The 51,498-nt window shown below is 40.8% G+C and overlaps 1 long non-coding RNA gene and 1 pseudogene across 1 annotated transcript; both read right to left on the minus strand.

The window, feature by feature from the left end:
- Positions 1 to 27,992: 27,992 nt before the first annotated feature.
- Positions 27,993 to 34,324, minus strand: LOC132002094 (poly(A) polymerase alpha-like; annotated as a pseudogene).
- A 3,067-nt stretch (positions 34,325 to 37,391) lies between these two features.
- LOC132002183 (uncharacterized) lies at positions 37,392 to 41,760 on the minus strand. The gene is made up of 3 exons (XR_009399770.1): positions 41,643 to 41,760; positions 40,288 to 40,469; positions 37,392 to 38,156 (listed from the first exon to the last, which is right to left on the minus strand). It is a non-coding gene; the product is annotated as an uncharacterized LOC132002183 (long non-coding RNA).
- Positions 41,761 to 51,498: the final 9,738 nt, after the last annotated feature.

The raw sequence follows: 51,498 nt of genomic DNA on the forward strand, positions 1-51,498 counted from the left end.
TATGTTCAGCCTCCTCACCTAGACATCTGCTCAGCTACTAAGTTGGTATGAGGGTGACCATGGGCTTTTTTTTTTTTTTTAACATATGCTTACTTTTCTCTCAGGAAACTAGAACCTAGCTTTATTTCCTAGGGGCAGAAACTAATTTTATTTCTCTTCACAATTTCTTTTTTTTTTTTAAGATTTTATTAATTTATTTGAGAGAGTGAGGCGTCTGAGTGTCTTAGTCATTAAGCTTCTGCCTTTGGCTCATATCATGATCCCCGGGTCCTAGGATTGAGCCCTGCATTGGGCTCCCTGCTCAGTGGGGGAGCCTGCTTCTCCCTCTCCCACTCCCCCTGCTTGTGTTCCCTCTCTTGCTGTGTCTCTGTCAAATAAATAAATAAAATCTTTTAAAAATTTTATTTGAGAGAGAAAGTGAGAAAGAGAGATCATGAGGGGGGGGGGGAAGGATAGAAGGAGAAGCAGGCTCCCACGTGGGACTTGATCCCAGCACCCTCGGATCATGACCTGAGCCAAAGGCAGATGTTTAACTGACTGAGTCCCCAAGGCGTCCCTCTCTTTGTAATTTCCCAAAATGACTTAGTAATATTTCTAGGACTGAGTAGAACTCCATAAGTATTCTTGAATTATATTGAGTTGAAATCTCTCATGAAGTGATTGTTAAGGATTTTTGAAGACATATCTGTTAATTCTCTGGCAAAAAAATGCAAATGTACTCAGTTATCAATTAACACCTACAGTTAAGATTCTAAAACTCTGTAGAAATAGTACAGAAAAATTATATTATGGCCTAAAAACGTTAATTGTAAAGAGGGAAATAGAATTGTTCAGAGAGAAGACAATCCTTTATTTCACAAGACCTTGCATGGGAAAGATGAAATCACCAAGGATAAATTGCCTTGTATGAAAAAAGTATCAAAAAGTGAAGGCTGAAAGCCAGAGGGAAACGAAAAGAGGAAGAGAAAGAGGAGCCAAGGGAAGTGAGGTGAGGGGGACCACCACAAAGGCAGCCAGGAAGTAGTTCAGAACAGCCTAGTGAGTTTTGAGCACAGTGGAATCTAGTATTTGTTTTCCATTGTTGGCTGTGCTGTGCTGTAATTTCCCATAACTCCCATCACTCTCCCCTCTACCTCAAGAAAAGCCAGCTATGTGGTGCTCCAAGTCAGCAGTGGAGTGCCACTCAGATGCCACTCAGATTTCTCTCCAGGAGAAGCTGCTACAAGGAATGAAGTGACGCTCACCTCCCCCTGGTGCACCTTCAGGACCCGCCTTAGTGTCCAAGCCAAGGCCACCATCTGCCTGAGCTTCCCCAGCCATTGACTGAACTCTGTGAGAGCTCTAACTGAGCTATTTCTGCCAGAGGCAGGACTCCTCCAGTGGGCTAGCTTTGCTCTGCATTTCCCATTTGCCTGCTCAAGACTTTCCCAGAGCTGTGCTGTGCTCTGAGGCTCTTTCATTTCTCTCTTCACAAGTGCCAGATCTGGGGTTCCGCTGACCCACTCTTGTGCATATGAGCACTTTCTCTTTCTCTCTCTCAATCTCTCTCCCCTTTATCTTTCACAAGCATTTTCTGAAGAAATCTCTTGTATTTCTCATTCTGTCCTGGTGACTGAATCTCAGAAGAAATGAACTGACACAGTGGGATGTTTTTCTCAGGAGTAGGGTGTGGGGTGCTGGAATTGGAGCAGTTTCCATGGTGGGGTGACATGGTATGGAAAAGGAGCTCTGCATGCAGGAGGTAATGGCCCAGAGGGGTGGATGGGGAATTAATGGAAGAAGGAAGCTGAGCCCAGAAGTGACTAGGAAAGGAATAATCTAGAGATTTGGAGAGAGAGGCTGGGTTTTCTATTTCATTTTAATCTTAAAGGATAAGTTAAGCTTGCAGCTGGAGAACTTTCCAGGATATCCAGGCATCTTGCTGTGTGTGAGAAGGTACAGAGCAAGACGCTTATAATGTGCTCTGAAGGGCGACCTGCAACCCAGGGGAGGTGGAGGCTGGTGAGAGAGCACTCCCAGAGCTCTCACAGAGAATTTACCTGCAGCACCTACCACAGGGCTCAGCAAAGAGGAAGCTGGAGAGGCTAGCCGAATGAATGAAATCTGCTGCTCTAAGTGAGAGCAAATTTCCTGATCTAGATAAATTACATTAGATACTCAATGAACTTGTGAATGATGTCCTCAAACTACAGTTAGTGACCATTAAGAAATTCCGAAGAAGGAAACAGCTGTGAGCTAGGTATTGAACAATGACACTGTGGTATTTCAAATGAAACCAGGATGACCTGCTTTGTTTACTCACAGTAGGAACAAAGTATTCTCAATTCTACATTACTTTTTTTTCATGACTTTTAATATAATTGCTTGATTCTACAAGATGGTCCATATCTTTGGGCCTTATGGTCACATCTGGCTCACTTACTTCCCATTGTCCCAAAACTGTGAGACTCAGTTCAGGTAGGGAGGTGGTGATATGCTAACTGCTTCCCATGCACTTTCATGAAACGATGTTTACCCAATTAAGAGGGTCCAATAAAGAGATTTTTTTTTTTCCTGGGGTGCCCAGGTGGCTCAGTCAGTTGAGCATCTGACTTTGGTTCAGGTCATGATCTCAGAGTCCCGGGATTGAGCGATGCATTGGGTTCCCTACTCAGCGGGGATCTTCTTCTCTCTCTCATAAATAAATAAAATCTTAAAAAAGAAAAAGAAAGACTTTTCCTGAACAAAGAGAGTCTGCTCCCTGTTCTGGTGTACATTTTAAACACCTCTAAGACACCTTATTACCTCAAACTGTCAGGTTATTCTACCAACGAATGACCAGTTATTTGAGGAGATGTTCAACCAGATTCTAGAATGTGTTGTAAAGGGCAGTTTTGAAAGCCTGTTGTATAATAAATAATTGAAGAACTACCAGGGTTTAACTGAGGGTATCTGGCCCTCGTGGCCACCGGACACCTATAAATGACTACATAAAAGGAGAGCTCCTACAAAAATTTACTATTAGAGGTCTTTGTTCTGAACTGCCTTTCTGAACCAATTCTTTCTACTGTTTCTCTTCACCTCCTGGCCCCCTGAGCTAACAAATTTACTGTCTGGTGTCCTTCTCCTGTTCCCTGTTCTACTTTGGCCTTCATGTTGCTCCTCCCAGCAGACTCTGGTCCTCCTCTGTTCAGGGCTGCATTTGGCAATTTCAGGTAAATGCCCTCCTAGGAAAACCCAGGAACCCTTCGACTGGACTCTACTCCTAGGGGTGGAACACCTAGAAAGTTTGGTGGGAGAACCGGATACCAGGAAGGCATGTGCTGACATGGTTTAGCTTTCAAATATTTGGTAGAGGCCTTGTTTTTTTCTTTTCTTTTCTTTTCTTTTTGTTTTTTTTTTTAATTCTCTAAGGCCCCAAGAGATAGAGGAAGGAATAGTGGGACATTAAAGGGACATAATATAGCTTAAAAGCAAAAGCAAAATGTATTTCACAGCAGTCAGAGCAGCCACACCTGTCATTTCTTGTCCCTGAAAGGTGCTCAAGCAAATGCTGTCTAGCCATCACGTGGAAACGCTCGATCACAAAAGGAGTCATGGCGTCGGATGGACCACGTTACTAGAGGTCTACAGCTTTCTTCAGGGCTGAGCTTCTCAGAGTCAAAACTTTCATGGCTCTTCAAGTTGAAAAGAAAAAAGTCAGATGCTTGCCTCTAAGGAATAATTTGGAGTGAGAATCATGGGAGGGTCCCTTGTATACGGCTACTGCCAAGAAGGAAGCTATAGGTGAAGATGAGAAGCAGGACAGTTTGAACCTTGGTTGGAGGATGGGACCTGGTAAACTGTGTTTTTCAGTTAACTGTGCTATTCTCAGAAGGACCCAGTAAGCTGTGTTTTTCTGTGTCAACTGGATCAGCTTAGACCTGAAGAATGCCAGCAATTTTCATCTTCCCACATGGCCAATCTATAATAATTAGTTTTACTACTTTTTTCACAAGCTATTACTTTAATTATTTTAATTAGATTGTTCATGCACTCAAGTTGTTTACAAGCACTTTCCTTTTCATAGCGCATCAATAAACAGAAGAAGGGAAACTACCAGCTTGGAGGAAGCCAAGTTTTTATCAGGTAGGCGGTGGCCGAGAACGTGGAGGTGCTTCTCCTACTCTAAACTGGGGACCACCCAGCAGGCGGACCTCCTTACAGAGGACGCGAGTCTGTTCCATTGGGCGGACTAGGTCACGTGGGCATCCTCTGTGGTCTCCGCCCCTTCAGTCAAAGCAACACAGAGCAAATAACCCGTTTTCTCAGTGTTCCTCCGACAACCACCACCGCAGAGTACATACTACAGGCTATGGATGGCTAACAGTAGGCTTTTATTAAAATTCCGCAGACTTGGCCTGTCTCAGTTATTTGGTTTGAGTTCTGGTTCCACCCCTTACCGGTGTGTGACCTTGAGAGAGTAACTTCTCAAATTCTCGATTTGCCTCTCTGTCAAAGGAAGGCAAAAGCACCAAACCGGTCGAATTCTTTTGATTGCTAAATGAGTTTGCTTTGGGCGGGTGCTCACACCGCGTCAGCATAGAGCAGTCATTGGCCCTCGTCTCTTCCCTCTTGCCTTCTTCTTTCCTTTCTCTTCTGCTCTTCCCATCTCAGCCTGACAAAATTGGGACTTGGGGCTCCAGACTTCAGGATTATTTCTTACTTCATTACTGTTCTTAAGCCTGTACTTCCTGTAAATATAAAAGAGAGAAAGTGAAATAACGATTTCCAAGAAATTACCACAATTTGAATAGTCCTATTGGGACATCCGAAAGACCTCAAGTTCCTTTTCTTCGGGGTCGTTACCTCCTGCACTCAAAAGTTTTGCGCAGGCGCCCTTTGGAACGTGTGTCAAGCAGCAGCCGGGTCTTCGCACCTCCTGGAATAGACCAGCGGCGGTGGGGGCGGGAAGAGGGTGTGCAATGCGGGTGCAAGAAGCTCCTTAGGCTCCACCCACAGCCTCAGAGTATTGGTCCTTCTGGGGGAGGACAGAGGGACTGAGGCAAAAGACCCTGAGTGCCATTAATTTTTGTGATCTAAAATCCTACTTTGAGCTTTTCTTTAGCAAAACCCAGCACTCCAGAAAGCCCTATTGCTGTGCTCCCAGAGCTGTCTCTCCTTTGCTCATCTGTAAACTTGGAAGAGAAGTTACCAAGGCAGCTCCGCCTTCACCATAATCTGTCAAAGTAGGGAACTGGGACTCTTTACAGCAGATCCCAGGAACCCTATATTTTGCCCTATGCAATGAGGCTGCTAAATCCCCACCAGTGAAGCGTAACTTAAAACAAAACAAAACAAAACAAAACTGTCTTTAAATCTTTAATAGATTAACAGAAACACAATTTTTTCTCCAGGAGTTCTTCTATGGCTAGGATTTAGAACTAAGAAGGAAAAGATTTGGTGTATGTTGAATTGAGATGTTGTACTTGACCCCATGTGTTGTATTTTTGTTCCAATTAAATGCAATTGTGTAATATTTTGGGTTTAATTTAAACAACCAAAGGAGGAACTGACCGCTCAGGTTTTCAAAAGGAATCTTTGGGCACCATCTTGTGACTATTTATGGTACAATAAAACCAAAAGCAGCTCTCTGAAGTTTTTAAAAGCGTACTTCTGGAACTCTCTAGTGGCGAATCATGGAACTGAGAAAAAGAACAGGTAATGAATAATGCTTCTCCTCCCAGATATTGTGAAGACTTTGGCTCCTTCTGCTGTTATAACTTAGTGATTTGCTGAAGAATCAGTGCAGTCACACTCATTAATCTCTTTGTGTAAATTTCAAACACATACAAGAAATAACAATAAAGTCTCATTTTAATCTCAAAGATGGAAAAAAAGGGGAATCTCTCCAACATTTTAACATTTGTTAAAAACCCCCAAATTTTAAAGCCGGTCAGTCAGGGGTGCCTAGGTGGCTTAGTGGGTTAAGTGGCTGCCTGGGGTTCTGGGATTGAGTCCCACGTAGGGGCTCCGTGCTCAGCAGAGAGTTTTCTTCTTTTCCCTCTTCCCACCGTTCTTGCTCTCCCTCTCTCAAATAAATAAACAAAATCTTAAAAATAAAAGCTGATCAAAAAAAATATAAACTGTCCTCATGCCATAGTAATGCAACACCACATAAATGGAAATGCCCACCATCTTGGTAAGCGTATTGTACTTTCTAATCTCTTTATGTGTGCTAGTAGTTAATTCTCACAACAGCTCTAAGAGCTCTAAGCTCATCCCCCACTGAGAAAACTGAAGTACAGAAAGGCAACTAACTCGGAGGCCAATGACTGGTGAGTGCCAGAGCTGGGACACCGTCAGACCATTCCCTCAGAATCCACGTCCCTCACCCCTACCTCACTCACCCCTACCTCATGCTGTCTCTAGCTTGATGTTAGTGACTCTGGGCATGATGCCAATGACTTTTGTTGTTCTGTGTTAGCCTTCCCTGTTAAGATAGCCCTTGAGCAATGTCATCTGAGTGCTTCTTAAATGGTGGTGATAATGTTAGTCCTGAGACAAGTGTCTGAAAATCCTCCATTGATGTGGACTTACAATGTGCTAAAAGTTAAAGCACAATGTACGATATCAATAAAGTCTCATTTTAAAAAAATAAAGTCTCATTTTAACCTCAAAAATGGAAATAAAGGAACTCCCTCTATACTTCCCACATTTGTTAGGAGCCACAATATTTTAAAGCTGGCCAGCCAGTTAAGTGCCGTAACGTCTGTGCTGTCGATATAGGAGAGACTTCTTGGGGTTCCCCAGCCTTGGCACTGTGGGCATTTGGGGCCTGATAATTCTTTGTTGTTGAGGGCTCTCCTGTGCAATATAGGATATTTTGCAGCATCCCAGATCTCTACACAGTAGATGCCAGTTTCGTCGATAGTCCATGGAAGGAAAGCAAGAGCTCTGGCGGTGATGGTCTCTCATTGGCCAAGTTGTGGCATTTTCTTATGGGCTGAGCTTGTTGCCAGCCAAGAAGAAACTCTTCCTTCCTCCTGTTGGAGGAATAAAGTAGGTTTTTTTCTTGTTGGAAATGTAAGTGAATCTCTTCTTCTTGGGGTCTGCAGTTGACGATGAGTGATAGGGCATGAGAACTCCTTGTGGCCTTTGGTCTGTTTAAGTTTCCTTTATTCAGTTTCATTAGTTTTTTTAAAGATGATTTCTGTGTTTTTACATATAAAAACACATTATATATAGAAGGTTTTTATACCCTAGAAAATGTGGTCTTGACCTTGACAAATCCATTGCAACTCACTTCTCCACTTTGGGAATGAAATGTCTATATCCTAATCCATTTGTGCCCCAAATGTCATCTTCTTTGGAAGATTTGGAAAGGTTTTTGGAAAGGTTTTGTCTGTATACCACCTGAGTTATCTACCAGAAGCTGTTCTTCAGTGTCTCACGCTTCTTTCTCTGCTCATGGCTGCTCCCTGCCTGGAATTCCTTGGCATGGACCCCATCAGAAGTGCTCTTCCATCTGCACCAGTGGAGGAGTGAGTGTGGACAGGCCACACTTTGTTTATTAGACACTCCCTTTATTTTTTAGGAATACAGATTTATAAATGCTATATCCTCTGATTGGATTGACCCCTTTATCATTATATACTGCCTATCTTTGTTACTTATTATAGTCTTTGTTTTAAGGTCTATTTTGGGACATCTGGGTGACTCAGTTGGTTAAGCATCCACCTCTTGATATTGGCCCTGGTTATGATCTCAGGGCTATGAGGAGGAGCCAGTGTAAGACCCCGCACTGGGTCTGAAGCCTGCTTAAGATTCTCTATCTTGGGGTGCCTGGGTGGTTCAGTGGGTTAAGCCTCTACCTTTGGCTCAGGTCATGATCTCGGGGTCCTGGGGTCGAGCCCTGTATCAGGCTCCCTGCTCATTGGGGAGCCTGTTTCCCCCCTCTCTCTGCCTGCCTCTCTGCCTACTTGTGATCTCTGTCTGTCAAATAAATAAAGAACATTTTTTAAAAAAAGATTCTCTCTCTCCCTCTCCTTCTCCCACCACCCACTCCTTGCTCAGAAATTAATTAATTAATTAGTTAAAGAGGAAAGATAATGAGCATCTCATAGGCTATTGAGGGAAGTCCCTGGGAATTGCTAGTAAGCATGTTGACCAAATTTTATGACCAATGAGGTATTAAGTGGTTCTCCATGCTTTTGCCATTTATCAGGAGAAATTGAAGTACAGGTTAAGTACCAGGAAGTAGGTTCAAAGTCAGCTATGCAAAACAGTGCTTGGAGAGTTGCTAACTCATATCTGTACAGGGAGACCCTCACCAGTCTGGCAGGCAGCTTCAGGTCTTCCCCACTATAACAACTAGTACTAAATATTAATCCTGGATGGGTGGGAATTTTTTATTTTTTTTCTTTTTTTGGAAGAATAGCAACAGCTGGATCTTTTTTTTCATTGTATTATTTTAGTCATCATACAATACACCATTAGTTTTTTGCTTTGTTTTGTTTTAAGGATTTTTTTTATTTATTTGACCGACAGAGATCACAAGTAGGCAGAGAGGCAGGCAGAGAGAGAGAGAGGAGGAAGCAGGCTCCCCGCTGAGCAGAGAGCCCGATGCCGGGCTCGATCCCAGGACCCTGGGATCATAACCTGAGCCGAAGGCAGAGGCTTTAACCCACTGAGCCACCCAGGCACCCCACATCATTAGTTTTTGATGCAGTGTTCCAAGATTCATTATGTATAACACCCAGTGCTACATGCAATCCATGCCCTCCTTAATACCCACCACCAGACTCACCCATCTCCCCACCCTCTCCCCTCTAAACCCTCAGTTTGTTTCTCAGAGTCTACAATTTTTCACGGTTCATCTCCCCCTCCAATTTGCCCCAATTCCCTTTCCTTCTCTTAATGTCCTCTATATTATTCCTTTTGTTCCACAAGTAAGTGAAACCATATGCTAATTGACTTTCCCTGCTTGACTTTTCACTCAGCATAATCTTCTCCAGTCCCATTCACGTTAATGACATTGGCCACACCAACTTCTTTCAAGACATCTCTCCAAAAGCAAAGGAAACAAAAGCTAAAATGAACTTTTGGGACTTCAGCAAAATAAAAAACTTCTGCACAGCAAAGGAAATAGTCAACAAAGCAAAGAGGCAACGCACGGAATGGGAGAAGATATTCACAAATGATATTAAAGACAAAGGGCTGATATCCAAGATCTGTAAAGAACTTCTCAAACTCAACACCCAAAAAGTAGATAATCATGTCAAAAGATGGGCAGAAGACATGAACAGACACTTCTCCAATGAAGACATACAAATGGCTAGCAAACACATGAAAAATGTTCATCATCATTGGCCATCACGGACATTCAAATCAAAACCACATTGAGATACCCTTACACCAGTTAGAATGGCAAAGAATTACAAGGCAGGAAAAAACAAAGGCTGGAGAGGATGGGGAGAATGGGGAACCCTCTTATTACTGTTGCTGCAGCTACTTTGGAAAACAGTGTGGAGATTGCTCAAAAAATTAAAAATAGAGCTACCTTATGACCTGGCAATTGCACTAATGAGTATTTACCCAAAGACGCAGATATAGTGAAAAGAAGGGCAATATATGCCCTAATGTTCATAGCAGCAAGGCCTACAATAGCCAAACTGTGGAAGGAGCTGAGATACCGTTCAACAGAAGAATGGATAAAGAAGTTGTGGTCCATATATACAACAGAATATTACTCAGCCATCAGAAAGGATAACAGCTGGATCATTTTATGACTTAGTCACCCTCTGGTCCATCATCCCACCCTTGGGTCCATTCAGACAAGAACAAAATATCTCAGGAATTCTTGCAGTCATAACTATCATGGCTTTTTGGGAGATTTCCCTGAGATGAATGTCCATGGGAAACCATAGATGAAGCTTAACCAATATTTGAACACTTACTGCCTGGGATTGGATTGACAGTGCTGATGCAAGTGATCCATTGGAGAATGAGGAACTGACCCAAAGAATTCTACTTAAATTCTTATGGTCAGTTGTCAGCCCTGGAAAACTTACACTGGAACTAGATGAAGTTCTAAGAGATATTATTTTGATACGGACTAGCAAATGCCCCAGATTGAAGTAGACTCTTTAAAAAAAAGAGTTCTTGCTGTGTGAACCAAGCCCAAGTCAGCCAAAGGGTGAAAACCCAGTAAAACCAGCCAGAAAATAATGTGGTGTAGCTACTGAGTCAAGGGGTTCCCAATGCTGAAATAGATGGTATCAACCATGAGGATCTTCACTCCAGGTAAATTGTTGAACTGGCCAAGAAAACATTCCAAGCTCATTTGGTTGAGCCATGAGCAGACACCACACTGTTTGAAAGTAAAAATAACTGTAAAGCCTTATTGGCCTGGAGAGGCTCTTTCCTTCTTTGCCTCCTTGAGCCCTTCCTCCACCCTCTCTTCTTGCTTCAGCTGCTGATAGTACAGATACTGTATGGACCTTCCATGCTCCTTAGATAACTAGCATTGACTCAAAATCCACAGATCCACAGATATCTAGCACTGACTCAAAAAAATTCTGACTCTGCCTCCTTCACCTTCTGCTAGTCCACACACATGAGGAAGGCAGTTTGGCCACTGAATGCAGCTGTCCTTAGAAAGGGATCACTTCTTCATAGCTGCTTTCTAGGTAATGATGAGGACACAAGGGATGGGAGGTGATACGGGCTTATTTTGAATATCTGAGATTTCTCCCTGACCATTCTTGGGCATGGTATGTCTTTCTTTTCCCTAACAGCAACCCCAGGACAAACATGGTTAGCAGCTCAATCTAGATGGCAGCTCAATCAAAATGTGGCTGGGGACATTCAGACTTAATTCTGGTTCAGTCACCTGATTCTCTGGTTGGATCAGTATGGTCCCAGATCATAAAGATAGTTGTCACTTGGTTGAGTAATCATCACCAAATTCCCCCATGTTGCCTACACAGGCCAAAGTGGGAGCTATTATGGGTCTGTATAACTTTTATTAAAATGTCCAAATTATCCTTGAATCTTTTTTTAAAGATAGGCTCCAGGCCCGGTGTGGAGCCCAACATAGGGCTTGAACTCACCACCCTGAGATCAGATCAAGAGTCTGACAACTGACTGAGCTACCCAGATGCCCCACTCTTGCACTTTTTTTTTTTTTTTTAATAAAAGGTCTGGGTGTGATTAGGGGATATTGAAGAAAAGTTGAAGTTATCAACACTGAAAGTGGATATTGTGATTTTTAGGCAATTTTTAAGTATTTGACATCAATCCATCTTATTTACAAATGGGTTAAAGCGTTCCATCAAGTAAACTTAGGATAATCCTATTCTCTCTACCCGTAAAATAAGAACTAATGAAGAACTAAGGTAATGTTTGGTGTCCTTCACAGCTTCCTCCCCACCTGCAAGCTTGCCCATGCTCTTTAAACAGCCCTCCCCCAGGGGTCAAATGACCTCAATGGATTCCTCCAGACTCTGCTTCCTGCTCTCTCTTGTGACATCCTATCTTACACCTCAGTCTGTTTTTTCTCTTTGTCCACCTTAGTTGTAGTGGCCATTGTTGGTTGGTATCTGGTATCCATTCTTATCCATTTCTCCTACCTCCAGTATGAGTCCCTGTTGGGGACTCATGTGGGAAACCAACACCATTCAGACATTCACTTATTTCAAAGCAGTCAGGGGATGCTAACCCCATCCCCATCTTCAGAGGTGGCACTGATTGGTCTACGAGCAGCCCATTCTTTCTTTTTGCCAATAGATCAATTCCAGCCAATGAGATGCTAGAGGAAATGTGAGGAGGAGCTTCTCAGAAAAGTTAGCTTTCTCTCATAAAAGAAGGCCACAGAAAGAAACACATCCTATTTCTAGTTGTGATGTTTGGAGTTTCTGTAGCGATTTGATCCCAGCCTGAAAATGAAGCCACCATTCAAGATGGTAGAACAGAGAGAGGATAATAATGTTATAGTGCGTAGCCAACTGTGAAGCCCACCCTCCCTTTGGGAGATAATGTATTTCCTAAATATATAAGTCTGCTTGAGTATTTGATTCTGTTACTTGTTACCATACACTGAGTTAAGTAACTACATGAATTCTTTTAAGTACCTTAAATGAATTCATGTAATTAAGGCTTGTAACAAATCTATGGGTTTATTATCTCCTTCCTTTGGAAGATAAGGAAACTAAGATACAGAGAGCTTAACTGCCCTGCGGAGGTGACACAGCTACTTAAGTGACACAGCTAGGATTGGAAACCAGATCAGGCTCAGAATCTACAGACAACCACTACTCTATCACCTCTCACTATTTCGTTACTCATAACCTAAAGCCTTTCAACCAATACTAACTATACCTTGCTTTTAAGACTGCTGATACTGACTACACCTTATTTTTTAAAGACTTTTAAGATACCTTGCTTGTTAAGACAACCAATACTAACTACACCTTCATTTTTAAGACTCAGCTGACTCTTGGGCTCTGGACCTCCAAGCCCTTCGGCTTCCAAGCCCACAGCAGCAAGCTAGCTTCACCTTCCCATGTCCACCTGCAGGGCCCACTGCTTGCCCCGAAGAGGAGATTGAACATTAACATCTAACTTCATTTCCTATTTGGCCACCTAGGAAGGCAGCCAAAAGTTAACATGTGAGCTCTGGTTTAACATTCTGTTTATTTTAAGCACCTTGATGTGAACAACTGGTTCAAAGGCCATCTACTGTATGGACCAAATAATGCCTTTTAGGAGAGACCCTTTGCGCTTATGATCTGGCTGGCAATAACTGGGAGATCTTATCTTTGCCCTGTCCCCATTGAGGAAATAGATAAGCAGCTCCTCAAGCCTGTCTCAGGGGTAGACACACACACACACACACACACACACACCACAGTTACTCCCCATATATGACATGGGGCAGGTGGGGATATAATTACCAGACAACAATTACCCCTTTTCGTCAGCTCTTTGTCCTGGGAAGTTCCTTCCCCTCTCCCCACTGACAGTTCTTGGCTGTGATCAAGGGGAAATATGGATTGTACTGGATAGCTCTGCAGCCCATTGCCCTTGCCAACCCCACCTCTTTCCACCAATACTATTGATAACCTATCAGAAAAATTACCAGATTTATTTTTTAAAATCATCAAAGAAACTAGGGCAGAGGTAAAAAACATTCTAAGTCTGGGGCATGGTTCTGTTTGGTTTAGTCAGGAGGGCACTATTGCTTAACATTTTTGCAGTAGAAATATCAAGTAACTCACTTTCAAGTTTTTCTCAATCACAAGGTGTGTAAACTTGAATAAAATGGACATATGAAGACGCCACATTTGAGGGGTCATAAAATATTATAGAATCTCCTTAGATCTATACTTGGAAGACTTGGTTTTTTTCTTTTTTTCTTTTTTTTTTTTTTTAAAGATTTTATTTATTTATTTGACAGAGAGGATTACAAATAGGCAGAGAGACAGACAGAGAGAGAGATGAAGAGAATCAGGCTCCCTGCTGAGCAGAGAGCCCAATGCGGGACTCGATCCCAGGCCTCTGGGATCATGACTTGAGCCAAAGGTAGAGGCTTAACCTACTGAGCCACCCAGGCGCCCCGGTTTTTTTCTCCTAAAAGTTTTTGTATTATAAACATCTGAAGCCTCCTTTAAAAAAGATCTTAAATGAAGCAGATGGTTCAAACTGATCTGAGTTTAGAGCTCAAAAAACTAGAACGTCTCTTTTCTAACTCACACTGGGCTTTGAAGATAAAGGTCAGAGAAGTCCCCTGTTCACATGGATAGTTAAAGAGAAGAATGCTCAGAGAGGGTTGGGATTTTTCTTTGTGTGCACCATGGAAGAAATTATTTATTTCACACTTAAGAAATTCAAATATTCTTGGGGTGGCTTAGCTGGTTAGGCATCTGCCTCTTGATTTCCACTCAGGTCGTGATTTCTGGGTCACAATCTCTGGGTGCGGGGAACGAGCCCTGCATGGACCTCCACGCTCAGTGGGGAGTTTGCGGGAGATCCTCTCTCCCTCTGCCCATCCCCCGCTCATACATGCATGCATGTGCTCTGTGTCTCAAATAAATAAATAAAATCTTTAAAAGAAATTTTTAAGAAATCCAAGTATTCTTTTCTCTAGACTGGAGAGAGAGAGAGACAGAGAGAGATATGATAATAGGTATCAAGAAAAAAGGTGGAGGGTAACAGCAATGAAAGACTCTGGATTCTATTAGAATGCTTTGCTATCTGGGAGGCTGCCTGGTTTCTTAAAAGAATAATTCACTACCCAGGAGATGGTCAGGATGATGTGTTTGTCTTTTGGAATATACTAATCCTTATTTTAGATAACAAGCACTTATTTAAGTATTCTTTTAATAATATTATTTTTAGTATGGTATACATAATATGATACAATATTTTTTCTGATTTTAAAAGCAACATATGTTTCATGTAAAGAATAAAAAGACACTTCTCCTAGTACATTCAAACATAAATATTTTTGAGATCCTACTATATGTGTATACTAGGAATGCAATACCAAACAAAAAACGGACTTCATCTCTGCTCTTTTGGACTTCAGAACTGAATGGAAAGTGCACAGAAGAAAAGGCATTTATTTATTCTTTCAGAAAAATATTTATCGAGTCTTTCTTTTCATAGCCAAGTGAAAATTGCCTGTTATAGTGGTATTTATACTTTGCTCTTACACTTTGATAAGTAGTCAGACAAAAGGTGGGAAGATAATAGATACATACATACTTAGATATAGAATGTCATATTAAACACTTCCTGAATGAGTGCATTGCTGAGTTAATATAAATTGTGCCATAAACTCAAAATGAAAATACACTCATATTAGTATTATTTTTTCCAAGTAATTCCTTAACCACTGAATAAGCCAGAAGTCTAGGAGCTTCCCCTGGAGGATTCTCTCTTTTTCTGAGCATCCCAACTAGCCAGGTGTTTCCAAGATCTTAAAGGGAGGGTCTGTATGATTTCCAGCTAAGACTCCAGACAGTCATCTCACACTACCCTCCAACACAGAAGTGAGGTCTTCATGATCTCCCAGTCAATGCTTATCTGCAGCTGACCTCATGCCTCAGTGACCCAGGTCATGATACACCATTTGCTCAGTTCCCTTAGGAAGTATGAAACGACCCTCAGAGCCAAGGATAGTCCATGTTACTGTCTCCTGCACTCCAAGCGTTGTAGAATGTACAGCACAACATTTTCAGCTTAGATAGCCTGTGGCATCAGCCAGCCCTAGAGGAATGGCATTAGACTGAGCCCTGAACCCCTGACCTTCCTCTTGGCCCGCCTAAGTGACTGTCTCAGCACATAGTAAGAAATACATTCACTCAACCCAATGGGTGCACACACATGCACACCCACACATGCTTATAGATGAATCTGAAACAAAAGCTTTACAGAACTTGCCCGTATTATGCGTGATTCATATGGCTATAATCTCTCTATCCTGTTATTCTATTAAAAAAAAAATACAGGTTGGCAGGGTGCCTGGGTGGCTCAGCTCAGTGGGTTAAAGCCTCTGCCTTTGGCTCAGGTCCTGGTCCCAGGGTCCTGGGATTGAGCCCTGCATCTGGCTCTCTGCTTAGCGGGGAGCCTGCTTCCCCGCCCCACCTACTTGTGAACTCTGTTGGTAAAATGAATAAATAAAATCTTTAAAAATAAATAAATTAAAAACACTGGTTGGGAATCATTAATGATTCAAGACCCACTGTTTGAAAAACACTGCTCTAAACTTTGGTCAGCCTTTCTACTTAAACCTCAAAATCACAGAGGGTCTGATTGTGCCCTCATTTCCCTGGATGATAGAAATAAATTTAAACAATGTCTTTTGGAATATACTAATCCTTATTTTAGATAACAAGCACTTATTTAAGTGATCTAAGCTTGGTCTTGATCTCAGATCAAGTCATGAGTTCAAGTGTCACTTTGGGTTCCACAATGGGCATCGAACCTACTTTAAAAAGAAATGTCGGGGGAGAAAAAAAGGATTTAACTTTATTTAAATTCTTTAAATTCTTTATTTTGAAATCAAAATAGCAGTTATTCTTGGAACATAGTGACAGGAAGGGAATGAAAGAAGTCTTTTGTTTCTGGACCTAAGTTTTGGTTACATAGCTGTGTTCAGTTTGTGAAAGTTCATCATGTATCACTCAATCCCTAAAGCAACTCTACAAACCTAAATGTCCAACAAGAGCCAAATGGTAAATACATGATGGAACAGTCACACAATGGAATACAATGCATTAATGTGAGCAAGCAATTTACAATTACACATGATGGCTGAATCTCAAAAAGTTATAGTTGGAAGAGATGCCAGATACAAAATACTACATTTTGTATGATTTGTTGACAAGAAGTACAAAGCAGATAAAGCTAATCTATGCCATTTGATATGAGGATGGTGAGAACCTGGGGACATAATGAAAGATGTCTGAAGTCAGAGAAATGTTCTATTTTACAATCAAGGTGCTGGTTACACGGGTGTGTTGAGTTTGTGAAAACTCAGTATAGCTTAAAAATTGCAACAGCTCTATGAGAATATAGTTATTACTATTTCCATTTGCAGGTGAGGAGTCTGTGGTTTTGAGCAGCTGATGACCTGAACAAGGTTACATATTTCTTAAGTGGTAGAGCCATGCTGTCAGGGTCCAGGTGCATGATCATTCTGAGGAGTTCCTGTTGCTCCACATCTTGACAGCATTTGATGTCAGTTTTTTTATTTAGGCCACTCTAATAGGTGTGTAGAGGTATCTTGTTTGAATTTGCAGTTCCCTCATAACATGTTGAGCATATTTTCATATTATTTGGCAACAACATATCTTCTTTGGTGAGAGGTGTCTGTGCAGGTCTTTTGCTCATTTTTATTTTGTTAAAAAATTGTTTTTATTTAAATTCACTTTAGTTAACATGCAGTGTATTATTACTTTCAGGGGTAGAATTTAGTGATTCATCCGTTGCATATAACAGCCGATATTCATTCCATCAAGTACCCTCCTTAATGTCCATCAGCCAGTTACCCCATTGCCCCACCACCTTCCCCTCCAGCAACCCTCAGTTTGTTCCATATAGTTAAGCATTTCTTGTGGTTTGCCTTCCTCTCCATTTTTATCTTATCTTTTCCTTTTCGTTACCTCTTTTGTTTCTTAAATTCCACATATAAGTGAAATCATATGGTATTTATCTTTCTGTAACTGACTTATTTCACTTAGCATAATGCAGTCTAGTTCTATACACATTGTTGCAAATGGCAAAACTTCATTCTTTTTGATGACTGAGTAATAATCCGTTATATATATACTTCATCTTCTTTATCATCTGTTGATGGACATTTGGCCTCTTACCATAGTTTGGCTATTGTGGATATAGTTTCTATAAACTCTGGGGTGCAGGTGTCCCTTCAAATCACTATGTTTGTATCCTCTAGATAAATACCTAGTAGTATAATTGATGGGTCATAGGGTAGTTCTATTTTTAACTCTTTGAGGAATCTCCATACTGTTTTCCAGAGTGGCTGCTCCAGGTTTCATTCCCACCAACAGTGTAAGAAAGTTCCACTTTCTCTGCATTCTCACCAACATCTGTTGTTTCCTGAGTTGTTAATTTTAACCATTCTGACCCCTGTGAGGTAGTATCTCATCATGGTTTTGATTTCTATTTTCCTGCCCTTGTGCCTATTTTTAAAATGGGTTTTTGATTCTCTTATTAATGAATTTTTTTCAAGATTTTATTTATTTATTTGACAGAGAGAGAGATCACAAGTAGGCAGAGAGACAGACAGAGAGAGAGAGGAGGAAGCAGGCTCCCTGCTGAGCAGAGAGCCCGAATCGGGACTTGATCCCAGGCCCCTGGGATCATGACCCAAGCTGAAGGCAGAGGCTTACCCCACTGAGCCATCCAGGCGCCCTCTTATTATTGAATTTTAAGTGTTCTTTCAGTATTGTAGATAACAGTCTTTTACCAGATATATCTTTTGTAAATATTTTCTCCCACTATAAGCCTTGTCTTCTCATTCTCTTTGCAGTGTCCATTGCAGAACAGAAGTTTTTAATCTTGGTGAAGTCCACCTATCAATTATTTCTTTGATGGTTCAGGCCTTGCGTCTTAAAATAGTCATCGCCAAATCCACAGTAACATAGATTCTTCTCCTGTGTTATCTTCTAAGTATTTTATAGCTTTGCATTTTATATTCAAGACCGTGCTCCATTTTCAGTTAATTTTTTGATGGGTATAATTTTTTGATGTGTGTAGATACAGTTTTTTGCATGTGGATGTCCAGTGGTTCCAGCACTAACTTTCAAGCCTGTTTTCTCTTCACTGTATCGCTATTGCTCCTTTTCCAAGGATTGGTTGACTATATTTATGTGGATCTATTTCTGGGCTCTCAGTTTTGTTTTGTTAATCTATTTATCTTTTTTTTTTTTTCCTGGTACCACACTGTCTTGATTGTTGTAACTTTATAGTAAGTCTTGAAGTTGAGTAATTTTGTTCTTCTCCTTTAATTGGTATTGACTATTCTAGGTCTTTGCCCTTCAATATAAATTTCAGAATCAGTTTGTTGATATTCACAAAATAACTTGCTCAAGTTTCATTGGGATTTTGTTGAATCTATAGATGAAGTAGGGAAGAACTGACATCTTGACAATATTGAGTCTTCTTATCCATGAATATGGAATATTATTCTATTTAGTTTTTCTAAATTTCTTTTATTAGAGTCCTTTAGTTTACTTCATATAGATCATGTACATATTTTGTTATATTTATACCTACATATTAAAGACTTTGGTTATAATGTAAATGACATTGTGCTTTTAATTTTAAATTTCATTTGTTTGTTGTTAGTATATAGGAAAGCAACTGGCTTTGGTAGATTAACTTTGCATCCTACAACCCTGTTATAATTCCTTTTACTTTCAGGTTTTTTTTTTTTTTTATTCTTTCAGATTTTTCTGCATGGACAATCATTTTATAAATGAACAAAGGCATTTTATTTCTTCTTTTCAATCTGTATACCTTTCATTTTATCTTCTTGTCTTATTGTATTAGCTAGGATTTTAAGTATGATATTGAAAAGGAGTGGTAAGAGGGGACACCTTTACCTTGTTTTTTATCTTAGCAAGAAAGGTTTTAGTTTCTGCTTACAAGTGTTTTGTAGATTCAAAAAAAAAAATCAAGTTGAGGAAGTTCTCTATTCCTAGTGTGTGGGAGTTTTTATCATGAATAGATGTTGGATTTTGTCAAATGCTTTCTCCACAATTCTATTGACATGATCATGTGATACTTTTCTTTAGTCTTTGATGTGATGGATTACATTAACTGATTTTTGAATATTGGATCAGCCTTGCATCTCTGGAATAAACCCTACTTAGAGCAATTGGTCATGTTGTATAATTCTCTGCTCCATTCAATTTGCAAATACTTAAACTTCTTGTGTCCCTATTTAAGAGGGTTATTTTTAGTTCTCCTTTTTTGTACTCTTTTTTTTCTTTTTTTTTTATTAAATTAATTTATTTATTTTCAGAAAAACAGTATTCATTATTTTTTCACCACACCCAGTGCTCCATGCAAACTGTGCCCTCTATAATACCCACCACCTGGTACCCCAACCTCCCACCCCCCCAACTGCAAACCCCTCAGATTGTTTTTCAGAGTCCATAGTCTCTCATGATTCACCTCCCCTTCCAATTTACCCCAACTCCCTTCTCCTCTCTAACACCCCTTGTCCTCTGTGATATTTGTTATGCTCCACAAATAAGTGAAACCATATGATAATTGACTCTCCCTGCTTGACTTATTTCACTCAGCATAATCTCTTCCAGTCCCGTCCATGTTGCTACAAAAGTTGGGTATTCATCCTTTCTGATGGAGGCATAATACTCCATAGTGTATATGGACCACATCTTCCTTATCCATTCGTCCATTGAAGGGCATCTGGGTTCTTTCCATAGTTTGGCGACTGTGGCCATTGCTGCTATAAACATTGGGGTACAGATGGCCCTTCTTTTCACGACATCTGTATCTTTGAGGTAAATACCCAGGAGTGTAATTGCAGGGTCATAGGGAAGTTCTATTTTTCATTTCTTGAGGAATCTCCACACTGTTCTCCAAAGAGGCTGCACCAACTTGTACTCTTTTTATTTGGTTTGGTACCAGGATAATACTGGCTTTCCAAAATGAATTTAAAAATATTTGCTCTTTTATTTATAGGTTCTTAAGGGGAAAATTTAGATTATTGATTTAACTAAACAGTGTTGTTTAGTTTTCAAGTATTTGGAAATTTTCTTGTTGCCTTTACTGATTTCTGTCTGACCCCATTGTTTTTGGAAACACACTTTGTGTAATCTCAGTTCTTTCAAATTTGTTTAGGTTTCTTTTATACCCCAGGATACAATCTATCTTAGTATATGTTTCACAGGTACTTCAAAAGAGTATGTTTTCTACTATTGTTGAGTGGAGTGTTCTATCAATGTCTCTCTCTTTTTTTTAAAATTTGACACAGAGAGAGGGATCACAAGTAGGCAGAGGGACAGACAGAGAGAGAGAGGGGAAAGCAGGCTTCCCCCCGAGCAGAGAGCCCGATGTGGGGCTCAATCCCAGGACCCGGAGATCTTGACCTGAGCCAAAGGCAGAGGCTTAACCTACTGAGCCACCCAGGTGCCCCTCTATCAATGTCTCTTAGATCTTGTTGGTTGATGGTCTTATTAAGTCCTTCTGTATCCTTCTCGGTTTTCTAACTAGTTGTTCTATCAATTGCTGAGAGAAGAGCCTTGAAGTCTTCAACTATAAGTATAAAGTTGTCTATTTTTCCCTGTAGTTCTATCAATTTTTTCCCAGATATTTTGGAGCTCTGACATTTGTGCATGTGTTTTTTTCTTTTTAATACACAAACTGAAGAGAGACTTAGTTCAAAAAAGAACATGAACTTTGTCCCATGAAGTGACAAGCTAACATGACTGTGTCAGGCACCTGAGAAGGACAAGCATTGAAAGTACAAAGGGCAAGTTCTTACTTCACTGGACAAATCATCACTCACCAGACACCTCTCAAAATTGCTATTTTTGACTGAAATCTCTGAAATGAATGTATCTCTTAAAATAGAAGTCTCTAAATTCTCCACTGCTATTTATTATAATGATTATCTTGAAATGGAGTCAGTCCCAAGGTTCTTAATAATGGCTCCCAAAAATGAGTTTATAAATGTGAACTGATTTACTCAAATCAGGCTTGGCAATTTCCCTTTTCCAAATAAGGATACTGGTGCCCAGAACATTTAAATAATTGGCCAGAGGTCACCCCAGTGTGGCTGAGTCCAAACCAGGAGCCTGTTTCTTCTATCCAAGCAGTTCCTGCTTTTTGGTTCTGAGTCATGCTGAAGACCGCACTTGGAAAGTTTGGGTGACTACTTTGCGCTAGGCTTCAAGGGAGATAGAGGACCAGAAGACAGGGGTTTTGATTTCCAGCAGCTCATGATCTTAAAGCCTCAAGTGCTACCATTTAAACACTCATTGAATTCTTGACTGCTCACAGTATCTTGTTGTCTTCACCTTCTCTCATTTCAGCAGAGAAGGTAACAGTGAAAAGATGGATTGTCTTTCGAAGGTGTTGATTAATGACTTGGTGAATGTCATGAAGTGAATAAACCACCCATATCTCACACTAGATTGATAAGAAATGACAGGTTGTTTTAAATAGCCAATCCTTCTAGGTCACTTAAAATGTCATTTGATTTACAAAGCTAAATGTACCATAGGTTTGGGGGAAAAGGTACATTAGCTTTTCAAAAGCCTTTAACCCTCTGCCTCCAATGTCAGAGTTTAAGGAAGCACGGTCTTGCCAAGGATGTGAGACACCCCTTGGATCACTGCTTACCTTACTTTTTCAACAGGTGTTTTGCTTGGCATATGATCCTCCCTGCAGAAAACATCTGGTCCTACAGGTCCTTACATAACCTTTCCCTCAATGCAAATCCTGTCCCTGCCATTTTATGCCTTGGCTCTTGCAGTCCATTATTTATTTAAATCTTTCATTTCCTTTGAGGGTCAGAGCCAAGCCACAGCTGCTATGAAGACCTCCTGTTCCAATCCAGCCTGGGGGGATTTCCTCACCTTCAGTACAGAATATAGCTATGTGTACCTCTTGCTCAAAACATAGGAAGAGCAGAGCATAATGGTTAATACTTCACACTCCTTACATAGGCATGTGGATTTAAGTTCCCCACTGTCTGGGGAAGTTCTTTCTTTCTTTTATTTTTTTTAAGATTGTATTTATTTATTTGGCAGAGAGAGAGAGAGGGAGCACAAGTGGTGGTGGGGGGCAGCAGAGGGAGTGGGAGAAGCAGACTCCCCGTTGAGTAGGGAGCCCAATGAGGAACTCAATCCCAGGACCCTGGGATCATGACCTGAGCCGAAAGCAGAAGCTTAACCATCTGAGCCACCCAGGCGCCCCTCTGGGGAAGTTCTTTAGCTGAGCCTCAGTTTCTTCATCTGAAAATGGGGTTCAAACCTCATAGGTTAAGTCAATTCTTATTAAAGTGCTTGAACAACCCAAATGCCCATCAAAAGATGAATGGACAAAAAAAATTTCATAGATACATACAATGGAATATTATTCAGCCTTTAAGAAGAACAAAATTGTCACATGCAACAATATGAATGAACTTTGAGACATTATGTTAAGTGAAAGAAATGAGACACAAAATGACAAATGTTGTGTGATTCCACTTACATAAGGTAGTTAGATAGTTCAATACATAAAGACAGAATATAGAATAGTAGTTACCAAGAGCTAGAGGAAGGAGAGAAAGGGGAGTTATTGTTTATTGGATACAGAATTTCAGTTTGGGATGAATGAGAAAGTTCCAGCAATGGATAGTGGTGATGGCTGCACAGCAAAGTAAAACATACTTTATACCACTGAACCATACACTTAAAAATGATTAAAATGGCAAGTTGTAACAAAAAAAAAAAAAGTCTAAAGGTGGGACGCTTGAGTGGCTTAGTTGGTTAAGCACCAGGCTTCAGCTCAGACCATGATCCTGGGTCCTGGGATTGAGCCCCCTGTTGGGCTCCCTGCTGAGAGGAGAGTCTGCTTCTCCTTCTCCCTCTGCTCCTCTCTACCTCCTCCTCCTGCTTGTGCTGTCTCACTCTCTCTCTCAAATAAATAAAATATATTTTTTTAAAAAGTGAAAAAGTACATTATGCCACAATTAAATTTTATTTATTTATTTATTTTTAAAGAAGTAAGGTCTGCTGGAGAGAGCCGGCTGGCTGACTTGAAAGGGCTCACCTTTTGTCACCTGCATGACAAAAGAGTGATTTAAAAATGGATTACGCCAAACAAAAAAAAGACAATTGTCATATAGTTTCACTTGTAGGTGGAATATAAGGAATAAGGCAGAGGATCATAGGGGAAGGGAGGGAAAACTGGTGGGAAGAAATCAATAGGGAGACAAACCATAAGTGACTCTTGACTCTGGGAAACAAATGGAAGGTTGCAGAAAGAGAGTTGGGCAGGGAGATGGGGTGATTGACATTAAGGAGGGCACATGGTGTGATGAGCACTGTGTGTTATACGTAGCAAATGAATCATTGAACACTATATCAAAAACTAATGATGTACTACTGTATGTTGGCTAATTGAATTTAAATTTTTAAAAATCTATAAAAGTAAACATAAAAATAAAAATGGGTGATATTGAGAAGGGCAAGAAGAATTTTGTTTAGAAGTATGCCCAGTGCCATACCGTGGAAAAGGAAGGCAGGCACAAGACTGGGCCAAATCTCCACGGTTTACTTGGGTGAAAGATAGGCCAGGTCCCCCTAAAAATTATTTTTTAAGTGAAAAAGTTCTTCAAAAAAATTTAGAAAATATCCATGTGGCAGCTGGGTGGCTCAGTCGATTAAGTGTCCAACTCTTGGTTTTGGCTCAGGTCTTGATATCAGGGTCCTGGGATCAAGCCCCATGTTAGGCTCCACTCTCAGCAGGGAGTCTGCTTGAGGATTCTCTCTTTCTCGCCCTCTGCCGCTCCCCCTGCCTCGCTCTCTCTCTCAAGTGAATAAATAAATCTTAAAAAGATTTTAAGAAGGAGAAGTATGAGAAGAAGGAGGAGGAAGTGGAGGAGGAGGTGGTGGAGGAGAATAAGAAGGGATCCTAAGGAGCTAGAGTGAAGGCCTGGAGAAATAAAACGAGGAGGAGAATAAAAAAGCCAAGAACAACAAAAGAAAACAACCAAATTCCATCGCGCGTTATTCCTTTGGCGACCAGTGTGGGTAACTGGTGCTCTATCCTGCCAGCATGTATTATTACTTTAACATGTTGACTTGGCCGAAGGAAGAAATGGTTTTAAGTTTCTTACCATAGGGCCTCTTACTTCACAGTTTGGGAAACCAATGTGAATGTACCGCCAGCTACTGCCTGTGTGTGTCCCAACTACATGCTCAGATACCAGAGAAATAACAACAGGGTAGATCTAAAAGATCTAGTGAACCCATAGTAAGATACATTTGAACTAGAGCTCCTTTTATCACTTGGCCTCCCTACCACCCCATTTTAACTGGAGAATAAGGAAAAGTACTTCAGGTCCCTTGATACAGTATCAACACAGAGCCATGGCCCCTATATTCAACTGTTCTTGAAAAGTCTGACAATTCCCTTTTGCCAGTGCATGAGCACAGTGATAAGCAGCTTTAGATCCCTTTGGAGAAGGATCAAGGGAATGTTTACCATAAATACCTGTAGTAACATTGCATTGTCTTTCCTCAAAGGGATCTATCTCTTCTTCAGTGAGTGGGCTTTGGGTCTGTGAAGTGACATTTAGAAACTGGGTGCAAGAATCTTTCTCTCTGAAAGAAATGCTGGTGAAGGTTTCTGTTCACCAGTTCTCGATTCTTTCCATTTTATTATACAGGTCAAATAACATTCTGGTTGACTTACCGTCTCCCCTCTAGGAACACCATGACTTATTAGCTGAGAGTCAAAGCATACCAAATACTACTATAGCCTTGCTGCCTAATATGGCGTATGCCCCCTTTATTCTAACAGTTAAGAGCTGCCATTGGTCTCTGCCATTCCAGAATCTTACTATTGCCTTGATATTAGGAATCTTAATCCCATGGTAAATCTTCTGTCAATCCCAGCCAGTACAAGATAGTTACCACAGAGTTTGTCAAATTAACTGGTGCTCCTTAGCAATGCTTTCCTCCTTGCTTTAGTGAAAGAAGTGTTCTTTGGGTCCTCCTAGGGAATACTGTCCAGTGCCGGTTTCTCTGATCACAAATAATAAATTCATTCTAATATTTTTACCTCCCTGAATCTTCGGATGCCTTCCTCAATTCCATGCCAAGGCCATTCTAGCATCTCCACCTAGTTATCCTAGGCTATCATGGTATCAAAGCTTCAAAGAGCCTTCCCAGCAGCATGTTGGATGGGATCCTGGTGTCCTTTGCCAGAATTCTCAGCTCCAAGTCATGAAGGATGGCCCCAATAATAATAAGCTATAATCCACGCAGTTTCCTAACCCTGCTTCCGCATCACCATTCCCAATGCAGTATTCTCAAGATCCCTACACATGTGTGTCCTCCAGATTCTTGAAATATTCTTATTAACAAGGTCCTGCAATAATTTTGGTACCTAAGCCCCTTCCTCCCAGAACGAGTATGGTATTTCTGCTCTGGGGGCTATGTTGTATTCTTACTGTAGCTGACAGGTTTGTTTGTTTGTTTAAGATTTTATTTATTTATTTGACAGACAGAGATCTCAAGTAGGCAGAGAGGCAGGCAGAAAGAGCGGGGGAAGCAGGCTGCCGAGCAGTGAGCCCGATGCGGGACTCGATCCCAGGACCCTGAGATCATGACCTGAGCCGAAGGCAGCGGCTTAACCCACTGAGCCACCCAGGCGCCCCCCTATATTCTTTCTGGTAGGGTTTGCACCATTTAGAAAGTTAGTAAAAGTATGTAAAATCCTGGGCTGCCTGGCTGACTCTGTCAGTGAAATGTGTGACTATTGATCTTGGGGGGTTGTGAATTTGAGCCCCATGTTGGGTGTAGAGATTACCTAAAAAGTCAAGTCTTAGGGGAAAAGAAAGACTATAAAATCCTAACAGAAGAACGAAGTACAAATACGTAATCAAGCTTATTAAATACTCCACAAAGAGGAGGATACCAAACTGATAGGACTAAGTATACCTCCGAGCAGAGTTAACAACAGGTCACATTTTATTCAGATTTGGTGTAGCCTAGAGTCAGGACACAACAGAGGGAGACAAGGAAAAGGCCTTGGGCAAGTAGAGGAGCTTGGATGCATTTTTTAAAATTTTGGTTAAAGGAAAAATAACCTTGGAAATGGATGTTCAGTGCTCTTCATTGAAATTATAGTCAAAGCTTCCTTGTCTCCACTGTAGTACTTCTAAAAGTGATTCCTCTGAATAAGCCCTCCAACCTGTGGTCATTTCCAACCACAGGCAGACATTGTGATTGAAGGTGTCTATGTATGTAAACAGGTGAGCAGCTGTGAATAAAATTTAGTGAATTTAGAATTCTGTGTCTACGGTGATTTTTTGAAATCTTCTTATTTGAAATCTAGCTTAAGGAAGAAAAAAAAAACCATTGGTAGTTTAATTGAAAACATTCAGGACTGAGGAATTTGTGGAATTTGCCCTAAAACATTCTTTTCAATAATTTAGTTGTACTGCAAGCAGTTTAAGCAAAACTATTTGGACTTAGTGTTTTAGGAAGTTATGCCCTCCACAGAGAAGAATCTGGTCATTGTGATGCCATCTTAGCCATTTTCCTGATGAGAGAGAATCAATTACTGCTTGACCCAGGGGGAGAACTTACCCAGGTAGTTAAATTCTTTGCTCGCAGTAGGAATGGGGTGAAATAACATTTAAGTTAAGAAATTTGGAACAAAGAGGGGAGCTGATGCAATATCTGGGACAAAGGTGAGCCTAAGATTCAGAGAAAAGACCTAACTGTTTATACATAGTAAGGGAGCAATCTTGCCTATAGGAAAGGAGGGAACAGTCTGATGCAACAGAAGTATCAAAAATGCTTAATCTGGTCTCTGATACAAAGTAAACATTGTCTTTTCCAGAAATAAAGGCAGAGCTTGAGAACAGCTTTTCCTCCACACTTTCTGTCCTATTCTTAACTGGAATAGAATTTGATTACTGTCCACAACTTATTTGTTTTATATGTATGATTTTTTTTAAGGGGCGTGCCTGACTAACTCATTTTGAGGAGCATGTGACTCAATCTCAGGGTTGGGAATTCGAGCCCTATGTTGGGTGGAGAGATTACTTAAATAAACACACTTAAAAATAAATAAATATTAAAAAGCCACGGAGTTTTAAAATTCATCAAAATACAACCAGTCTTACACTTTATCTATTTCTTTCACCCCTGACCACAGATGTACATATCAATTTAGATACAGTTTTAAGTGTTAATCCTTTCACTAAAAAATCATAAGCATCTTCTCTAAGTTACTACAGTCTCGTAAATAATATGCTTACAAAATTAAGTTTACTGGTGGTTTCCCTTATAAAAGATGCTACTTTGTCATTCTAAGAAATTTACAATTCAGAAAAGTCAAAAATTAGAAGGAAAAAAGCACCTATAGTCTCACCACATATAAATTCACTCACTATCTGTGTTTTGGAATCATTATTACAATATTTAATCATTGAGTAATTTTTAATTTTTTTCAGTGTCTACAATTTTATTTTAACATAATCTAAACAGATATCATTTTCTTTACCAAGAAAATTTTATGTGTAAGGGCTGATGTTACTGGGGTGCGTGGGTGACTCAGTGGATTAAGCCTCTGCCTTCAGCTCAGGTCATGATCTCAGGATTCTGGGATCCAGCCCCACCAGGCTCTCTGCGCAGCATGGAGCCTACCCCCCCCCCCCCACCCCCCCCCCCCCCCCCCCCGCCTGCCTCTCTGACTATTTGTGATCTCTCTCTCTCTGTCAAATAAATAAAATCTTTTTTTAAAAAAGTTGATATTATTGCATTTGGGTAAAGCTGGCATGTTCTTGCTACTAGCATAGTTCAGGAAACATCTCGGAGGAAACCTAATATATTGGAATAGGTGTTGTGGCATTTAGCCCCAACAGTTTGGTAGCTCTGGCGGACAACTAAAATAGTCAATGTTTGGTACTAGATGTAAAGCTTCATCTGTTACTCTGCAACCTTTAAGACTTCTTATGCATCTTATATCTAAACTCTTTTTTTAAACGATTTTATTTATTTGACAGACAGAGATCACAAGTAGGCAGAGAGGCAGACAGAGAGAGAGGAGGAAGCAGGCTCCCCGCCAAGCAGAGAGCCGGATGCAGAACTCGAACCCAGGACCCTGTGATCATGACCTGAGCCAAAGGCAGAGGCCCAACCCACTGAGCCACGCAGGCGGCCTCTTATATCTAAATTCTTAAGCAGTCTGTCATCTCATAAATCCAAGTCTTCTGGAAGAGTCTGTAGTGCCAGACTTGCAAACAATATCAGTCTCTAGCTCATTAAAACGCAGTTTGATGCCTCTTCAACAGCCTTTGATATGTATCCCTAATCTGTAGGATCTAAATGTGAAAATTGTTCCTCCAACATTTGCGATTACAGATTGTGGAAGATTTTTGCTTTCACTGATTTCTCGGATCCACTCTTTTACCAGATTATTTAATTTTCCCCAAATTAAAATCCTGCGCTGCAGTTCGCCTTCCTCTTCAAAAACCCCAAAGGGTTGCAGAGTCTCAGTTGGTATCTGTGTTAGTAGGCAGTTTCCTTGGGGGCTGCTAAGCTGATCCGAGAGGGAAGGTCATAGTGCTTCTGCGGCTTCTGTGTTTGCTGTGATCACTGCTCTTTAACTGGAAGCAGCAAGGAGCCCTCAGCGGGCATCGCCCAGTCACTTCCCCGCCCCCTGCGCCAGGCCCTCCAGCGGCTGATCCATTGAGGCTGGTGGGTGGAGGCGGGGCGCCGAGGGCCACAACCCTGAGCCCAACCCCCTTCCCTCCCTCGCACCCCACCTCCCGCCCCACCACCGCTCCCGCCGCTTTCAGCCCTTCTCCTCCTTCCCCTTCGTCCTAACGTGGACCCGGGAGGTTTTTTGTTTTGTTTTGTATATATTTGTATATTTATATATAATTATGTATATATTTCATTATAATAGATGATTGTGTTGAGATTCCTGGAGGGAAGTAGGGGCTGAAGGGGGTGGTAGAATTGGTTTGTGATGGTGTTTAGTGCTGCTCTAAAATCTTTCTCCGTGGAAGCGAATGGTAGAATTCTATTTCTCCACCCTCTTGAAGTCAACCGTAACTTTACCTAATGGGATAGGAGCAGGAATGGCGTGTGTCTGTTGCAAGGAAGCCGGAACACTGAAAATTTGCTGGGCTTCTTTCCTCCTGCGTGATGTGGAAAGTACCAGGCGGTGGAAGTTGCATCAGCCTGAGTCTTTGCGTAAGGAGGAGCAGAACAGAAAGAGCAGGAACCTCGAAAAGGTGGTTAAAGAAAGTTTAATGAGATTACTAGGAACAATGGTGTGACAAGATATAGGGAAACTGTAAAAGCTAGAGGCACACCACAGGGCTGGCTACAGGAGGACAGTACTGTGCACTGGAGAGGGCAAGAAGAGGAGGGGATGGCTGAAACCAGTGAGAGTACAGTAGGAGGAGAGAGCTGTGGCCTTTGGTGTCCGAATGCATGAGCTGTCACCTCGCCAGGAGGTGATCAAGGGAATCAACCCAACAGTGTTTCTCTGCCCTCCCATTTTCCAGTCTCCTGCCTGTCCTTCCCATTGGCCAAACCCAGCTGGAAACCTGGTTAATGCTGTGGATAAAAGTTGGGATCTGAGGGCACAGAGCAGAGTGTGAAAAGATGGTGAATGGGTCTGAAAGAGCAAAGGAAGGCTCTGTTCCCAGTCAACCCTCCCTCCTTTTTCCCCTCAGTGTCCACTAGGATTCCTTTTTTTATTCCTTCCAGGTGAAAAATTCTTTTCTCAGCAAACAGGTTACACACCCAAACTCCCATCAGCTGATATAGCCTCCCCAGGTGTTATCAATTAAGTCATTTCCACACCTGAAACCTAAGGCATTAACCACCACCAGTGCTCTCCACTGTGGATCTTTTATTTATTTATGTATTTAGTTAATTAATTAATTAATTTTTAAAAGATTTTATTTATTTATTTGACAGGCAGAGATCACAAGTAGGCAGAGAGGCAGGCAGAGAGAGAGGAAGAAGCAGGCTCCCTGCTGAGCAGAGAGCCCGATGCAGGGCTTGATCCTAGGACCCTTAGAACATGGCCTGAGCCGAAGGCAGAGGCTTAACCCACTGAGCCACCCAGGCGCCCCTCCACTGTGGATCTTTTAAAAAGAAGAGAGATAGTCAATTAGTGTAAAATACTGTTGCCACTGTCTAACATGGACAATACCCAGCACAGTATGGCCCTCTGGCCCCTTAGCATCCATGTGTTTCATTAACTTGTGTGCTTTGATGATTAAACAATTGGAGCTCCCTGGAAGAAAATGGTTTGCAGGTGAAAATGGGGCCAAGAAAGAATTGGATACTAGGGTAGCAAGAACAGAATTACAAACCAGGAGCTTCTGAGCTGAGTTGTCTTTATCATCAGGATCTAATTATAAAGGCCACAGTCCTGATCAGCAAACTGTAGCCCATCTTTAGAGGGACATAGGATCCAGAGAAGGGACTTAAGTAAAAAGGAGGTGAGGTGGTGGTTAACAGGCTACCAAGCTGGTCTTCAGGGTGGGGGTAGGGAATACTAATTCTATCTGGTAACAGCCAAGAAGTTCGAGGAGACAAGCCTCTTCTAGGAGGGTTAGATAGACAGGAAGCAGCCCAATGCTCCTGCAACACATTGTCATTCCATAAATACTGAGCATTATTTTGGGTCGTGTATCATCTTGAAAACTGGAGGTATGTTTAAAAAATAGGGAAGAAAATCCTTGTCTTTATGGAGCTTAGGTAGAAATGAGGAAGGCAGAAGTCAGATATACTCATTCAAATGGTTCATTCATTAATAATACAGAAAACATGCCATGGAGAACTCTGTGACAATATCCAAGTGCACGCCGGGGCCCTACCTAGTCCGGAGAGTAGGGAAAGACCTTTCAGGGAGATGGTTGTATCTGAATGTGTCCCAAGATCATTATCGGCCAGTTGTGAGAGCACTGGACCATTTCCAGACACCACCCCATCTTGGTGACAGGCCTCCCCATAACTAACCCACAAGCCTTGACTCTGCCAAGCTGCAGGCCTGCACAGCACAGAGCCAGGTAGAAGACTGACCCTGGAAGAATCCAGAAGAGACATAGCTGGGAATGGTTACATGTGGTGGCTCCAATTCCATTTCCTCCATGAGTCTAATATTTTACTCTGTGTGTGTGGCGGTGGGGGGCGGGGTGGTACAGGGACACTTTTCTGTCTCTGTCTCCACTGCTGTTTCCTTGTTTGCTCCAATGTTGGGTCTGTAAACCATTAAAAGTGAATCTCGGGTACTTGAGGTAAATGCTAAACTTTCCCACGTCATTCCTGCTTCTTTCTCTTTGTGGTTCCTGTGTCTGCTCAGATTTCATTCATTTTGTGTGGTGGCTCAGAACTCTGAAGCCCTATGAACCTAAGTCCCAGTTCTGGCTTCCCCGCTCACCAGCAGTGAGACCTAAGGCAAGTTCCTTTCTGTCCCTTAGCTTCAATTCCCCTGGCTATAAACAGAAGCTAATAACAAAATCTCCCTCACAAGGCTAGTGTGGGAACAGAATGGGATATGCCACTGTAAATGGAAGCTCTAGTTGTTATTCAGTGTTTCCACTCAGACCTGACAGCAAAATCTAGATCCCAAACTTTGCCACTCATCCTCCACCAGGACACTGACTGCAGTTACTCTCAGGGCTGCTTCCCATAAACACCTCATCCAGTGCTGGGCTGTAGGATCCCATGACAGGTTTGACCATGAAGTCCACGCCCCTGGAGATATCAGGCAGCTCCTCCTCATCATTCTTCTCCTCTCCATTCCTTCTTATGCCTTAAATGGTTCCTAATACAGATATAGGTTTTTGTGTGGTTCTCCCCATATGTATGGAACAATTTTATGTAAACTCTTCTTAATTTAAAAGTCACACAAACATAATATCACACATTTCTATATCTGGGGGGAAAAAAAAAACCCTAACAACTGAAATGGCATTAAGTTGCTTTGTACTAATGCTAATGTTTTCTATGGGTGTATGGGCCTGGATGGGAATGAAACGGTTCCCCAGCCTGGGACTAGATGATCTCCTGAGGTTCTTTTAGAGATATGAAAAGCAAACTAATGACAAAATAATGAGTTCTAGGCTACATGATGTGCAAGGTATGTGCCCAGGCTTTGTTGGTAGGGTCAAGATGTTCTTGGCCAGTATTTCAAGAAAAGAGAATGTAATGGTCTATAATTCTTTAATTATTTTTTTTTTAGGATTTATTTATTTATGCTAGTTTCTTTCTTGATCTCTGGATGTAACAGTAGAGCTCCTGCTTAGGCACACATATTTTTAATTGCGACACTGAATGCAATTTAACTTAAAATTTTTCTAAACTTTTTTGGGGGAAGCAATTTATATTTATGGATGTTTCAAAGATAGTACAAAGATAAATTACATAGATAGCACAGGGATAAGTTACAAAGATAGTACATAGAATTCTTGTAGAGATATTTCTTGGAGATCCTGCTGGTTTGGTTCCGGACCCACCGCAATAAAGCAGATACCACAGTAAAACAAGTCAAATGAATGTTTTGGTTTTCCAGTGCATATTCAAGTTAGGTTTATACTACACTGCAGTTTGTTAAGTGTGCAATGCCATTATGTCTATAAAAAGAATGTACATACCTTAATTTAAATATACTCTATTGCTGAAAAATCCCAATGAGTCATCTGAGCCACCAGCAAGTTGTAATCTTTTTGCGGGTGGAGGGTCTTCCCTCGATGTTGGTGGCTGCTGACTGATGAGGGTGGTGGCTGCTGAATGGTAGGTGGGCTCTGGCAATTTCTTAAAATAAGACAGCAATGAAGTTTACAGCACTATTTGACTCTTCCTTTCACAAACAATTTCTCTGTAGCATGTGATGCTGTTTGATAACGCTTTACCCAAAATAGAACTTCTTTTAAAATTGGAGTCCGTCCTCTCAAACCCTGCTGCTGCTAAGTGTGTGTCATACTCTAAATCCTCTGTTGTCATTTCAACCATCTTCACAGCATCTTCACTGGGAGTAGAGTCCAGCTCAGGAAACCACTCTCTTTGCTCATCCGTAAGAAGCAGCCCCTTGGCCGTGAAAGTGAAAGTTCGATCAGTAGATCGCAACCATCCACTCACATGTTCAGACTCCCTTGCTGTTCTAGTCTTCTCGCTGTTTCCACCACATCTGCTGTTCCTGTCTCCACTGGAGTCCGGAGCCCACCAGGTCACCCATGAGGGCTGGGATCAACTTCTTCCAGACTCCTGTTCACGTTGATATTGTGACCTCTTCCCATGGATCATGAATGTTCTTAATGGCATGTAGAATGGTGAATCCTTTCCAGAAAGTATTCAATGGACTTTGCCCAGGTCCATTAGAGGAATCACTATCCATGGCAACTATTGTCTTTTGAAATGTATTTCTTACATAGTAAGACTTGAAAGTCGAAATTGCTCCTTGAACCACAGGCTATAGAATGAATGTTGTATTAGCAGACATTAAAGACATTAATCTTGTTGTCCATCCCCATCAGACCTCTTGGGTGACAGGTGAGTTGTCAATGAGCAGCAATATTTTAAATGGATTTTTTTTTTTTTTTTTGAGCAGTAGTTCTCAACAGCAGACTTAAAATATTGGGTAAACCATGTTGTAAATAGAGGCTTTGTTGTTCCATTTATAAAGCACAGGCAGAGTTTAGCATAATTCTTTTTTTTTTAAAGATTTTATTTATTTGTTTGACAGAGAGAGATCACAAGTAGGCAGAGAGGTAGGCAGAGAGAGAGAGAGGAGGAAGCAGGCTCCCTGCTGAGCAGAGAGCCCGATGCAGGACTCGATCCCAGGACCCTGAGATCATGACCTGAGCAGAAGGCAGAGGCTTAACCCACTGAGCCACCCAGGCGCCCTAGCATAATTCTTAAGGGTCCTGGGTTTTCAGAATGGTTAAGTGAGCAGTGGCTTCAACTTCAAGTCACCAGCTCCATCAGCCTGTCCTTTGCAGCTTTGAAACAAGTCCTTGGCATCTCCTCTAGCAATGAAAGTCATACGTGGCATCTTCTTCCAATAGTTTCATGTAGGTTGAAAATCTGTGGTTTAGTGTAGCCACCTTCATGACTTATCTAAGCTACATCTTCTGGATACCTTGCTGCAGCTTGTACTTTTATTTTATGAAGATGGCTTTTTTCCTTAAACTTCACGATCCAACCTCTCTTAGCTCCTGCAGCTTTCTCACCTCATTCAGCCTTCACAGAATTGAAGAGAGTTAGGGACTTGCTCTGGATTATGCTCTGGCTTAAGGGAATATTGCAGTTGGTTTGATCTTCTACACAGACTGCTGAAACTCTCTTCATATCAGTAATTAGCCTGTTTTGCTTTCTTATCATTCACTTGTTCACTGGAGTAGAACTTTCAACTTCCCTCAAGAACTTTCCCTTGGCATCCACAACTTGGCTGACTGGCTCAAGAGGTCTAGACTTTAGCCTGTCTCAGCTTTCGACATGGTTTCTACAATAAGCTTAGTCATTTCTAGCTTTTGGTTTAAAGAGAGAGGTGTGCGACTTTTCCCTTCCCTTGAACACTTAGAGACCATTGTAGGGTCTATGAACTGGCCTAATTTCAGTGTTATTGTGTCTCAGAGAATGGTGAGCCCCTAGGGGAGGGAGAGACCTGGGAGACTGGCGCATTAGTGGAGCCATCAGAACACACACAACATTCTCAATTACATTTGCTCTCTTAATCGGACACAGTTTGTGGTACCCCCAAAATGGAGCACCAGAGTAACATCAAAGATCACTGATCACAGATCACCATGACAAACAGAATAGTGATGAAAAGTTTGAAGTAGCGTGAGAATCACCAGAATGTGACACAGAGACCAGGAGTGAACAAATGCTGCTGGGAAAATGCCGCCAGCAGATTTGCTCAACACAGTGTTGCCACAAGCCTTCAATCTGTAAAGAACACAGCCTCAGTGAAGTGCTATTAAGTGAGATACACCCTGACAGCTTTCACGCAGCTTCCCTTAATATTGTTACATTGCATGTGAGCAGGTCCCTTTATCAAACCTGAGAAATTAACATTGGCACAGCACTATTAACTAAACTTCAGCCTTCATGGGAATTGCAAGCATTTCCCATGCATGCTTTTTTCTGCTCCAGTAAGTAAGCTTCAGTAGGGCCCTATGTTGCATTTAGTCACCATATCTCTTTTGTCTCCTCCAACTGGGACAAACTTGCCTTGATTTTCATGCACTTGACACTTTCAAGGAGCACTAGCTGGATATTTTGTATAATGTCCCTCAATTTGGTTTTGTCTGATGTTTCTAATGATCAGACTGTGGTTGCCAATGTTTTAGAATATCACAGAGATGAATGCCTTTCTCATTGTATCATATCAGGGACACACAGTATCAACATGTCCTAATCGTCTTACTCATGCTGCTGTAAACTTTGATTACTTTACTTGATTACTTGGTTAAGGTGATATCTGTCTGCCAGGTTTCTCTACTGTGATATTAGTAGGCTGTTGGTTTTTTCTCCTCTTTCCATACTCTATCCATTAGAAGTCATTTACTAAATCTATTAGCTGGGAAAATAAACGACTCCTTCTAGAGGTAGGATTATCAAAACATTTGTGAACATATGCTAAAAACCACCAAAACATTTAACAAATATTTTGGGGGAGATAATTTGAGACTATGCAACTCTTTTGTTCCTCTTTAAAGTTTCATCCCCAAATCTTGCCCACAATAATTATTACTGTGATGGTCAAATGGTAATTTTTCTCTTGCCCTCATTCCTTCTGCATATATTATTTGGAATTTTGGAATTTTTCTTCAAGGAAGGGCTTCCATTCTCCCTCAGTAGTTAGCATGTGTGTAGATGTAAGAGCTTGTCTGCTTCTGTGTTTTGTTTTGTTTTGTTTTTTAATCTCAGTTGGTATGTTTTTGTCTGACACAGTCTTGGATCTTTAAATCTGGAAGTCTCTCCTAGTAGTTAATAGTTCCAACCCCCATTCTCAGAAGTAACCAGTATGAAACCCTTTATTTCACATATGAGAAAGTGGAGAATCAGAGACTAAGATCATGCAGTTATTTAGACAAAACTTGAGGTGGAACTCAAGACTCAAGACTCCCAGCCCATTGTTCTTTCCACATTCGGTCATTTTTTCAAAGGTTCAGATCCACCTGCCACCCAAATACGGTGAGTGTGAACTGGATAACTTGTAAAACACCCAAGACGTAGTAAGTAAGTGGCTTTGTCCCTCACTGCTGCTGCTGTAGATAAAGGGGCACTTATGTGTTGGGAGAAGGTCTTAATCCAGACAATTTTTATTTTCTAGTTATGCTTTGGAAGACTATTAAAAAAACAACAACAAGCCTTTCTACCCTGGCCACCACAGGAATTTAATGGGGACTTGTACAGAAGCTCACGGACAGCAGGCATCTGCAAAGATTTTTCTTGTAGAAGTCCCTGTTTTGCAAAGATTTGAGCTGTAGCAATTCAAAGTACAGATTCTAGAACAATAAAAGAATAATTGATAAAAATCTGTGCCCTTGAAATTGGACTTTGAGGAGCTGAAGAGAATGAGAAACTCTGGAATATGTGTAGCTGTGAAAACAAGAAGCCCCCCCCCCACACACACACACATGCCTACATACACATACACAACAGACCAGTGTGGCGCTCTGCAGCAAAAGGGGGCCAGGAGCAGAACTGGCCTGACCAAAGATGGAGAGTGGCCACAGGACAAGCAAAGGATGTCACCCTAGTCCTACCTGGCTGATGATTTCACCAGCATCTAGAGAAGATAGCAGCTGCTCTAAAATTACCCTCTGACTCTAGGACCCGTACTTGGAATATGGCATCAATATTTAAACTTAGATTATTTCTGTCATGTCAGTTAGTTTTTCTGAATGAACCCTTTTATTGCTTGAAGAAAGTGAGCTCCGTAAGGTGCTGTTAAAGAGAGATGCTGGACTGGGAGGAACCCACTACCATAGAATTGCAGCCCTGGTTGTTGCCCAGTGGCCGCAGACCAGGACCATATGTCTGGTGCAGGATGGTGCCCAAACAGGCCCCAAGTCTACGGAGAGGTGCCACTCCTTACACATAGGAAACAAAAACCCCAAGCAGCAAAATCCAGAACTCCTTTTAAGTGTAGAAATATTGGTATTTTTATGGATTACAAACTGGTTAGTTATGTTTGAAATTAAGTGTACATCCTACAGAGCATTCTTAAATATTCTAAAGGTTATTTGAGGGAAGGTTAAGAAAAATGGTTTCTCTTGCACAGTTTCAAATGGGTCTTCTAGGTCTTCTTTAGAGCCTTTCATATTATTTATCATTATTTCCCTTTCATATTTTTAGATACTCCAGGTCTTTCTCAGGACACAATAGTCCTAACTCTGAAACAAACTCTGCTAATGTTGAAGTGGATACAACCTCTTGTTCAACCTGAATTTACCTTTAGGTATCTCCCTGAAAATAATTAGATTGTTTGTTTTTCATTCATTCATTTAATTAGAGTTACAAATTATGCAACATAAAAGGCACAGGTCTAAAATATTCAGTTTGATGAGTTAGGACATTTGTAAATATCTGTGAGACTACCACCCAAGCAAAATATAGAACATTTTAATCATCTAGAAAGTTCCCACACACTATCTTCCCATCAATTTTACCCCATCTCCAAATGCAACCACCTTCTGACATCTATCATAAATTTATTTTCCCTGCTCTTGCACTTCATATTCATTGAATCAAGTAGAATGTTTTGTGCATGTGTGAATGTTCTTTCACTCAGTGTTTCTGAGGTTCATCCATGTTGCTGTGCTTTTCAGCAGTTCTTCCTTTTTGCTGTTGAACAGGGTCACATCATGTGGCTATGCCACAAGCTGTTTACTCAGTCTTCTGCTGATGACCCCTGAGTTTTCTAGTTTAAGGCTGTTATGGAAAAAGTGACAATTTTTAATACCTTTAAAAAGCAATGTTATTTCTAGATAAATAATAAATAGAGTGTGAATACAAAAGAATGAGTCAAACTTGGGACTTGTCTCCAAGTAAATCCCCTGGGGGGAAGGGGAGCAGGGACAGTTTCTAAATAGGTCCTTACATTCCCCCCTTTTCTTTGGAGACCAGTCAAATCTTTGACTTTTTAGCCAGTTCTATACCCTCCTTTTAACAGCTGCTGGACTGTTTTGATGACTCCAGTGTGATTTACCCAGAGACAGTATTTCTCTCCTAAGGTTATGCAGAGCCCCCCTCCTCCTTTTATCAGAAACAGTAAGTTAAGCCCCTCCTTTTTTATTCACAATTGCTTATACCTCCTGTCTATATCTTAACAACAGGGCCAAAAATGAATTTAATGAACTCATTGTTTTTTGAGTCTTAGTTTTAGTCCACAATTGGTGGGGTCCATTGGTAGCGGCATCCACCTCTGGGAGGTGTTCTAGTCCTCGGCTCGTTTAATGTAACCTGCATGAATCCAGGCCCTGATGCCGTCTACTTTTATTGCTATGGAGGTGGTCAGGATGACAGTAAACAGTCCCTTCCAGCGAGGCTCCAAGCCTCCCATTTGGCAGCAGTGCATCCAGACTAAGTCCCTGGGTTGGCGAGGATGTGGCTCCACCTCCGATTTGGTCCCAGTGTGGGCAGTTCAGATCCCTGTATGGGCTCTTTTAAGATACACTGTAATGCCTGCAGTGACTGGAGCACAGACTGAGCAGTCACTTCTGCTATAGCAACCTCTTTCTCTTTTTCCCCTTCCCATTCTAGTTCTTTCTGCATTTACTGTCTGACATTGAACACATCTATTAACCACATCTTGAGCCTTATGCCCTAATTTAGAAACCTAAAATTGCTTGCCCATAAGCTCTTTAAACTTGCGTGTCCCCAAACGAGTGCCCTGATGTATTTGGCTTACTAATTTTCTTCTAGTCTTAGCCCAATCTCTTTCACAGTCTAATTTAGTCCACTTCTGTAAATATACTTGCATCCTTGACCAGGAAGGCCGTGGCAGCAATTATGCGGAGGCAAGGAGGAAGCCAGCTGCTGCTGGATCTAGTTTCTTGCTAAGATAGGCTATTGGTCTTTGCCAAGGCCCCAGAGTCCGAGTCAAAACTCCTTCCATCACCCCTGTCTTTCCATCCACATACAAGTGGAAGGGCTTGGTAATGTCTGGGATGACCAATGCTGGGGCACTCAGTAAGGCTGTTTGTAATTCCCAAAATGCTCCTTCTGCCTCAGCTGTCCACTCTACCATAGTGAGTCCTCCCTTAGTCAGTTCATAAAGAGGTCGCGCCATCTCCGTGAACCGCGGTATCCACAGCCTGCAGTAGCCCAACATCCCAAGAAACTCCCTCATGGAGACCAAAGCCTAAGTAAGTGGCGTGGCTCTTATAAAGCTGTGTTTTCATTGCTGACACCTGATACCCTTTTCCTGCAGAGACTGTAAGAGAGCTCTCGTCCCCTGCAAGCAAGACCCATAGTCCTCAGCGGCTATTTCTACTATTCCCACTAACTCAGTCAGAGTCTTCCTTTCAAATCCTTCAATTTTCTGAAGTTTCCTCCTTATATCTGGGGCTGACTGACTGGCAACAGCAAGATCGTTTACACGATTTATCGTGCAACATCTCTGAAGTTTACCTTAAGTTGTCTAGCTTAGGTAAACAAACATTTAATAACAATCTAATCTAGAATTTAACACCCATAAAGCCATGTTATTAAAACATAATTTTTCTCCCTAAAATCACCCTCATTTCCAGAGATAGCCAAATCAGGACTAACTCGTTTGAAAAACAAGTCCAGTTTTAACAAACTTGGCCTAATTATTTACATAAGCTCAGCAAGAACAGTGAGTAATCATATAGATCTTTTAGAATATGCTTTGCTGGAACTTTTTATAAGGAATCTCTAGGTTGAACTTTTAGTAGCCTCTCCGGGCCAGAAGCCAAGCCACGTACTTGCCATCAGACATGCCTGCAATACCTGTTGACTTTGGCAAATTCCTCTCCCTGAGGTACCCAAAGTATCTTGAGGCTCCTGCTCCTACCAGGGAGTGACATTCTTTACTCACCTGGTGAGGCTGCTGGGAACTCTGTAAACAAGGTATCAGGCCAACAGTTCCAAAGGGCTTTACGGCTCCAGGTTTTGTAAAGTCAACCTTAGTTCCTTTAAGCTGTCTGGTCATATCTGAGTCTTTTCAAATATGACATTCCCGTCAAAGCCTTGGTAAAATAACCAGTGTTCAATGTTGTCCTGTTACAAGGAGAACAGATTCTTATTGAACTTATGCAAATGACTGACTGCCAAGGAAGAATACTTACTGAGCCCTTTTGGTTTCAGAGGGTTCAGATAGAAAAATTGAATGCCTTGATTCGTTTACAAATGAACACCTTTACATCTCTATAAGTTACAGGTAACTTAAGAAAAGGTTTCCCTAGTCTAGAGCAAACATTACAGAATCAGTAATGTTTAAAACATTAAGAGACACAACATTACAACTTTTCAGTTCATCTAGTCCCATGTTACTAATTCTGGTTTAGTCTGAATGTAGCCCTTACTTCTGTAAATCTTTACCCATTTCAGTTCCCAGGATTGTAACATATCAAAGTCTTCCCATATGAATTTCCTTTAAGGTGGAATTCATCTTACAAGATAATTAAAACAATTACAAATGACAAAAACCCAGAATAGATATGGTTAAAAATCTAGTGATGACCCTTATCAAAACATTAAACTCTAGGAACTGTATAGAGCCTCTAGAATAGCTACAAAATGTAACCCAAGGTTTATCATTGGTTTAGCAGTACTCCGTGGGTAACTTAGCATATCAAGGAAGCCTTATGAGTCAAAGAGATTTCATTTACAACTCTGGGCAGACAAAGAGAAAACCATTTACATTTCAGTATTTCCTACTTTTCTACAGAGTTGTTTCCCTTATTTCCATCAGCCTTAATTACACTTAGCAGAATTTTGTACTCTTAGAAATACCTTAACCTCTACTGAAGATTAAATCTAAACCAATTGTGAACTGTTATAACAGAATTCTTTAGATGGCAAATTTTTCAATCTGTTAAGCACAAAACATGTTTACCAACAGATTTCAAAAAGCACAAACCTAGTTCCAGCAACCATGTCTCTAGCATTTTATCCCATTTGGTTGAAGTTTCAGGTTAGCAAAGACTTTGAAAGCTTCTTTAACAATTACCCATTAAAACTCTGAGACAGACAATTAGCCATCAGTTCTAGTCATCTCTTTGCTAACAGATTTCAACACAGATTTTTTTGACCTTAAGTAAAAACTCTGAAGTTTCACATTTACTACTGTTAACTCAAAAGACATATTTATCCTAATTAATCCAACAAACTTAACTTAGTTCACATACTGATTTACGTTCCACCTGGGCCCACTCCACTTTGAATGTTTACCTGAGACCCGGGTGGGAAGATCCGGAGTGGGGGGTGTTAGGTCCAGGGGGCACTCTTCTTGTTTCCTGACAGTGAAGAACAAACAGAACAAAGTGCCACCAGAACGCAGAGAAAGGGTTCCCAGTTCTAGCGCTCATTGGCTCCAAGAGAGGAGCACATGCTATGCTTTCCCTCCAGCAAGGGGGAGGGGCTAGTCAGTCTCCGTCGGGCCAGAGAGGGCAAGGAATGTCCCAGAAACAAAGTTCTTTCGGCAGCTGCTTGGGAATATTCCTTAAGGTTTCTGTCTCAAGTTAGACTAACCCCAGTTGGCTCCAGTTATAGCCATTAAGAGTCAGAGTTCCCTTACTTTGCTTGCCCCATTCCTTCAAACACAACAAACAGCACAGCAGACAACAAAAAGACAAGACCAAGACAGCCGCAGGCCCAGCAGTTTTTACCCAGATCCTGCCACCGGTGGGGACTTTTTGATGATCTGGCTGTCCGGGGGACTCAAACCCCCTGGCCGCCTTGGGGGACTCAAACCCCCGGTGACCACCTGGAGGGACTCGAACCCCCTGGCTGCCTAGGGGGACTGGAACCCCCTGGCGATCTACCAGTGGAGGAAAGGGGTGTCCCCGCATCCTCTCCAGCCCTGGGGAGCATGGCCTCGTCCAGCTTCACCCTCGTGGGCTCTACCCAGACAGAACCTGGAGCTCCACCCAGACAGACCACCTGATCTCACAGAGCACCTGGAGATCGGTGGATCCCACAGAGTAAAATCTGCGAGATCTTACCTTGAGGCTTTTCCCAGAAATTCTGATGCTGGCTCAGTTCTCGTCATTTAATCCCGGACAGAGCTCCCATATGTTATGCCCCAGTAATGGGTCTGTGACTAAAGGAGCGAGACTGATACAAAACGAAGGTCAAGCAAAGCTTTATTTCGCGCCAAGCATCAAGAATCTAACCGAACGTTCGGGGCCGCACCTCTTACAAGAGAGGGTGACCCTTCTGTTTCACAGACTAGCTTTCAAGGGCAAAGGCCATGCGGTCGGGCCTGGCCATGCACAGGTTACCAATGAGATTGTAACACACACAGGAAACTCCACAGTGATGCTAGGTGACCAACTGAGTTAGTTTACCCTAGTAGACATTTGAGCCAGCCTATTACACCTTGATTGGGACTGGTGCCCAAAAGGCTCCCAAAGGGCAGGGCCCATACTCCTTGGTAACCAGGGACACAGTATGCATCCCCCCACTGATCTGGATGTCTCCACCTGGCCCGAACCACCTTTGTATCTGGACTTTGTTACCTGAAGCTGGTTTCTGGGACTTGTCTCCAAGTAAATCCCCTGGGGGAAGGGGAGCAGGGACAGTTTCTAAATAGGTCCTTACACTTAGCACAGTAGGAAGCACGTCAGTCTCATACTGTTTTTTGACATATCAAAGCTTAAAGACTTCTATTACTTATATTTTTCTTTTTTTTTTTTTCATTTATTGCATCTGGATATTTAGTCATAGTTAGAAAGCCTTTATTGATACCTAGGTTATAGAGGAATTCCCCCATATTTTCTTGTAGATTCCCAATACATGTATAGCAGGATAATTTCTTGAGATGTCAGTTTTTGTTTTCTTTGTCTAGTTTCTCCATTCCCTTCTTCTATTCAGGGAGCAAGTTCTATGCTTCAGTGACCCAGTTGGGCTTAGCAAGAGAGCTGCATGACTTTTGACTGTGAAAGTCTAAACTGAGACTGAAGTTTGAGGAGAATAAAAACATGCTGCCAGAGACCGGAGGAGACAGGGTTCTTTAGCTGCAGCATGTACCAGGTCCAGCTGGATGCTAGGTCAGAAGATCCTAGCCTCATCCAAGATCTCCTGGTGTGGACAGAACTGTGTAGGCTGACACAATGACACTTCAGTCACAGCTAGTGCAGAGAGAGGACTGATAAATGGAGGCGCCTCTACAATGCCTTTGTGATTTATCAGACTCCAGAATTCTGACACCGCAAAGGAAAAAAGACTTAAGTTGATCGTTTGTTTTGTATTTAAATTTCATTTTAAAAATATAATAGGTTCAAAATAGTTCTGAGATAACTGGAGATCTTACATGCAAATTAGATAAATGAAATGAGAATGAAATTAGGAAAATACTTCACAGCGTGTGCAAAAATTAATTCAAAATGGACCAATGATTCAAATGTAGGGGCTAAAACAAGACAACACTTAGGAGGAAACATAGGGGATAAATTTTCACAACCTTGGACTTATTTGACAGTGGATTCTTAGATATGTCACCAAAAGCACAAGAAACAAAGGGAAAATAGATGAATTTGACTTGATCAAGATTAAAAACTTTGGTGCATTAAGGGACATTATTAAGAAAGTGAAAAGACAACCTAAAGAATGGAAAATTCTATTTGCAAACCATATACCTACTAAGGATCTAGAAACCAGAAAACATAAAGAACTCTTATGATTCAACAACAAAAAGACAACCTAATTTTTAAAGGGGTGAATGACCAAAGAAGATGCACAAATGGACAACAAGTGCATGAAAAGATAATAATTAGGAAAATGCAAACCATTAACACAATTCACACTCACAGGGATTGCTATAATAAAAGCAAACAAATAGCAGATGTTGATGAGCATGCGCAGACATCAAAAACCTCTTTCACTGCTGGTGGGAATGTAAAATAATTCAGCTGATGTGAAAAGGAATTTGGTGGCTCCTCAAAATATTTAACATATATGGGGCAGCTGGCCTGCTCAGTCTATAGAGCATGCAAATCTTAATCTCAGCATCATGAGTTCAAACCCCTTGTTTGGTGAAGAGCTTACTTTAAAAAAAAAAAAAAAAATTAACATAGAATTACCCCTTGTTTGGTCAAGAGCTTACTTTAAAAAATTTAACATAGAGTTACCATAGGTCCAAGTAATTCTATTTTAGGTGTATATCTCAAAGAATTTGAAAACAGGTATTCAGTATAGATATTTAGAAGTAATACTTCTGAAAACATCTACATACCTGTTCATAGCAGCACTATTCACAATGTCCAAATGTCTATTAGCTGATGAGTGGGTAAATAAATAAAATGTGATCTATTCATAATATAGACTTTTATTCAGCCATAAAAATATTGAAGTACTAATAAATGCTACAATGTAGATACATCTTGAAAACAGTGTGCTAGGTAAAAGAGTCCAGACACAAAATGTCACATAATGGATGATTCTATTTACATGAAATATCTGGAATAGATAAATCCATAGAGATAGAAAACAGATTAGTAGTTGCCAGAGGCTGGGAGGTGGGAACAGTGGGGAGCTACTGCTTAATGTGTATGGGGTCTTCTTTTGGGATGATAAAATTTTTTAGATCTAAGTAGAGGTTGTAGTTTCATAATCTTGTGATTGTTCTAAATGCCACAGAATTGTTGAGTTCAGTTAATTTTGTTATGTGAATTTCACCTCATTAGAATTGTTTCTTAAATATGATAGATGATGTATTATATGGTTAAAAACTTAAAAGATACAAATTTATTCAGTGCAACTATTTTTTCCTGCCTCCCACCCCCACTCAATTGCCCTTCCTACAGTCAAGTCAATATCATCATCTTCATGAGTATCCTTCCAAAGACACTATATTCATCTATAAGCAAGTAAGCTTATATTACTTCCTCTCTATTCCTTTAATGAATGGCAACATACTAACATACTGTTCTGCTCTTGGCTTTTTTTCCTGCTTAATGTTATATTTTGAGATCATTCCATATTAGCATATACAGAATTGCTTCATTCTTTTCATGGATGTATAATAAATATTCTGTTACATTATCTAATCAGTCCTCCACTGATGGGAATTAAAGCATGTTCCCAATTCTTTGCTTTTACAAAGATACCTTATATCTATGACATTTCAGTTATGTGAGAGTACATCTAAAGGATCAATTCCCTGAAGTAAATTACTGAGTCATAGGATATATGCATTTCTATTTTTAAGCTATTGATCAATTGTTCTATAATTTGTACTAATTTATATGTCTTTCTGAAATATTAATAAAAATTATGTAATGTATTATCAAACTTTGGGATCTTTGCCATTTGATAAGTGAGAGTTGTATTTTAGGGTAGTTTTCTTTTGTATCTATAACTATGTGTGATAAAAGCATCCTTTCATATTAATTATAATTTTTTATTCCATAGACTATACTTCATATTATTTACCAATTTTCCTATTCAGATTATGGCTTTTTTTTTTTTTTTTTTACTGATTTGAAGGTATTCTTAGGAAAATAAACCACTAGTCTATGAAATAAGGTGCAAATTTTTCCTACAGTTTTCTTTCTGCCCTGTTTATAGTGTCTTGTTTCGTTTTGGTTTGGTTTGCTTATGAGGAAATTATTTTTAAGTAGCCAAACATGTATTTTTTGTCTTCTATAGCTTTTGGATTTTCATACTTGTAAAGTGTTCCCCATGCTAAGATTATAAGATCATTATTTCATGAAGAATTCTTTCCTCTTTTTTAATCATAGTTTTATGGTTTCCTTACATATTTTTTTCTTCTTATTCTTTGAGCAATTTAGAAATTATTCCATTTGCAGTATGAGGTGTGAATCCAAGATTTTTTTTTTTTCAGATGATACAGAATTTATGAAAAATAAGACTTGGTTTCATCTCTTGTAATGGTTCCTTCCATTTAAATAAATAAACACTGTAACAGCTGTGGCAAATCTGAACAGGGTGCATTGGGAGAATATTGAGGGAAGGAAAGGAGAGTCCAGAAAAGTCTTCATAAAGAAATGGATCTCCAATACCTCCTCATAATTTCAATTACCATTCCTATACCCTTCTGGAAACTCTCTTGCATCTTGACTTCTGTGATCCTCATGCCTCCAGATTTCCATATTGCCTCTTTAATTATTCTCACTGTCCTGGATCCCTTTCTTTCCTCCATCCTTCAAATGTAGGTGTTTAATAGGGTTATATCTTACTTCCCAACAGCCCATTCTTCTTTTTAATTTTTTTTTTTTGGTTCCAAGGATTCATCTATTTTGTATATGAAGACCTCTAAATCCATATTTTTTTTTTCTGAATGTATATCTAAAATTCTTATTATATGTGGGATTACTTATGATCATTTGATTAGTATATGTTCCCCTACAAGACTGTTCTGGGTGAAGACTGTTCTGTTTTTCTCACCAGTGGCCCCAGATCCTGGCACATAGTAAGTCATTAATAAATATTTTCATATAAATAAATGTTTAGCACGGATCGTTTTCCCTAAAAACTTGCTCTTAATTCTTTGATTACCTGCTGGGAATGCCCATTTCCACCAGGCATTCCTTTTAGCTCCTCAAAATCAGTTTGTTCAGTTTAATGAACATTTAATGAGACCCTGCTCTGTGCCAACAATGTATAGGGCCCGAGGATGTACTTATTGTAAATAAACAGAAAGCACAATTGTCAGTGCATGTGGTTTTCATTACAATGACATGCATGAGCAGTCTGGGATAAAGTCACATATCATTTCCTATTATTTAGTTTTCTAAAGAGAGATACCAAGAAACAGACTCTTTTTTAAAGATTTTATTTATTTATTTGACAGAGATCACCAGTAGGCAGAGAGGCAGGCAGAGAGAGAAGGGAGATGCGGGGCTTGATCCCAGGACCCTGGGATCATGACCTGAAATGAAAGCAGAGGCTTTAGCCCTCTGAGCCACCCAGGCACCCCAAGAAACAGACTCTTAACTATAGAGAACAAACCGATGGTTATGAGAAGGGAAGTGGGTGGGGGAGGGATGGGTGAAATAGGGAATGGGGATTAAAGAGTACACCTATCATGATAAAATAAAAATAAAATAAAATAAAATAAAATAAAATGATTTTTTAAAAAGAATCATTGAGAAACCCTCTTACTGTTATGACTGGGAGAAGAGTTAGGTACTGATTGAAATCTCGACCACTTTCCTTTTGGGTTTCAACATTATTAGAGCCTTTACAACACACTGAGGTAGTCCTATCTCACTAGCTCACTGTCCTAAAGAGAAACTCTTCAGGAGGTGTAGGAAGATTGAGCTGGTGAACTAGTTCGACGACAGTGCCCTGTGCCTATAGGGAGAGGTGATTCCAACACAGTATGAGGCTAAGCCAGGAAGGCCATCCCAATTCAGTCATCTAGGAACTACCCAAGATCTTTGAGAATAATGTCCAAGCATAGAGAACCCTTGAGAGTCCATGCCTTGGTCACTCTACCACCTTTATTTGCTTTGTTCTTTGTTTTGTTTCTTAAATTCCTCATTATAAGTGAGATCATATAGTATTTGTCTTTCCTCTGACTAAATTATTTTGCTTAAGATTATGCTCTCTAGCTCTATACATATTGTTGCAAATGGCAAGATCTCATTCTTTTTTTAATAGCTGATATATATATATATACACATACATACACACACATACCATCCCACCTCTTCTTTATCCATTCATCTATCAATGGACACTTGGGCAGCTTCCATGGTCTGGCTACTGTAAATAATGTTGCAGTGAACATAGGGATGCATGTATCCTGTTGAATTAGTGTTTTTGGTGGGGTTTTCTGGGTAAAAAAGAAGTGCAATTACTGGATCATAGGGTAGTTCTATTTTTATCTTTTTGAGGTAACTCCATACTGTTTTTCATAGTGGCTGCACTGATCTGCACTCCTACCAACAATGCAACCCACCAAAAAGTGATTCTTTTTTTTTTTTTAATTTTTTTTAAAGATTTTTATTTATTTGTTTGACACAGAGAGAGATCTCAAGTAGGCAGAGAGAGAGGAAGGGAAACAAGCTCTCCCTGCTGAGCAGAGAGCCTGATGTGGGACTTGATCCCAGGACCCTGAGATCATGACCTGAGCCAAAGGCAGCGGCTTAACCCACTGAGCCACCCCAGGCGCCCCAAAAGTGATTCTTTTTTAAGCAAAGATGAAAAAGGTGAATTTTTCCTGGTGACTTGAGGTGTTTACCTTGTCAGAGAAGTGAATGCCAGTTTCTCTTTAGAAACACCTTACTAGGGGCACCTGGGTGACTCAGTGTGTTAAAGCCTCTGCCTTCGGCTTGGGTCATGATCCTGGGGTCCTTGGGATTGAGCCCCGCGTTGGGTTCTCTGCTTGGCGGGGAGCCTGCTTCCTCCTCTCTCTCTGCCTGCCTCTCTGCCTACTTGTGATCTCTGTCAAATAAATAAATAAAATCTTTAAAAAAACAAAAAAAGAAACACTTACTATAGGAATGCCTGGGTGGGTCATCGGTTAAGTGTCTGCCTTGAGCTCAGATCATGATCCCAGGGTCCTGGGATTGAGCCCTGCATGGGCTCTGTGCTTAGCAGGGAGCCTGCTTCCTCCACCCCACCCCCCGTGCTTGTGCTCTTTCTCTGTCAAATAAATGAATAAATCTTAAAAAAATAAAAGTAAGATCCTGCTATACACTAGTAGAATTAGATATGAAACAGAAGCAGCAAAAGGGAGGAAGGGATTTACTTGGTAAGAGGTGGGGGCTTGGGGAACATGAGCAGAAAAGACAGTTTGGAGTAGAAGACCATCAGAGTTTCATTTTAAAAGATAGACTGAGTTGAGAGTGAGGATGTTAGGGTAGGAAAGGATTGGTATTTCTGTCAGAAGGAATAGAATATTCTAGGGAAGACCACAGAGGGGAATAGCAGTATGCATTTGTCTTCTAGGCAGAGGTGGAATACATCTGTTCGAGGGGAGGAGTGTCGGGATAGGCATTCAGAGAGGTAGGTAGAGCTGATCTCATAACTAGCTTTGCATAAGTTGCTAAGGATCTTGGAGTTTACCTTGGTGATGAGGATCTAGTGAAGAATTACTCATTTGCCTCTCATTATCTTCCCTGACAAAAATGTTTCACTTCTGTGCTCCTGCCCTCAGGTAAATAATATCCTCTTCTCTGGTGCTCAACCAGGAAATCTCAGAGTAAATTTAAAGTTTTCCTTCCTGTTAAATAACAAACTCAACATCCCCATCCAATTTGATTCCACAAAGTGTTTTCCTTCCTGTTTGCTCTGTGCTGCTTGAGTAGGTGTTTACAATCTTTCACCTAGATTATTTCATGAGTGTCCAGACTGGTTTCTCTGCTTGATATTTTTTCCTTCAATCCATCCTACACATTGCCACTGGCACAGTCTCTTTAAATAAAAGCTGACCACTCTTCCTCCAAACTTGGACTCCCTCCTTTTACTGCAGAATAAAATCTTACCTGGTTAACTGGATGTTTTAGATCTTCCCAAAATTGACCTCCATTAAACATTTCAAGCTTTTGTCTCATCTAGCACCACTTCATGAACCTCCATCCAACATCGTACTTAATCATCTTGCTTTGTACCTTCTAGTGTCTGTATCTTTGCTCCTATTATATCTTTTCCTAAATTACCTTTCTTCTATTTCGGGAGGCCTGACGCAAATCACATCAGGAGCATAACATTTAGTGGCTTAAGACAATGGTAAACATTTTTTGTCTTCCACAAAGTTTTTATGAGTCAGGAATTTAAGAGCTTCTTGGCGGAACGTTCTGGCTCGGAATCTTCGTAAGGCTGCATTCATCCATGGGGATGGAAGATCTGCTTCCAAGGCTGGTAAGCAGGCTTTGGCTCTTTTTGGAATCCTTGATTCTTCTTGAGGACTGTTTGAGTGCACTTTGTGACAGCTGGCTTCCCTAAAAGCAAGCAATCCAAGAGAGGGAGGTGGAAGCCACAGTGTCTTTTATAATCTGGTCTCAGAAGTTGCATACTGTCACCTTCACCATACCTGTTTGGTCACACAGACTCATCCTGATAGGAGGGAGATTATATCGGGCTTGAGTACCAGAAATAAGGATCATTGTAGACAATGCTGGAGGCTGACTAGCACAATATCTCTTCAGGAGGATTTCTGGATTCCCCAACTCTTCTGTCCTCTCTTACCAAATTGCCTAATTGTTGAATGAGATTAAAAAATCAGAGGTCTTGGATATCTTCCAATAAAATGACATTTTTCTTAATTATTAACTATTTTTGTGATCCTGAAAATTTGTTTTGGTTAATTATAAAAGGGCATAGTGCTGAGGAACTTTGTTCTCTAAAACCTTAAGTTGTCAGAAGCTCTGTTGTTTGAACTCATGTTCACGAGACAATATATCTTTACAGTGCAGAGGATCTGATAAGGGGTTTTGGGACACAATATTCTACATTAATGTTAAATTTATGTTTCCAAGGGAATAGAACTCAGAAGATGCTTCTCAACTCAGATTTGATATTAATTCCTTTGCATACAGATCTGATTTGCTATGAGCTTATTAAATACTATTTCATTTCAATTCTACCTAAACTCCTCCCTTCTTCTAATACTGTAATGACCCCCATTTCTTCCTTTTTTTTTTTTTTTTTTTTTTTTGGAGACATGTCCATAATTCCTCTGCTCTGCGGTATCCTTTCTGTAACAAGTTAATGAACTCAGCTTTGTTGGGTTACAGGTTTGTCCCTAGTGGTCTTTACCTGACGGACTTTATGAATAGCTAAAATTAATTTTTAATTTTTAATTTTTTAATTTACTTAAATTTAATTAACATATAGTGCATTATTACTTCCAGAGGTAGAGTCCAGTGATTTGTTAGTCTTATATAACACCCAGTGTTCATTACATCACATGCCCCCCTTAATGTCCATCACTCAGTCACCCCATGTCCCCACCTCCCATCCGTCCAGCAACCTTCCGTTTGTTTCCTGAGTCTTTATGGTTTGTCTCCCTCTCTGATTTCATCTTTCCCTCTCTTTCCCTACTACTTTGTTTTATTTCTTAAATTCCACATATGAGGGAAATCATATAATTGTCTTTCTCTGATTTTCTTTAACA

Source organism: Mustela nigripes, chromosome 14, assembly GCF_022355385.1.
Source record: "Mustela nigripes isolate SB6536 chromosome 14, MUSNIG.SB6536, whole genome shotgun sequence".
NCBI lineage: Eukaryota > Metazoa > Chordata > Mammalia > Carnivora > Mustelidae > Mustela > Mustela nigripes.